The 72,089-nt window shown below is 33.3% G+C and overlaps 3 protein-coding genes and 1 pseudogene across 4 annotated transcripts in view; 3 read left to right on the forward strand and 1 right to left on the reverse strand.

The window, feature by feature from the left end:
* The window catches only part of LOC142618020 (laccase-14-like), a 10,459-nt gene extending 5,618 nt beyond the window's left edge, over window positions 1–4,841 (forward strand). Inside the window, exons 4-7 of the mRNA XM_075790994.1 lie at window positions 1,576–1,701; window positions 2,363–2,954; window positions 3,829–4,181; window positions 4,511–4,841. Coding sequence (XP_075647109.1) covers window positions 1,576–1,701; window positions 2,363–2,954; window positions 3,829–4,181; window positions 4,511–4,716 — 1,277 coding nt within the window. The 3' untranslated portion in view covers window positions 4,717–4,841. The remainder of the gene's footprint in view (window positions 1–1,575; window positions 1,702–2,362; window positions 2,955–3,828; window positions 4,182–4,510) is intronic.
* A 25,099-nt stretch (window positions 4,842–29,940) lies between these two features.
* LOC142615750 (putative F-box protein At5g50220) lies at window positions 29,941–31,141 on the reverse strand (annotated as a pseudogene).
* Window positions 31,142–35,853: 4,712 nt separating this feature from the next.
* Window positions 35,854–40,231, forward strand: LOC142614596 (nudix hydrolase 16, mitochondrial-like). The gene is made up of 4 exons (XM_075787150.1): window positions 35,854–35,954; window positions 36,262–36,376; window positions 38,078–38,161; window positions 39,986–40,231. Exons 1-4 carry the CDS (start codon window positions 35,854–35,856, stop codon window positions 40,229–40,231), a joined length of 546 nt encoding a protein of 181 aa, XP_075643265.1.
* A 12,550-nt stretch (window positions 40,232–52,781) lies between these two features.
* Window positions 52,782–58,815, forward strand: LOC142617329 (uncharacterized). Of its 2 annotated transcripts, none has more exons than XR_012840962.1 (4): window positions 52,782–53,195; window positions 53,316–56,703; window positions 56,831–56,918; window positions 56,993–57,116. XR_012840962.1 is itself a non-coding variant. In XM_075790123.1 (4 exons), exons 2-4 carry the CDS (start codon window positions 53,781–53,783, stop codon window positions 58,605–58,607), a joined length of 3,324 nt encoding a protein of 1,107 aa, XP_075646238.1. In that variant the 5' UTR covers window positions 52,782–53,195; window positions 53,316–53,780; the 3' UTR covers window positions 58,608–58,815. The 2 variants fall into 2 exon arrangements, 1 of the variants encoding a protein (XP_075646238.1); XM_075790123.1 differs by lacking the exon at window positions 56,831–56,918 and adding an exon at window positions 58,591–58,815 and having other exon boundaries at window positions 56,993–57,376.
* Window positions 58,816–72,089: the final 13,274 nt, after the last annotated feature.

The following is a 72,089-nucleotide window of genomic DNA, read 5'->3' on the forward strand; positions in this document are numbered from 1 at the left end:
AGTATTAATCAAAGGCTCTTTTCAATTGATAGAACAGGAATCGAGTATCAATCGAGCCAGGCAGAAGCTTCAGATCAATCTTCTTGATCAATTCGATCGATCGAGCAAAAGCTTCAACCGATCAAGAAGCCTTTTTCACTGCTTCGATCGATTGATTTGAAGTCTTGACCGATCGAACATCCTGAAACTTGAATTTTCACAAAGAAAATTCTAGATCTCGAAATTCCATTTTATTCATTTTATAAATGAATACTCTCCAACCTTATATCATTATTATAACCTATCCTTGTATATACCTATATATACAACATTTTGTTGGTTGGTGGTGGTGGTGGGGATTGTATCTTTTTTTGTGTGGTTCATGGTGGATTTGTGGTGGTTCTTGGAGAGAGAAAGAGGGAGAGAGAGAGAGAGAGAGAGAGAGAGAGTAAATAAAGAATAAAGAAATATTAAATAAATAATATTTAAATAAAGTGGTGAAAAAATAAAAATTGAGATGTTAGATGTATTGCAAAGTGGTATGGTATAATAGTAAATTAACATTTTAGACGATAAAATAGAAATTTTTATGCAAACGTGAATGCCCAGGGGATCAAAAAAAAGATGAGATAGTTTTTTTTTTTTTCCTCTTTCTGGTCTCAACAGGTTGTCCTAATTAATGCGAGATGGTGAACTATTACTGTGGCTGTTGGGGTTGATAACCAGAGAATGATGTGTGGGAGAAGACAAAACTTAGAACTAAACCCCTGTGTGCCACAATTCTGAGAAACAGTACCAACAAGCTAATTTTGCTCCAAAACATGTGGAAAGAAGTTGCTCCACATATATAACATATTGATATTTTGTTTCCTAATTCTCACTGATCGGTGGTCAGAATACTATAGTAGGCTCCAAGCTGTGAATTGAGTATGGATTTTAGAAAAAGCAATGTTACATGTATAATAATTTTTACAATGAATTTTATAATTTTCAAGTTGTTATTAATTTGAACTCTCACCTTATTGGTTATGAAAAAAACATTTCCAAAAAATTATCACCAAGATTATTGATTTTTAGAAACCAACAATAACAATGAATCTTCTTGGAATTCATACTTAAAATTCAAATGAGATAAATATTTTGTTTCCAATATAGGTAAATTTCTAGAAAAAGACAGTTCAGTTATGAATATTATTCATATTTTAAAACACCATAAAAAAAATCTTCACCTTCTCATAGTCCAGAAAAAAGTAAAAGAAAATTTTAATTGTGATAATATGATAAAAAAAATTATACTACAAAAAAGACTTAAAGTTATGAGAAGCCCAATCTTCTTTGTAATAATAAAAAAAAAAAGTGAACTAATAAATAAATTTCAATTTTTGGAAAAAAAAAAATCCTAAATGTTATTTTGATTTTTGGCATACGTGGTGTAATAATTAAGCCTATATAAGAATCTGTTATTTATTTACTAAAATACAATTACTTTTATCGTTCAAAAACATTTTGGTCTCAATATATAACTGCTATACTTACTAGGTAAATCAATAATAAAATGTTAAGCATATTTATGATTCAATTTTATTGAGCATGCAGGTTCGTTGTACAGTGGAAATTTAAAATCTTCGTTGGATGAGGCTCTACACTCTGGTATTGACTTGCCACATTCTGTTGCTTACACTATAAATGGCGAACCAGGAGATTTGTGCCCATGCTCTAAAGGTATGATCGTAGATTTTGAATTTTGGACTTCAGGCATACCGCGCGCATACCTTGTTGGATCATTTTTTTTTTTTTTGGGGTTTACACGTTGTATTCATGATAGTTTTATTTCATTTTTTTTTTAAATTTTAAGAAGAAATTGTATTAATACTTGACTACTAATGTGTGAGAGAAAAACGTGGGGGTGGGAAGAAAACAATTTAGCAATAAAAAAAACATTGGTACGTTTGTGAAAAATTAAGCAGTTTTAATATTTTTTTTTTCAAAAGGAAGAAAAATTAAGCAGTTTTATTATTATTATTTTTTCCAAAAAGAAGAAATTGTATTAGTATTTGACAACTAATGAGAGAGAGAGAAATGTGGAGGTGGGAGAAACTTTTTTTTTTTTAATTTTAATTTAGCTAAAAATTAGGAGTTTTTAAATTACTAATTTTACATGTTTAACCATATGATTTAAGCCTTAGAAATGGATGAATTTGAGGGTATTTTGGGCATCTAAATTAAGAATTCCAAACAAGAGAAGCACCTTAAATAGTATTATAGATGTAATAAGGATTTGAGTTAACAGGTATATTAATATTTTGGAATAAAAAATTATAAGCATAATTATTTATTTATATTAAAAAAAAACTAACATTGAGTTATAATCTTAATGTTGTAGAAACAACATACCGTTGGATGGTTGAATACGGCAAGACCTATCTTGTTCGACTTGTCAACGCAGCTGTGTCTGCAGATCTATTCTTCGCAGTTGCTCAACACAACCTCACAGTTGTTGGAACAGATGCACATTATACCAAACCCATAAACACTAGTTACATCTTGATAAGCCCAGGACAAACAATGGATATCCTACTCACAACAAATCAGAGTCTTGGCCATTATTATATTGCTGCTCGACAATTTTGGAGCCAAGATGTCAGGGTTGCAAAATTTGACCTGGTCAATGCCACCATGATCCTCCAATATAAAGGCAATTATACTATCCCATCGTCCCCCACCTTTCCAAGTAATCTTCCCTTTTACAAAGACTTACGATCTACCATAACATTCAGAAATCTTTTTAAGAGCTTAGCAAACAAAGATTATCCAGTAAATGTCCCCCAAAACATAACTACCAGAATGTTTATAACACTTTCCATGGGCAGCATTATTTTTCATAACCTTACATCAACACTTGAAGCACTTGCCACAAGCGCCAATAACATAAGTTGGTCCAACCCAACTACAGATGTATTGCTTGCTTACTACAGGTTTTTCTATCTTTCTCTCATTTAATTATTTAAAATATACAACCGCCGCATACCCTTGGTGCGATGGTCACTTCACAAGTATAAGTGCTTGTGGGGGGTCGGGGTTCAAGTCTCCAGAATGGAGCTTCACACACACATACACTTAAATTAGGTTAGAGTAAAATCTTATCTTGTATCAAAAAAATAAAAAATATATATATCATTGCTTTTCTTTGAGAATAAGGTAGTCAGTTTTAATGTCTTTCCATGCTCCTTTATGATTTCATGTCTTGCCATAGTAGAAACAAATTGTGGGTTTTACTCAAAGACCATGTAGAAAATAATAGATAGTAATACATGGTTATCTTACATTTGTTGAATTGAATATCAGTGAAGTATGAAAGAAGGCTTGGACTTTCTCTTTCAACAATAACAAGATCATATCCATTTCAAATTCGGTCCATTTTGTCTTGTATGCCTAAGATTGATTGGATATTGGTTGAGTCTGCCTTGTGGGGTGTGCATTGAGTTTTACATAAGGTATATGCTAAGGTAAACTAAAAGAAGCCTCAATTTTGAACTAATTATTTTAGGGTATAGCATAGACGTGGTTAGTACTTTTACTAGTATAGCGCAGATGTGGTTAGCATTTTTCCTTAAATAGCATAGATGTACCAACGGAACCATGAAATCAAGAGGATCCTTTTCGGTGATGTTATGATTTAGCTTATAGATTCTTTTTATAAAAAAGAAATTAAAAATACACTATTTTGGAAATGGACTTACAAAAGATTGCATTCATTAATAACTAGTTACCAACATTCTAACATGAGTATTGTACCATCATGGATGCTTATATGTTTGGAAAATGGATTAAATTAAGACTTTCGTGCAGGAACATTAGTGGGGTTTACACTACAGATTTCCCAGACCAGCCCCCATCTTATTTTAACTTCACAGGAGACGATTTTCCATATACCTTCACAGAACTTGGGACCAAAGTGAAGGTGTTGAATTATAATGAAGCAGTTGAGATGGTTTTTCAAAGTACCAATTTGGCGCAAGGCGCAGGGCTTCATCCAATGCATTTGCATGGGCATAGCTTCTATGTGGTTGGATCAGGTCCTGGGATCTATGACAATGCAACTGACCCAAAAAGTTTTAATCTGGTTGATCCGGTTGAAGTGAATACCATCGCAGTTCCTAAGGAAGGATGGCTTGCCATTAGATTTGTAGCAAATAATCCAGGTATGCAATGTCTCTATAACGTAAATATTAATTAGTTTTAGTTATTCTAAAAGGAAATGCATGTGGGCTTAAAATACATACTTTGGTTCAAGATCTTGCAACCAACAACCTGATTGGCAAATAATAATAATTTTAACGGAGAAGTTGGGATCAATCGATTCATACCTTTTGTGAAGCATACTCCATACGTAGCAATTGCATGCATGTAAGAACAGTAAGGTCAACCCGTTTTGAAACTGATTGGACACGTTAAAAGTGTAACTATAATCATGTGGCTCTAGTTGGTTGGCATATATATTTTGGATGCTAACATCAATCATATTTGGCAGGTGTGTGGTTTTGGCATTGTCATTTGGATAGACATATGACGTGGGGTATGTCTTCTGTTTTTATTGTAAAGAATGGGGACACGACTGAGACAAGTATTCGCAAACCCCCTCCTCAATTGCCTCTATGCGAAGCTTCATTTAGATTGCAGCTCGAAAACATTGATGGATTGGATCAAGGAAAAGAAAATGAACCAATTTTTAGCTAAATGCATTCATCTAAAAGTTAGGATATGTGCCCTTTAAATTCTATTATATGATATTATGTATGACATTATGTTAATGCGGTAACATGTTGTGATTAATAAAGTTGTTTTATTATTATCTAAAATAATGGTAACATGAATATTTGAAAATTATCATATAGTTCATGAAATGTATAGTATGTGATTTATATGATTTAGTTACAGAAGATATAAATCATAAGTTCTTTGTAAACTTAGAATTTAGTTCGTAGTCGATGATGAAATTGGGCATTTCATCTGCAAAGACTGTAATATATCAACTAAGATGATTTATCTTAGTCATGGAAGTGGAAACTTCTAGTTAATATGTTGATATGTTTTAAGTGTTAAGACATATTGAACTGAACTGCTGTGAGATTTATTATTTTGCTAATGACAGTCAAATGAATAATAAATCTAACGACTTCTATTTACGTGAACTCTCAATTTTGAGAGAATAATGAACCTGATAATGAAGTGTAGGTTGCTTTGATATATCAAGAGTGAGATCTAAAGTCACGCTCAAAACTTTAGTATGTTGGTCAGCCACATTTAATGTTGAAGGAACATATATTCTCAATATGGAATTCATAATCTCTTAATGGAGATATAAAATATTCCCTGGAGATATAAAATATTCCATTGAGATAAGTTTAATGGATTTTGTTATTCGGAGTGTTAGTCTTAACCACTTTAGTAAGAAGTTACTAAAGTATATATTTATGAAATTTGATTTCATAAATATATTATGAATAATTTTTAGCTAAATGCATTCATGTAAATGCATTTCATCTACTTATGTACTATTTGTTTGTTATTTAGATTCCTATAAACTTAGATTGATTAACCTAATTTAATACCAAGTTGTTAATTAGTTCAATTAAATAAATCTAGATTAAACACATATCAATCATATCACATAAAGTGGAAAAGTAAAGATATCACTTAAAGCGGAAAAGTAAATAAGACAAGTGATGATGACTCTGGAAAACCAATGAAACCGTCCAGTTTCAAAAAAAAAAAAAAAAAAACTGAGGAGGATTTAATCTATACAATTCACAAGGCAACAAATTCACTAAATAGTATGGAAGTGTTTACAATAGATTTTTCCCTAAATGTAATGGTATCTCTTGTAGTACTTAGTCACATGACTACACGGATTCTAAATGCACAGACTCTTCTACAAAGAGCCAATTAAATGTGCATTCTCTCCAGTTGACATCTGTCTAGCCTAAGTTTCATGTTTGGAAGAGCTGTATTAGTTGGATAATCAAAGCTTTGCCATAGTATCAAACTTCTTGTTGTTTCATTATGGATCAAGATTAGATTTCCTGAATCCAAGGGCAGATCAAGAGTGTTAGGACATATGTGAAACTTGTTAGAACATATGCTATTGTAAATTGGATAATCATTTGATAAAACGCACTTTACTTATAATTTGGTAGATCAGGATTTGCTTAATACTTCAAGGAACAAGAGTTCAAGTCTAATATTGAACCCATGCAAATATGTCCAAGAAACAAGTGAAAAAGTGTTGTTCATTAAATCTCGACAGATAAATCTATCAAGGTTTAATAGTTAATTCTCGACAGCTCTCGACAGAAGCTATATCTATCGAGAATCACAAAATACAATTTCAAGAGGGCACCTACTGTGGTGGAGAGGATTGTGAGATTTGACACTTTGGGATCCACCTTTATCCTTAAGATATTTATTGGGAAAGCCTGTTTGATAACTTAAGGATCCCATTGAAGAATTGGTTAAAGAATTCTACTCAAACACTTGGTTCACCAGAGCTGAACTGAAGTGCCGGGTTTGAGGAAAAGATTTTGTCATCACTCCGGATTACCTAGCGAAAATTCTTCACATCAATCGTTCGGAGAATGTAGACACTTCCTCGTATGATGACAGATTAGCCCTAGTGTCAGAGATTCTTAACATCTTAGGAGCTGATCATGAAGTCTCTTCCACAACAACTTCCATTGGGACTCCGAAATTTGGACCGGAGATGAAGATTATCACATTAATCATGTTCTTCAACATGTACCCTCTGTCCAATGCAAGGTTCATCAATCTCAGAAGGGCACAATTCCTATGTGATCTAATCAAAGGAGCTCAAATTGACATTTGTGCTCACATATTTCAGACCGTGGGAAAAACAGCGGGGAGATTAGCTGCACGAATGTGTCTTCTTTTTTGTAGCCTTGCCATGAAGATCATGGTTCTTAAGGGTGTTCGTCCACTAAAGAAGGAACTATCTTGTTTCGTCAACGACCAATTTCATTGATCTCTTTTCAAATGAGCAAGAGTCTTTAGCTATTCGTGCCAAAAAGGGGGAGAGCACTTAATGTGAATAGTTTTGATTATAGCATATAGTAAGGGGGAGAGCATCACATGGAAAGGAGGTGTGCATATTGAAAGGGGGAGATCATTGAGCTCAAAAGGAGGAAAGTAACCTACAATCACACACACTTTTGGATAGTCTAACCATTGTTTGGCTAGTCTAGTTTTATTTTATGGTTTTATAGCTTTTGGATATTTACAATGCTTTTATTTAAAGCTTTCAAATACTTTAGTTTAAAACATGGTTTTCTTTAGTACTAATTTTGTATCTTGGTTTTTGTAGCCGTGTCCTAATGCTTATTGTTTTCTATTGCTTATTGCTTTAGTTTCTTTAATGCATCATGTGTTTTGTTGGACATGCAATTGACTTTAGCATTGCTCTTAATTGCATTGCATGTCCGGATGATCATTTACTTGATAAATGTTTATTGTAGTCATTTCTTAATAACTGTTTATGTTTTATCAAGTTATGCTTTTTGTCATATATCTCTTTGGGTATCTTGATTGCATTTTACTTGTTCCTTATACGTGCCTTGTGTTCTACTTGTCTTGAGCTTAATGAAGTTTTGCTGTAATGTGCAAGTGTTTCAAGATACAGGTGTATATGGTGCAAGTTCTTCATAGCTTCCAGAGTTAGGTGTGAGTGAGTTTTGCTTATGTTCCCAAACTCACGTCTAGAGTATGTTTAGGGATATTGTCTGTTTAGGGATTTTGTCACGGAATAGCCAAAGTGGGAGATTGTAAAGTTGTGATTTCCAACTATATTGTATTGGATTTAATTCTATGCCAAATTTAATTGTAATTTCTTCAATCATTTTCCCTGTATGTATGTGAGTTTAATTATAAGAGATGAGTGTGAGAGATCGGTGAAGAATCAAGCTTCAAAAGTTGAACAAGTGTATTTTGAGATTGGCTTGCGAGTAGCTCGCGAGAAGCAACCCGTGAAAAGGCCACGTGTAGAGCACATAACTAGAAGATGAAGAGTCGTGACAGACTGTCAATTTCGCGACTATCTCACAGGAAGGGCCAGCCTGCGAATTAAGGACCCGCGACAGTTTCTGTTTGGTAAAAAGTTGTGTTTTGCTTTACCAAGTCTTTACCCTCACTACATATACTCTCATTATCCACAAAGTTTAAGGAGTGCTTTTCAGAAAGAAAACCCTAGAAAATACACTTGAGAGTTAGAGATTGGTATTCCCACAATAATCTACACATTACCTTGTGGTTTTCCTCAACTCCTACCTCTCCATCTTTAGAGCCCGGAGGGGTTTGCTAGCCCAAACACTTACCACACCCATTCTGAGTGTAAAGTGAGATTTTGGTACTGCTAGGAAGTATTGGAAGGAGCCATTCATTAGCAGATGCAATCGGGCTGAATTGTGGGATCCGGAAAGCTAGAGAAGTCAAGACTCCGAGAAGTCCGTTGGTAGTAAGAGCATGGAGGGCTCAAGTACATGGGGTAGACTAGATAAATTTAAGGTGGTCACAATTTTTTTAAGTGTAAAAAATCATAAAATATTTAAATTTTATATATAATAATTATTTTATTTTCAAGGTCAGGTGGTCATGTGATCACCCCATTTCCAATGTGGAGCCGCCCCTGGAATATCATCATGTGCTACGTCTAGAGGAGCTACTGAGGCATGATGCAAAATTGCAAATGACCAAAGCTTAAGTTTTATGTACGGGCATAAACGGCAGATAGAAGAGGAAATGCCCAACCTGAGGGAGAGGAACCTTAAGCTAATCAAATAAGGGAACTAAAGGATACCACATACTTTTTGTTATGATTCTAGTGTCTCACATGGCTTAAATGGAAGGTTAATCATTTGTATGTAAGTTTTTGGACACCTTCCCCTTGTAAGCCAATTTTCAAAGATGAGTTCTATTCATAGGATTGTATCACTTTTTCTTCCTCAGCAGAATCAAGAATGCAGTAGGAATGCAATAGGATGATCAGTTAGAACCAAACACCTTAATGTCATGTTAAAGTAATGTGCATCGTATCAAAGGCATATCACGACGAATCAACTACCTCCTGAGGATGCTTTAAAGTTTAAACATATTTTACCTGTAATAAGATATAGCAAAAGTTAATAAAAAAATGCGGCCTTTAAACTAATAGTGATTAATTTGACTACTTAAAAAAAATGGGTCAGACCATGTCAAGAGTTAATGCTCCCTTCCTTGTAGTATGTGGTTTCCCTTCTTTTCATGAAGGATGGTGGGTTCTCTAGTATTCTTATTTACTTTGAGACTTGGTGTGTTTTGTACAGTATTCAGTTTAGTTACTTAGAATCCTGGTGTGTTTTGGATTTTGTTTAGTTTAGACCTGTTTCTCATTGTTCTTTGTCATTTTTCACTGTTCAATGGAGGAATTATCTACTCGGTGGAGGAAATTAACTTTATCTGAATCTGAGGAAAATCGGGTTGCCTTGAGATCTCATGGAAATAAGAGGGAGTTTGTTCTTGTTGGAAAATTCTTTACTCGGAGAACTCTCAATGTTGAGGCGGTTGCAAAAACTTTCAGACCATTATGGCGTACAAAGGGTGGTTTCAATGTCATAGTTGGTGGTGAAAATATTTTGTTGTTAGCTTTTGATCTCAAAGAGTCATTCAAGGCAAACCTTGGGCTTTTGACAGACATCTTGTTGTCTTTGAAAGATTTGATGGTTATACTTCTATTCAATCGTTGGGTTTCAAAAAGACTGCTTTTTGGGTGCAAATTCATAATATACCTTTTCTCTTCAAACTATTGAGACTGCTTTCAGCATTGGTGAGACTATTGCTTCTGTTATTAAACCGAAAGATTTGGGTGAAATGCTAGGAGCAAATTTCATGAGAGTAAGGGTGATTGTTGATGTTTCAAAGCCTTTGTGTAGGGGGAGAAAGATTTCTTGGGATGCTAACTGTGAAGGTTGGGCTGCTTTCATGTATGAGCGGTTGCCTAATATTTGTTATTGGTGTGGGTCTGTATCTCACAATGACAAAGATTGCTCACTTTGGCTGCGTAGTAAGGATACTTTGAAATCAGAAGATTAGCAATTTGGTCCATGGATTCAGGTTCCTCTCTTTAATTCGGCAAAGAAAGCATTTGCTGAAGTTAAAGGATATGACACTATCAACCGTTGTATGGAGGGATTGGTGCCAATTGAAGGGTCTCGTGTTGTTCAAGGTACATCTAAACCTCACTTCAGTTTGAATCATATCACCACACCGTCTGCTTCTCAGATTAATATTGACCATGATATGATGACTCCACCTGTGGGGGGGGGGGGGGGGGGGGAGAATATGGTGGCTGTGGAGAATGTTTCTTCGGTGGCGAGGACCTCAATGCTGCTGTTGGAGGGTGGGACGAACGCTGATGAGGAGAATCCGACTTTTCAGGAGCAGTTACGTGAATTAGATAAGGAGATTAACTTCTCTCCAGAGTCTTCGAACCTGAATTCCGATTTTCCTGGGCTTCCTTCAGTTGTAGTTCCTATGTTTTCTCATGCAACTTCATTTGTTAACGTGTCAAAGTCATATGTGCATGTGTCAAAGCAAAATTCGGTTTTCATTGGGAATGAAGTTGGACGTGAGATGGACTCTTTGGAGGCAATTGGGGCTGATGAATTTAAAGTGGGCTGGACTTCTATTAATAAAGAAGAAGTTATCATTTTGCATAAGGTTCAATTTAGAGCATTTATTTTAATTTGTAATTACTATATTTTCTAATCATAAAAAATTTAGGGATGTAATGAAAAGTTATTTTACCTGCGAATACATAATACTCATCACACTCCTAGGTTTTTTTATGATTGAAAGATGCAGTAATCCCAAATTATAATTGATGCAAAATGTAGCCGCTTAGTCCTAAAATGTAGCCAATTAGTACACACCTATAACAAAAGTTTGAAATGCCAAAAAAAAAAAAAAATTAAATAGTATTTTTTTATGGGAAAGCCTCTAACGTTGTCAAGTTTTTTTTGTCCTAAAATGTAGCCTCTTACTACACATCTATAACAGAAGTTTCAAATGACTAAAACATAGAAAATAAAAAAAATTAAAAAGTTTTTTTTTATTTTTTTTTATTTTTATGGGAAGGGCTTTCATGTGAGCAATTATGTCATTTAATTTTAAAAAATGAAAAGAAGTTGTAGTGAAAGGCACAAAAAATAGGTGACTACCACTTGATAGATGACTACCACTTTATTATATAGGCCTTGAATCATACAATAACATAGTCTCTCACCCGAACTCAATGTGCCTTCTACGCAATTCAACAAAAATTGTTGATATGTGACTCTAAAAAGTAGAGACAAAAAAAGAGGATTAAATATAAGAAAAACAGCAAACATTAAATAAATAGGATAGGAGGCAATAGTTCATATGAAAATAAATGCAGTCCTATATTAGTTCCAAAAAAAAAAAAAAAACAATTCTGCAGAGAATAAATATCAAAACTTGATAACCTTTAAAATAACACCGTCCTAAGACTCCTAACAGAGAATAAATATAGAGCAAAAGTAACGTACCAATATTCTGGACTCTGATTTTGTTTGATTTGAATTGCAAGTTCCTGTTGATTTTGATTCTTGTCCTAATGAAAAACTTCCATCTCAATATCCTTTTTTTTTTTAAAAATGATTACAAAGTAAGGGAAATAATGGGATATAGTGCAACTTTGCAATGAAATTCCCTTGGACAACTTTGAAATTTGACATCACAATGAATTAAAGTTAAAAACTACTGTTCTTGGAAAACTCGGTTGGAAATCTTCTCCTAACATTGTTGGAGCAAAACCATAGAAAAACATATGAAAGAAAAACTTAAAGGCAAACCTTTGGGTATTGCAGTTTTGCCAAGATCGTGTACTGACTAAGAAAGAGTAGTAGAAAGAACCTTTGCCCATGATAAGTTTATAACTCATGGGTTTGTTTAGTTTGAATATTTTATGTATCACATTAACTCTTTTTTTTAAAACTGTAATTTTGATCTTCCCTATCCCATTCTCTCAAATCCCAAGGACGACTTCTCCAAAAAAGAGAGAAGAAGATCATCTTCTCTCTCGCGCTCTCAATCCTTAGGTGTGTGAATTGCTTGCTCTTGCTTGCTCACGTTTGTGTCTTCTTTTTTTTCTTCAGAGAAACCCATTTGAATAAGTATCTTTGTTTTTATTTTAAATGGTTGTTGATGGCATATCTCTCTATTTGCATTGCATATATCTCTCTATTTGAAGGATTAATTTCTTTGATTGCATATCTCTCTATCTTGAATTCCATAACATAATCATTTATGCGTTTCACTGTAAAATTGTCACATTTATTAGTGTTTTTCACCAGTTCTATTCATGGCATTAAATTTTTTTTTATTTACTTATTTATTTAAATAGTTGATGATTAGATTGTAAAGAGTCCATGATAGAGTTAAATTCTAACTTTGGTTTGTTGATTAATTTTTTTTTTAAATACTTGGTTTAACCCTAATTCTTTTATCTCTCTCAGGTTCACGTACGCACAAATTTTTTGGATTGCATTGAGGAGTCATTGGAATAGAATATTAGATAATTTCGGGTGAGAGACTTTACAAGAATTATTATATGTATTAAACCTCACATAAAGTGGTTTTTATCTAAGAAATTGTTGTAAAAAAATTTCTTTTGTAATAGAAACTATATTTATCATTTGTATAATTCTATGTCAAATTCAATTTAAATTTTTTTTCCATAAGTATTAATTTACTACTTCATAAAAAATGTTACGTACTTTTTTCTCAGTTTTAAAGGTTGTTGATGTTGTTGATATATTTGAAATTTAAACTATTTTTAACTTTTGTTATGGATGTGTAGTAAGTGGCTAACTTTTAGGACTAAAACTAAAATTTTGGATTAAACAAAAATTGATAAATGTTATTAATCCTGACCTCTAGGAAGTAGGAACTGTGAAGATTTTTTGAAAATAACTTCAACTGTTTAAGTAGTAACTTCTCAAGTAACATTAAAGACCTAAAATAAAGGAACCACATCTCCTAAACTTATGCCCACAGTAGGAAACCACTGACACTAAAAATAGTATAATACGGTTCAAATACAACTCAAACATTAAAACTATCTACTCCCACTAATCCACCGATAACCCACGTGAAGATATACTCTTATCCTCAGTCCCATTTGCTTTTGTTGATTTTACAAATTCTTTCGTTTGTTTCACACAACAATACACGTTTCATTACATCTCTGGCAAGCACTAATGCACAAGTATCATTTCATAAATCATCATATCAATTAATACAAATTTAAAGTTATAATAAAATATCATTTGAAATTTTAAATAGTGTGATGCACTATAGTCTGTCCTTTAACAAAAAACTTATTAATTTACTTATGTACCTTATAAATATGCAATATAAGTATTAATAATCATAGTTTGTCAATTTTAAACTTATTGGATACTCAGCTATTGTAAAAATTAGTAGAAGCATCCAAATCCCAATCCAAAAATGCAAGTCATGTACCAAGTGGTTGGGTAGCTTTTAAATGAGGAATAGAAAGTGAGATTTTTTTAAATAGTACATGGATAGAACATGAGATTTTTTTAAACATAGTTATTAAATTTTAGGATCTTTTTAGGAACATTTTCTTTAACAAAAATCTTATTAATTTACTATTCCATAGAAAATGTTACGTACCTTAATTACATAGTTTTTATATAAATTTTTTTTAAAATTTTCTGGTAATTAAATGATAGTTCTTCAAGTCCCAAGTTGAAGTAAACCATTTCACATACATGGAGTTATGCAATATCATCACAAGGTCAGTTCAAATATTTCATTTTACAAGTTTATGCTTCATATTTATTGTGCTTATTATTATTATGTACGTTTTAAAGTCTCTATTAATAACACAAACTAACACATTTTGTATCATAGGTTCATTGCAAAGGCTGCTGGAAAGCAATTAGAATGTGGAACAAATAGCATTGCTCCACCAACTTCTTCGCCGTAGCCGGCATAATATTAATAAGTTCACCTATTCCATGTTTCAGATGTAGTGCATTATTTTACAGTTTTACCTCAATAGGTAATCAAAATGTGTTTTGAAATATGCATCCACCGTACCCCAACTCAATAGGCAATGACAAAGTTGATGATTGTTCAGTCCAAGAGTCCTAATTTGGGAATTTTCATTTGAAACTTTTACATATCTTTTATAGGGAAATTTTTGATCGGCATGGTGCATGTGGGTTTTGTTTAATGAGAGTAGAGAATTTGATGGATAAATTTTGCCAATTGAAAATAGATAATCTTACAGTAACTTATCAGAAACTAATTATAAAAGGTCTATATTTTATAGTTTTATTTTTATTTTTGGCCAAAGTGGTGTGTTAAAACTTTAAAACGTGGCTTAATCTTAAGGTAGTGGGGTTGTGTTTTAGTAATTAGAGGAAGAGTTTTTTTTATCAAAAAAGTAGGTTAACTGTGTAACTTACTGCAGGGTCAGTGGGAGATAGTTTTTTTTACTCTTTTTTAGGAAGTGGGAAGTTCCTAAAATAACTGCATATAATAAGACCATCTTAATTCTACTAACCATTCCTATCAAAAAAAAAAAAATAGTAATTGTTCTTCTGCATCTACATCTCTTTCAATAAATGTGTAGAGTGTTTCGTATTAAGAAATCAAAATGGCTGGTGAAGAAGAGAGTCCTGCAATCGGTATTGATCTCGGGACGACGTACTCATGCATGGCAGTGTGGCAACGTGATCATGTGGAGATAATAACCAACGAGCAGGGCAACAAAATGATGCATTCCTATGTTGCCTTCACTGACAATGAGCGCCTGATACGTGATGCTGCCAAGAACCAAGTTGCAAGGAATTCTACGAACTCCATCTTCAGTACTCTACTTCTCCGTACTTTTTATTTTGTTTGAAATAGAAGTAACAGTACATGTAGATGAATTAAAGAAGCAAATCGAAAATATGACTCTAATATAAAAGACTATGTGTCACCGACCCTAACTAACATATTGAGAATCCATGTCGTTATTAGTTTTTCCATGGCATCCAACCCATCAACCTGACAAAATTGACTTAAATAAAAAAAAAAAATTTATGGATTGATCGGCTAAGTTGGGTTGAATTTTTTTTTTTTTTTTTTTTTTTTTTTTTTTTTTTTTTTTGTGATGAGTATTATGCGTTAGCAAGTAAAATAATCTTTCATCATACCCCTAGGTTTTTTTTTGTGATCGGAAAATGTAGTAATCCCAAATTATAATAAATGCCCTAAATTAACCCTTATCCAAAAAATAGAAGGGCCTCTGGCACGCGTGCTCAGAGGCTAATACTACTATTTAAGGAGCTTCCCCTGTTTGGATTCCACATTTTAGATGCCTAAAATACCCTCATCATATCCACTTGCAAGTTTTCAACTTACGAGGATAAATATGTAAATTAAACTCCTACATTTTAAACCCCACAAACTCACGTACGCTTTGCAGTTTCTATCTCACTCTCTATCTCTCATTCTTCTTCAGATTGAAGATATTTAGTTTAGCTCGACATCTTCCTTTCTTTTTCTTCATATTAAAGACATTTATTGTCGAATGCTCCAACAAATTTTCAGGTTCTATCTTTTGCAAGTTCCTTTTTGTTTTCTTTTCTTTGGTTTATGATGGACTTTCTTTGAGCTCGACTTTTTTTCATTATATATATATATATATATATATATATATATATATATATATATATATATCACGTTAACTCTTTTTTTTTTTAAATGTAATTTTGAAATGAATGGTTCCTTCATATACTCTACCACTATATTTCTTAAAGAATTTTCATTTCATGTTGTAGGTATTGTGATCCAAAGATAGGGTTGCCTTATGCTATAAAAGAAGCATTCAACCAACAAATTTTCAGGTTTTATCTTTTACAAGTTCCTCTTTGTTTTTTTGTTTTTTTTTTTGTTTATGATTGACTTTCTTTGAGTTCTACTTTTTTTTTTTTTTTTTTTTTGTATATATATATGTATCACGTTAACTCTTTTTTTTTTTTTTTTAAAGGTAATTTTGAAAATTGAAATAAAAATAGTTAATACAATACTCCCTGATTAATGATCAAAATATAAATGATCAATTACTATTTCCTTCTATTTCCTCACCTTTTTTTTTCCTTCTTTGTATGTTTTGGTTCTTTTTAAGAATTTTTTTTTTACCATCATTGTATATGTTTTTGGCGTTAAAGTTTTTTAGTTTATTTTTTTTTACCATCATTGTATATGTTTTTGGTGTTAAATTTTTTTTTATTTAGTTATTTATTTAAATAGTTGATGATGTGGTGATTAGATTTTAAAAAGTCCATGATAGAGTTAAATTCTAAAAAATCTTTATCTTCTATTTCCTCACTTCTTCTTTTTTTCCTTCTTCGTATTTTTTTTTCTTTTTAAGAATTTTTTTTTTACCATCATTGTATATGTTTTTGGCGTTAAATTTTTTTTTATATAGTTATTTATTTAAATAGTTGATGATGTGGTGATTAGATTTTAAAGAGTTCATGATAGAGTTAAATTCTAAAAAATCTTTATCTTATATTTCCTCACTTTTTTTTTCCTTCTTCGTATTTTTTTTTCTTTTTAAGAATTTTTTTTTTACCATCATTGTATATCTATCCACGTTCCTATTGAAAAAAAAAATTCTATAAAAAAAAAAAACACCCCCAATACACCAAAACACTCTCATCAACCAAAAAAAAAACCTCCCCACGTTCAAATGACACTATCAATTATCTACCCACTTAACTTCTCACAAGTCACAAATACAAACTCTTCCCCGGACCACAGTAGTAAAAAAAACCTCTTCCCTGCGAAACCTTTAGAAATTCAAGTAAAAAAAAAAAAAAAACCCTAATAAAATAGAAACACACACTATCTAATATCTACCCACGTTCTTACTGAAAAACAAAAGTTCTATAAAAAAGAACACCCTTAGTACACCAAAACACTCCCCACGTTCATAAAAATAAAAACAAAAAATAAAAAATAAAAAATAAAAAAACACTCCCTTGGTTGAAATAACACTCTTTACCCACTGCCAAAAAAAAAAAAAAAAAAAGTTATCATTTTGGATAAGGGTTAATTTAGAGCATTTATTATAATTTGGAATTACTAAATTTTCCAATCACAAAAAACTTAGGGGTGTAATGAAAAGTTATTTTACTTGCGAATACATAATACTCATCACACCCTAGGTTTTTTTATGATTGAAAGATGCAGTAATCCCAAATTATAATTGATGCAAAATGTAGCCGCTTAGTCCTAAAATGTAGCCAATTAGTACACACCCATAACAAAAGTTTGAAATGCCAAAAAAAAAACAAAATAGTATTTTTTTTATGGGAAAGCCTCTAACGTTGTCAAGTTTTTTTTGTCCTAAAATGTAGCCTCTTACTACACATCTATAACAGAAGTTTCAAATGACTAAAACATAGAAAATTAAAAATTAAAAATTAAAAAGCTTTTTTTTTTAATTTTATGAAAAGGGCTTTCATGTGAGCAATTATGTCATTTAATTTTAAAAAATGAAAAGAAGTTGTAGTGAAAGGCACAAAAAATAGATGACTACCACTTGATAAATGACTACCACTTTATTATATAGGCCTTGAATCATACAATAACATAGTCTCTCACCCGAACTCAATGTGCCTTCTACACAATTCAACAAAAATTGTTGATATGTGACCCTAAAAAGTAGAGACAAAAAAAGAGGATTAAATATAAGAAAAACAGCAAACATTAAATAAATAGGATAGGAGGCAACAGTTCATATGAAAATAAACGCAGTCCTATATTAGTCCCAAAAAAAAAAACAATTTTGTAGAGAATAAATATCAAAACTTGATAACCTTTAAAATAACACCGTCCTAAGACTCCTAACAGAGAATAAATATAGAGCAAAAGTAACGTACCAATATTCTGGACTCTCATTTTGTTTGATTTGAATTGCGAGTTCCTGTTGATTTTGATTCTTGTCCTAATGAAAAACTTCCATCTCAATATCCTTTTTTTTTATAAAATGATTACAAAGTAAGGGAAATAATGGGATCTAGTGCAACTTTGCAACGAAATTCCCTTGGACAACTTTGAAATTTGACATCACAATGAATTAAAGTTAAAAACTACTGTTCTTGGAAAACTCGGTTGGAAATCTTCTCCTAACATCGTTGGAGCAAAACCATAGAAAAACATATGAAAGAAAAACTTAAAGGCAAACCTTTGGGTATTGCAGTTTTGCCAAGATCGTGTACTGACCGAGAAAGAGTGGTAGAAAGAACCTTTGCCCATTATAAGTTTATAACTCATGGGTTTGTTTAATTTGAATATTATTTATGGAGTGAGGAAGGTGGGAGATGTGAATTACGTGTGGGTTCCTTTTTCCCAAGCTTGCAGTGGGAGTTTTTTTTTTTTTTTTTTTTTTGATAATGGTGTGTAATGGAAGTTGAGATAGCACTTGGGTTTTTTGAAGCAGTAATTAACGTTGTAGAGTGGTCCTATTTTGAAGGCATGAGAGTCAGAAATGTATTTTTACAATGTTATCCTCAAGTTTTGTCTGTACTTAAACTTAAAGTGGTCCTATTTTTTATTTTAAAAATCTAATTTATAAGTGAATAAATCAATTTAAAAATTAACAGGAGAGTAGTCCTATTTTTTAGGCAACGTTCTAGTGGGAGTAAAAGTTGCATTTTTACTGAATTGTCCTTTAGTTTTGTATCTACTTAAACATATGTAGGGGCATTTTTGAACAAAAAAAATGTGGAATCCAAGAGAAGCCCCTTAAATAGTAGTATAGAGAGAAACTTTGTTCTTTTAAGCACCATTCGTGATGAAATAGCTGTCTATCACCCAAATAAATAAATAAATGCTAAAGTTTGTCTAATTAAGTGATACTACAAATTTTAGTATATAAATTTAATATATATATATATAAAATTGAGTGAATGTTTAAAATGTGCTTTGCTGATTGATAACACATTTGTTTGTAAATTCTATATAGTAAAATAATTGGCTGAAATTAGTAAAGTTTGTCTAATTAATTAATAGGAGAGTGGTCCTATTTTTTAGGCAATATTTTAGTGGGAGTTGGAGTTGCATTTTTACCGGATTGTCTTTTAGTTTTGTCTCCACTTAAACATAAGACTATAGGGGCATCTTTGAACAAAAAAAATGAGTTTTTACCGGATTGTCCTTTAGTTTTGTCTCTATTTAAACATAAGACTGTAGGGGTATTTTTGAACTAAAAAAATAGGAATCCAAACAGAGGAAGCCCCTTAAATAGTAGTATAGATAGATATACTTGAAAAAAAAAAAAAAAAAAAATTGTCGGTGCAACTGCTGGACCACTCAAAGTCGTGTGTATAGATTGTATATGTTTGCTCAATAAAAAGAAAAAGAGTCGTATATGGCATGAAATTGCCCACGTTTGAAAATCACTCAGCTGCTTCTTTAAACTCTCACAGGGTTTGATTCGCTTGCCTGGGCTGGGCAGGCCAAACTTTCCCACAGGCAAACTGAGTTGAAGGTTGGGTAGAAGTCGTAAGTGCGAGCACTGTTAGGACAATATAAGACCTTTAGGTTGAAACTAAAATGGGTCAAAAACGTTATTGTTCCTAATTCCCATGCATAAGCTTGGGACAGCCTTGGGTGTTCGGTCAAAGATTTCTGCACCAAAACTCGAAAATCAGATAATGCGTATAATGTGTCCAGTTTCAGTGGTTCAGAGAGTTTGGAAACTCTTCAAACTTTCTATATATCTTTTTTTTTTTTAGTGTGAATTGTGAAAATTTAACTGTTGAATTTCATATTCTTTATATTCTTAATATGCATATCAAATTTCGTTCAAATCGGATCTTATTTACTATTCAAAAAATTAACTTATTTTTATACACAACTTTAGATAACAAAAACTTAAAATTTTAACATTTATTTGATGACATAGCAATTGATTTTTGATCTTCTTGGAATTTTGTAAATATGAAGAATGTAATAAGAACATGCAATCTAACGGTTGGATTTTCATAATTCTATTAAAATATACGACGAGTTTGTAGAGTTTCTCTCTAAACTAGTTTAGAGAGAAACTTTGTTCTTTTAAGCACCATTCGTGATGAAATAGTTGTCTATCACCCAAATAAATAAATAAATGCTAAAGTTTGTCTAATTAAGTGATACTACAAATTTTAGTATATAAATTTAATATATATATATATATATATATATATATATATATATAAAATTGAGTGAATGTTTAAAATGTGCTTTGCTGATTGATAACACATTTGTTTGTAAATTCTATATAGTAAAATAATTGGCTGAAATTAATTGATTTTTCTAAAGTAATTTGAATTAGGATTTCCTTATGGTAAGTTGTATGAGTACAGCTTACTGCTTTTTATTTTTTGTCTTAGTTTTATTTTAAGTAATTTAATTTCAAGAAATTTTAAAATAAGCTAATTTTTAATTTTTTTTGTCTCATATTATACAAATAAATTACTGAAAATTATATGCTACCAAATGAACATTAAGTCAAATGTCAATAGTGGTGATCAAAAAAATGTCAATAGTCAATTACATGATTCTAAGCATTTGTATTTTTAACTATTTCAAATTAATTACTACAAAGAAATTAATTGAATATGTGCAACATTACTTTTTCCACAATATTTATGATGATAAATTCTTATTAGTACAATATTACTTTTATATGAGACATTATCAAAGTGTATAGTTGTGATTTACAACTATGTTTTATGTTGGCTTTATTCCATGAAAAAAATTGTTGTATTTGCTTTATTTTGTTCCTTGTATCTTGTGAGATTTTATTGTATTGGGTTTAGTATTAAGTTGGTAAAGACTCAAGCTTAATTGAAGATCAGTGCATTTCGCGACTGGCTAGCGATTTGCCATCACGTGAAAAGGGCATGTGAGAAGCACATGACTGGAAGCTGAAGAATCATGCTAGGCTATCAATTTCATGAGTGTTTCGCGGGTAAGGCCTTCCCGCAAGATACCCATGAAACTCTCTGCCTGGAGGATTTTTAAGTGTGACTTTGTTACCCTTCACCCATACTATATATACCCTCATTACCCACAAATGTGTAAGGAGGCCATTAAGAGAGAAAAGCCCTAAATAGGTTTTCAGCAACACACACACTCATCTTTTAAAGAGAGGGCTACTAATCTTTAGTGAGAAATCATCCTAGTCTCTTCTCCTTTCCTCTCCCATTGTCATACCTTGAAAGGAGATTTATATCCAAACATAACCCACACCCATACTGAGTGTAGAGAGTGTTTTGGAGCTTGGAAAGTTTTGGGAATTTGCCAAAAGAAGCCGGTGACACTTGGCGGATGTAATCGGGCATATTGCAGGATTCGGAAAGCTAGAGAAGACATGACTCCGTGAAGTTTGTTGGTAGCAAGAGCTTGGAGGGTTCAAGTACATTAGGTAGACTAGACTTGGTGGGTCTTTTGTTATTCGTGTACTCCAACTTTATTCTCTAGTGGATCGATTACCACTTTGGGGGCGGCGGAGAGGTTTGTTGCGAAGTTTTTCGCTTTCCTCTTCAATAACACATCGGTGTGTTATCTTGTGTTTGCATCTCTCTTCCCTTACTCTTGTGTTTTACTTTTATTATTTTTTGTTCATGGTTATGTACTAGAGTAGTATCGGTTCATTGCGCACATTTACTCTTGCTTTCACACTTAGTTTAAGTAAGAGTAAAATCAACCGAGCAGTAATCTTTTAATTTGGGGTCTAAACAGCTCTTATGTTTTTAACATAAATCTGAGCTTTCAATTGGTATCAGAGTGGGTACATCTGTTTTGGTTTCATTACCTAAGTGTGATCCTTGACCCCTTTGTGTGTATTGCCATGGATAGTGTTTTGTATGCTTCTATGGATGTTGTTGACTGTAACATGCCATGTGTTTGTGAAAATGCCTCTATGAGTGTTTATCATCATGATTGTGATGTCATATTACATGAATCTTTGGTTGTTGTTGATATTCCAAATGTCAAACTCTTGAAGAAAAAGGCTAAGAAGTTTCATGAGAATTTGAGCAAGTTCACTAGTGAAAATGATGATTTGATTGCTAAGCTCAATGAATCCAATAAATTGGTTGAAAAGTATAAGAAGCTTGCTGAAAATTCTCTTCAAAAGCTGAAAGAGTTTGAATGTTTGAATATGGACTTGGATGCTAAACTTGTTTTGTCTAACAAACTTGTTGATGAGCTAAAATGTGAAAATGAATCTCTTAAGATGCATGCTAAGAGTTTGATTACTGAACCGAGTGTTAAAAATGATGAAAACATTTGTTGCAATCATGTTGTGGTACCCGATTTTGTGTCTATTGTGTGTTCTACCTCAAAAGACAAATCAGTGTACATTCCTCCAAACAAAAGAAACCAAAAAGTAGAGAAAAAGACTCTTAAGCCTAAGCCTCTATTTAGGTCTCAACCTAAGGTTTTGGATGGATCTAAGTTTGTTCCAACTTGCCACCATTGTAGTATGATTGGTCATATAAGACCACAATGTCCCAAGTTGAAGAGAGAACAAAACCAATGTTAGATCCCCTCCCAAAAAGCCTAGTGGACCTAAACACATTGTTTGTCACCATTGTGGTGCCTTTGGTCATCTAAAACTACATTGCTCTAAGTTTTAAGCTCTTAAAAAAAAAAAAAAAGAAGAAGAAGAGAAACTTGAGCTTCTTCGAAGTTGTGCTATGAAAGTGAAATCGGTTTTGGGGGAAAATGGTAAATTGTTGAAGAAATTTTTATATGTTCTTACCTCCTTATCTATGTCCATTTCCGTTTCTCATTCTTCCAACCCTCATCTCACTTCTTATGAGAAACTCATTCTAAACAATCATTCCGTTTAGATGAGGAAGGGTTCCTATGGTTGAGGTTTTGCTCTTTTGGTCATTGATCTAATTCTTTCGATCTTTGTAGGACCCTTCATGCGTTAGATACTTCATTGTCATGCATTTGTGCATCATGCATCTCTTTATATGCATTGTTTGTATTGTTTTTGCATTTGATCTTACTTTCATGCTTTTGTTTTTGTGTGTATAAAAATCCAAAAACACATAAAAAGTAAAAAATTCAAAAAATTTGATCGTATATGTTTGAGCACATATCACATGTGAGTATGGCCTAATACATTCGTACTAATGGCGTAATGCATTTATGAGCTTAGCTTGTTTTGTGTGCACATCTATCTTTGTGGGACAAATCTTAAAATTTATGTGTGATTGTTGTAAATCGATCTTTAAGTTTGTCATGAATGAGTCAATAGTCTTGTTGGTCTTGATACATGCATAGACTTGTGCCTATATCTTTTCCCACGTTTTTATGTTTTTATTTAAAGAGCTCATCAAATGTCAAATCTCAAAAAGAGATATTGAGCTTCAAAAATTGTTCGCACATACTAGTATTTGGCTAGGAAAAAGTGAAACGACTTGTATTGAAATGTATGGTGCCTTAAAAAGCCAATGGCTTACTCACAAAGTTGAAATATCAAAAGTTCAGGCATCAATTTCAAAATGAGATGTACTTTGTTAAAAAATGATCATATGTTATGTCTTGTAATAGAGCCAAATGAAAAGCTTCAAAGTTTTGTAATCGTTCTTGTGAGAGATCATATATGTTCATTTCTATAATTGAGATAGTCCACTCGATTTAGTACTAGTTGTGTATAACTTGATTGAATTGATCATTGAAGCTTCACTCTAGACTAAGGACTATTCTACACTTGATCCACGCACACAACACACAAGCTTAATGTTCAATGAATGCCTATTTCATTTGTGTGTTTGTACATGTTCAAATGTGATGTGTGTGTGCTCAACCTCATGTGGATCAAACCAAAAAGTTTTTTTGTTCTTTTTGTTTGCTTTTGGAAGTGATTTATATCACTCATGTTTTTCAAAGTTTTTCAAGTTGTTTTTGTGTGAAAAACATGTTTTCTAGGTGTTTTCATGATGTAAGCTCAGTCACGAGTTAAAGGATCCAATTCTCTAGTTTTTCAGCTTTGGATAGAGAGTTTCGCGACTATTTCACGACTATTTCGCGAGTAAAGCTTACCTGCGAAATACTAATGAGATACTAGCGAAATTTCACTGGTATGTAACTAGCGAAACTTTCCACAGAAATTTCCAGATAAGCTTTTAAAGGGCATTTCATGGGTCATTTGTTTTAAACGTCTCCCATCCTCTCCTAAACCCCTGTTTTAATGTTTCTACATCAAAACCCAACTAAATTCAAGTGTTTTTCATTCCATTAACATCTCTAAGGTAATCTTTAACTCTTTTCATTGATTTTGATCCTTAAATTATGTTTTTAGGGGTTTTATGTTCATAGTTGAGATTTTTTCAAATGGGAGTTGGATAACTTAATTTTTGTCAATTTTTTTGATTGGGTTTTGTTTTAAATGATATTTTGCTTTGGACGTTGGCCCCTTATGGCAAAAATAACATGTATTTAAGAAAGATTTTCATATGTTCTTGCATTGTTTAATATACATGTGTAGTGTGTACACTCTAAGTGTTTGATAAAATGCCCAAATGGCATTTTCTCGTTGCTTTGGACTCCGATGAGTACCAAATTTTGGGGATCATTATAATTATTTATGTTTATCATGTTTTAATCATTGGTGGTGTGTTTTATATACTTTTTCCCGTAAGTGCTCATTCATGCATTGGTCATGCATCTCATATGCACACTAGATGCACCTTTGCTGCACACACTCTAACATTTGACATGTTTTGCATTCACTCATGCTAGTTAAGTCTTTTTAAACTTTTTAGCACATATAACATGTTTTTGTGTCTATGTCATGCCTTGGTCTATACTTTGTTCCATCATCCTTAGCATGTCATGTTTACTTTATGCTTTGTAGCATTGTTTTCCTAAGATTTTTTTTTCTAAGCATTTTCTCATACATCTTGCACCCCTCATGCTTCTTATCCATGTTCATATCTTATTTTCTTTCCCTCTTTCCTCTTGATTCATTTTTCTATTCATGACAAAAGGGGGAGTGTATACCGAAGAGTATATCGGTGTGTATCATCATTTCTACATGACTGATGAGCACAATCTTAGGAGGAGATATTCTACCTCGTGCACATTCGTAGGGGGAGAAAACCATAGGGGAGATGCATATACCAAGGGGAGAAGACAAATTTTATGAGACAACCTTGTTTTTGTTTGTTTTACTTTATGCTTGTTTTCTCGTTGTTTTATGGTGCTTTGAGTTACTTTTAGTATCTATGCTTTGTTGCTCTCATTGCATCGTGTTTATGTGTTAGAACACACTTGTGCCCTTGTTGGATCTTGTATCCTTAATGTAAATACCTTTGGTGTTTTGCATTTGTTGTGTGTTCTTGTACTCTTGTTGGATCTTGTATCCTTAATGCAAATACTTTGATGTTTTGCATTGGTTGTGTGTTGGACATGCATATATCCTTATATCTTTGTACTTTAATGATTGTATATTTGGATGATCATTTGCTTTGCTATATGATCATTGTAGTCATTTCTATATGATTGTTTTGGTGTATGATCAAGTTGCTCATATATTTCACATCATGTTTACTTGATCGCATTTTACTTGTTACATCATACTTGTCCTTTTATCACTTGATTTATCTTGAGGGTCTAATGCGTTTTGTGCAAGTGTTTCAGGTTACAGGTATATATGTTCCAAGTGCTTCACAGGTTCTAAAATTAGGTGTGAGTGAGTTTTTACATTGTTCCCAAACTCACGTTTAAGTTTAGAGTTTGTTATAGGGTGTTTTGTCACAGAATAGCTAATGGGGGAGATTGTAAAGTTGTGATTTACAACTAAGTTTTATATTGGCTTTATTCCATGACAAAAATTGTTGTATTTGCTTTATTTTATTCCTTGTATTTTTTGAGATTTTATTATATTGGGTTTAGTATTAAGTTAGTGAAGACTCAAGCTTAATTGAAGATCAGTGCATTTTGCGACTAGCTTGCGACTAGCCATCTTGCGAAAAGGGCATGTGAGAAGCACATGACTAGAAGCTGAAGAGTCCTGCCAGACTATCAATTTTGCGAGTATTTTGCGAGTAAGGCCTTCTCGCGAGATACTTGTGAAACTCTCTGCCTGGAGGATTTTTAAGTGTGACTTTTTTACCCTTCACCTATACTATATATATCCTCATTACCCACAAATGTGTAAGGAGGTCATTCAGAGAGAAAAACCCTAGATTGGTTTTCAACAACACACGCACCCATCTTTTAGAGAGAGAGCTATTAATCCTTAGTGAGAAATCATCCCAGCCTCTTCTCCTTTCCTCTTCCATTGTCATACCTTGAGAAGAGATTTGTACCCAAACACAACCCACACTCATACTGAGTGTAGAGAGTGTTTCGCAGCTTGTGAAGTTTTGGGGATTTTCCAAAAGAAGCCGGTGAGGCTTGGCGGATACAATCAGGCGTAGTGCGGGATCCGGAGAGCTAGAGAAGACATGACTCCGTGAAGTCTGTTGGTAGCAGGAGCTTGGAGGACTCAAGTACATTGGGTAGACTAGGCTTGAAGAGTCTTTTGTTATTCGTGTACTCTAACTTTATTCTCTAGTGGATCGATTACCGCTTGGAGGGCGGCGGAGAGGTTTTTCGCCGAGTTCTTCGGTTTCCTCTTCGATAACACATCAGCATGTTATCTTGTGTTTGTATCTCTCTTCCCTTACTCTTGTGCTTTACTTTTATTGTTTGTTGTTCATATTTATGTACTAAAGTAGTATTGGTTCATTGTGCACATTTACTCTTGTTTCTGCACTTTGATTAAGTAAGAGTAAAAGTAATCTAGCCGTAGTCTTTTTATTTGAGGTCTAAACAAGTTCTTGTGTTTTTTAACACAAATCCGAGCTTTCAATTGGCATGGGTAGGGTATAAAATTCACTACACCAAAGACTAGCTTTTGTGCCTCTGGAATTCATTGTATTGTTTGATTTAAAAAAGAAAACAAAGGTCAAAGATGAAATCTGGGAGCAAAAGTTAAGAGAATAGTACACTTAAAGAGGGTTCAACATGTTCAAGTACGACAAAAGAACTTGTTCTTGAGATTCAAACTAGTGTAGAACCATCTCATAGCTAGAATAACTATAATAATTTTCTTTCTTTGATAATTATACAAGTCAAGTATTAAATATTTTGAATTATTTATTTGATTTTATTTCAAACATGAGTGAAGCTCAAGTTCAAGCTTTTTCACAAGTTATAGAAGGAAATGGTGTCCCAACTCCAACATTTTGGCAAAACTATTGCATCTTTACCCATGAGACACCTCAAAAACCCTATGGACAGTTAGTATGGTGGAAGAAACTTGGGATCTCCCTGTTTACCGTGTGTCCTTCAAGTCCATTTAGTCCACCAACGAAGTGTCCCTAAAGGGATAATAACTATAATAATTAAAACTATATTATTATTATTATTTTTTGAGAAACAAAACTATATTATTTGAGTTAATTGCATATAATGATTTTTATTTATGAATTTCTCAAAACTAAAATCACCAATCTCGTATCATTAAATTTTTTAAGAATCTTGTATGGTTAAAATTTATATGTAATTTTTGTTATATAAAATAAAATGAAATTTATTATAATTTTTACAACATAATTGACTATTTATATTATCTAAAAATTACAAATAATATTTCGATGCCTTATAGTAATTTATAAATTTACACAATCCAATATCAAGTTTATATAAAAATATAGATATTTAAATTGAGTTCAACTTGATTCATTTATAGCCCTACATCTAGTAGGTCTAAAACCCAAAACTTATTTACCCTCCACTGTTTTAAAGGGAGGCAGTACAATTCCAGCTAAAGTTAGTTGTCTTAAAAATCCTCTGCTATTTCAATAGATCTTATAAAAGGGTTAAAGCTTTGAACAAATGTGATTACTAGTGGATGCATTATTGACGTATGTCACATTACTACTATAAATAGAACAATAAATAAAATAAAATAAAAAGTTCTTATACAACTCAAAATATAAAACAAAGAAGACTGACTAAAAAGAGTCTTAAAAAACCAACTAATTACAAAAACCGTAAACTTCTCCTACTTAAAAAATACAACAAACAAAGTCGTAGCTCAATTTTGAGGATTGACTATGGATCCTCAACGGATTAGTTAGTGTCAACTATATGTATTCTTTTTGAAAGCTTGGATTTGTGTTAAAACATAAGAGCTTGTTTAGACCAAAAAAAAAAAAAAATTACGGCTCGATTGTTTTTACTCTAACTTATCTAAGTACGGAAACAAGAGTAAATGAAGCGCAATCAACCGATACTACTCTAGTGCATAAACATGAACAACAAACAATAAAAATAAAACTCAAGAGTAAGGGAAGAGAGATGCAAACACAATATAATACGACGATGTTTTATCGAAGATGAAATGAAGAACTCGGCGAAAAACCTCTCATCTGCTGCCCTCCAAGCAGTAAATTGATCCACTAGACAATAAGTTGGGATACACGAATAGTAAGAAACCCTCCAAGCCTAATTTACCCAATGTACTTAGGCCCTCCAAGCTCCTACTCCAACAAGGCTTCTCGGAACCGTGTTTTGTCTAGCTTTCCGAATCCCACAATACCCCCGATTGCATCCGCCAAGCCTCACCGGCTTCTTTCGGCAAATCCCCTCTTCCCAAGCTCCAAAATACTTTCTACACTCTGAAAATGTGTGGGTTGTGTTTAGGTACAAATCTCTTCTCAAGGTATGGCAATGAAAGAGGGAAGGAGAAGAGGGTACAATGATTTTTCACTAAGGATGGGTAGCTCTCTCTCTAAAAGATGGGTGTGTGTGTGTATGTTGTAGAAAACCTATCTAGGAATTTTCTTTCTGAATGGCCTCACATACTTTTGTGGGTAATGAGAGTATATATGGTATGAGTGAAAAGTGAGAAAGTTACACTTAAAAATCCTACAAGCAGAGAGTTTCGCGGGTATCTTGCGAGAAGGCCTTACTTGCGAGACACTTGCGAAATCGACAGTTTGGCACGACTCTTCAGCTTCCAGTCATGTGCTTCTCACATGCACTGATCTTCAATTTAGTTTGAGTTTTCACCAACTTAATACTAAACCCAATACAATAGAATCCCACAAAATACAAAGAACAAAATTAAAGCAATTACAACACTTTTTTCATAGAATAAAGCCAACATAAAATATAGTTTTAAATCACGACTTTACACTTTTTCTCCATTATATTCTCTCTATAATCCTATTCCTTCCAACTCCCTTAATTGACTTGTCATTTTTTAATACTTCTACTAATGTGATTTAAATCTTGATCTGTTATAAGAGACATACTATTGCTAAGATCTTTTAAACTTTAAAGCATTTCAGCTTCTATAACTTTGGAAAGAAGTTCTGAATTAGTGTATGCATTTTTTGTCAAGAAACATACAAAAAACTATTACTATTATATTGAGAAAACAGAATGATCATACGTATTGAGCTTCCTCTTACTTTCCTAAAGTCCTATAAAAAAACATGAAATTATTACTTACCAAAATATGCCACCATATCCCCAAAGATAAAACAAAACGATCAAAGAGAAATAGCATTAAAGAGGACAAAGAGCAATAACACAAATTTATTCAACCAAGCAATACTCTGGGCAAAGGGAAACATTTCCCATGAAACACAAACGTTAAAATTAGTTCTCTCAAGAAACAAATTTAGCAGAAGAAAAAAAAAGAAAAAGGAGTCAGTATCATAGCCTTTTGTGAGAGGGAAGGGTGCGATAAAGCAGTATAACATACAATGTCTATAAACAGAAGAAAAGCAATAAAGCTACTTAGAATTGATTTGATCTGAAATTTCTCATGCCCAATGACTTCAATGGGACAAGGCAACGAGAGTACGTCAAAACTGGAGTATAACGCCCAGGTACAACCATTCCATCCCTTGTTTTATAGACCAATTTAAACTGATTGCTTTTGATATGCCAGCTTATGATGCTCCGAGTTGTTCCTAAAAAGATAACATCAGACTTTGGATAAATTGCATAGGGTTGAAACCAAAAAACTTCATCTTGTAATCGAAACTGATCCACCACCAGACATTCCCACAAGTAATCGTAGCTGATGCTCTATTTCAAAATCCACCCATCAGCTTGGTTGTGGTCTTCAAGCAACCAAATTGAGAAATCTGAGTATTCACACTGAGCAAAACAAAGATGTCCCATCGATACCCCAATACTTGATGATAAACTTGCTCTTTTGATCTTTGGTAGATCAATGGCATGTGCGCTAAATAGATTGAGGTCGACGCAAAAAAGGTTTTTTGAAGCCAACATGCCATCCAAATAAACAAACTCCTTAATTAAATTGGACCCATCAATATAAACGGGATCAAAATGCAGAGTGTGTCGAACCCACTTTTCAGTTTCTGAAGAAAATATGTCCAACCAATTTGGTGCATCAAGATGAAAATTAGGAAAGCTAATGACTTTGAAATGAATGGATTTGCAAGGGTCAAAACTCAAAAGCCAGTGCAGCATCGCAATAGGAATCACAGGAGTAGGGAATTGTCAGAGACTCTTAAGTGGTAGGATTGCAGACATTGTACTGGCATGTGGAGGGCTTTCTAAATAAAAGGTCATTGCAGCTATCAAGGAGATTCTTAGCATGTTTATCAATCTCGACTTCACCAATATCATCGCCACCGGATTCTAAGGAGATATATTCTAAAACTAGTCTATCACCAGATTTTGACAATTCAGCAAAATAACGTTCTATCCCATTGTAAGATGATTTACTCCGAACACGAGACATGTCATCAGAAAGAATCAAAGTATGTATATAAAGTCCACAAAGAGAAGTATTTGAAGAGACAATTGGAACGCAAGTCTCCGAAATAAGAGAGTACCAATCTTTGGATACACATTTGTATTGAATTAGATCTTTCTCAGGCAGTCTACATAGTATCTGAACTAACACATCTGAGCATAACTTAGGAACAAAGCACACATCTTTCTAAATTGAAATCGAACCCATAATTATTTAAGACAAATACTCCACAACTCTTACTAAGAGAAATATATTATAAGACACAATACTTATATATATATATATATATATATATATATATATATATATATATATATATATATATATGTGTGTGTGTGTGCGCGCGCGCGCGCACGCGCGCTCCAAAATAAGGCTACTGGGCCTAAGGGGAGTTTGGACTCACAATTTATTTGTATAGTGGGCTTTTGGATTTCTTATCACGGGTGGCGCTATGCTCGGCTGCCACGTTTCCTGAGTCTCCCCTCTTTTCTCACTAACACTCCCCTTTCTTCTTTGGGGATGATTAATATTACTTTCTCTAGTCTTTCTACTCTGGAATTGCCAACCCCTCCAACTGAGTTCCCCTTGCCTATTTATAGTGAAGGTTAGTGGAGTGATCATCATCACTCCCCTGGTGGGTGGAATGAGAGGTCCAATACCTTCTCCCCTAGGTGGATGTTTAATGGTGAGTGGAGAAGGTAGCAGTGGCATTGGAACTGACTCTACCGTTGGATTTGATGATTAGCAGGGGCGTTCCCTAGGCAATGGAAGGGAGGTCCAATTCTGTTTCGCCTAAGTGGATGTTTGGTGATGGGAGGGAGAAAATGATAGTGGCGTTGGGACCAGCCTCGCCTGTAAGTTCTGTGCTCGGCAAGGGCACGCCATAGGCTGCTTCGAGTACTCTGAGCTCAAACCCCTCAGATGGCATGTGCATTACCATGTGGGATCAGTGCGGGGCTCTTATACGAGTTAGTCTTCATAGGCCTTAGGGCGATTGAGCTTGACGGGGGGTGAGGCCCGTACAATATATATATATATATATATATATATATATATATATATATATATATATATAATGCAATGAAAACTAAGGATATCTTGAAAATTTAGAAGCCTAAAACAACACTTGTTGTTCTTCAGCAATAAGCAGATGGGGACTTAGGGTCCGTTTAGTTTGAGGGGTGGAAAAGTGGGAGAATAAAAAATGACGAGAGAATGGAAAAATAGGAGAATAGAAAATATTTTATTTTCTCACATTTTTATTTGGTTGGGGGTGGAAAAGTGAAGGGATGAAAAAAAATGAATTGGAATAAATTTACTCATATATCCTTGTTAAAAAATGATGCCCAATTAAAAAAAAAAAAGTGACAAATAACCACACAAAAAAGAGCAATTACCCAAATTTATTATAAAAATAAAAATCATGTCCCAAAAAAAATCACATCTAGTGAAAAAAATAAAACTATCACTCCCAAGCCCTAGAAAATCAAAAAAAAAAAAAAAAAAACCAAATTGAAGAAGTTCATATGGGGCATTTTAGTCATTCATGAAAAAATTCATCCTCACTCAATTTTCTCTCCATTTTGGGGAGAAAATATTTTGGTAGGCCTGGAGAGAAAACACTTGGGCCTCACCATTTATTTTTCTTCCTCCTTACCCAACCAAACACACTCCAAAAAAATTTTCCTTCCTATTTTCTCTCCGAAGTTTTCCATCCACCCTATTTTACTTCCAAACAAACGCACCCTTAAAGTTGGGATCTTTGTGTGGAATTAGTGTTTTTCCAAGGATTGTGAAACCTAAATCAATACAGGGGTAAAGGAATGATGGGTCTTATTTCTCAGTTAGACCGGCATGGACGATTCTTGCGGTGGAGCTAGCCCTTCAAGAGCCCACATTCTATTTGATCGGTGGGTGCCGGAGAATTTGAATTTGAAAATGTGGGAAAATTTGAGTGGTAGATTTTTTTTTTTTTTTTTTTTTTGTGTGCAAGTGGATTTGTATTTTGACTAAACTATGTTAAATTGGCATTAAAAATATTGTGCAAAGATAACTCGTTTACTTCTTCTTCTTTTTGATGAAACTTGTTTGCTTTTTGGTTAAGGGTAGATTTTTGAAATTAACCTTTCTTTTAGAGTTACAATTTCTAATTTATCTATACTACTAATAAGAAGATTCCCCTAGTTTGTCTTCAATTTTTGGCATACCAAAATATTCTCATACAAATTCTGAAATAACACACCCTTTAGTTTAATTTTTTTTCCTACAAAGAATGAAAAAGGTTAGAAGAGTAATACTATCTCACATACCAAAGAGAGAGAGAGAGAGAGAGGAAAAAAAAACCATTATTCTCATTTGTATTCAAATATTTGATACTTATCTATATTTGTTATCTATTTGAATTTAAATACTTCAATTATGTTTATTAAAAAAAAATACAAGATTACTTCTTTTTTTTTTTAAAACCCTATTATCTTTCACTTCATTTTAATACAAAGTGAGCTAATGATAATTATCATTATCTCACTTTGGATGAATTAATCATATTAATAAGTAAGAATTAATAATAGATTTGAAATTAAATAAAATAATTAAATATTATTTAAGTGATATTTAGATGGAAAAAAGTCCCAATAAAATTCTCACCTTAAGCCTCAAACAATCTTGGGCCGGCCTTGGTTCCTAGCAATGGCAACCATACTCACCTCCTCTGTTTCTCTCTCTAATTATTCACTCCTAAACCCTTTGATCTAAACCTCCATGGCTGACCATGAAAGTTGCCACGCACTACCACCATCACGGTGGTCCCCACGTTTAAACCACTAACGTTTTGGGAAGCATTTTACCAAAGTGGTCGTGTCTTTTGCATTCGGCTCAAAACCAAGTTTCAACATTTTGGCTCAAAACTGTGTATAGCACTCCCATAATATTCTCTCATGGTTTGAGCTTGGGGACCAATGGGATGGTGGCAGTGAATAGTAGCTCTTGTGGTCAGCCATGAAGGTTTGGATCACAGAGAGAGAGAGAGAGAGATGGATGAAGCTTGATGGCTTGATGAGGTTTAATTGGATGTGTCACACTTTATTTATTAGTGTGTGCAATTTTGACATGGCATGTTCAAATTGTTGATGTGGTATGTTTGGATTGAAGGGAGTAAAACAAGAATTTTACACCACATCCATATTGAATTTAAACTCATATATATATATATGTGTGTGTGTACATATGTGTATATGTATATGCATATGAAAAGAACAATGTTTTACTTAGTATGGTTAATAAGCAACAATACCTTAGTATACTGAGATAGTAAGCATTTATGTTTTGCCATTCAAATTTGATTAATATTAGTTGACTATATAGCTCAATCTTCAATTTAAGTTGGTACCTTCCTAAATGTTTCAAGAAATGGCAGTTCTTTTGGATGATTGTATAAATGCAATAAACAAGATCATGCCCACTCACACTATGAGTCTGACTTTTCTAACAAATATTTCATTTCGAATAAAATCATTACCCAAACTATGTTAGAAATAATACTCTCCCTTAAGGTTTGGGGGTGCATTACACAATGACAAAAAGTATTTAACAATATGCTAAAGATAGTCCTAAAGAAGCCTGAAGACTTTCCAAAATTAAAATTTTTATGATTGATTACAAAAGGAGACAAAATTCAGCACATAATGATACTAAGAAGAGTTGGATAATAAGGTGATCATTAAAAACCATTGAAGGCACGAAAAGATGATAAAATTAAATAAATGTCAATTCAAACAATTTTTAGGAACAAAGCACACAGCTTTCTGAATTGAATTCAAACCCATAATTATTTAAGACAAATACTCCACAACTCTAACTAAGAGAGAGAGAGAAAAAAAAAAAAAATATATATATATATATATATATATATATATATATATATATATATATATATATATATATAGATAAAGGGTATAACTAGTACAATGTTGTAACAACTTTACAAGTTTACATATAAATATGATGAAGAAAACTAACGATACCCGGAAAGCTGATGGGGACTTAAAGATGCGATCTTTGCGTACCCTCTGGACTCTTTAATTTGTGTGGAATCTTCGCAATGACTTGGTTGATAGCATTTTATGAAATAATACTATTGAATTGGAAGTAGTAGGTTACCCTCATGGTTATTCAACTTCATAAACAAGGTGCATTTGATAAAGGTAAGATTCTCACCACTGTTAAGCGTGATAACACCTTTGAGCAGCTTTGTAGTGAATTTCGGCGACATTATAGTGTAGATGAGATTCTTATTAGATTATTTGATTGAGGAATGAATACAATGTGTTATGTCCTAGGCAAAGCACTTGCAAAAAAATTTCTGAATTTTTTAAAATTTTTTATAATTAACAAATAATTTTCTGAATTAAAACACTCTCTACACTTCTCTTTGATATTTATAGGCAAATACAATGCATGATATTCATACAATAATGGTTGGACTACTTCCAACACTATAGGCAACTTCCTACTTCCTAGGTAGATAACCTCTGATATCACTTGCCAATGGTCTACCACTGTAATTAGCGCTTATTGATGAAGGCTAGGGTCAGAAGGAATATAATTGAGGAAAAGAGAATCGATCTGTGAAGATTCTTCAAAAGCTTCTTTTGAGAGGGAGGTTGAGGTTGGTCTTGATAATTAGCCTAATTTCTTTAGTTGATAATCCTTGATATCTGCTCAAACAAGTGCCTAGTGTGTCCTTGATATCTGCAGTAGTTTCTGTGAAGTAGCTTTAATGAACATGGAATAGATAGACATTGGAATGCACCAAACACGGTTGATGTGAGATGCTTGTGTGTGCCATCTTCTCTGGGGTTGAGCTTGGTTGCACTTGCATGCATCTGTTTGTAGGCCATTCATGATCAAACTTATGCCTTATGTGGACCATATGGAGAAACAGGTTTAATCACATATTCATAGATGTGGAATCATCTGCCCTGAGGTTTTTTTTGGCAATCTTTGTATCAGTGGGTCGCAGGTTTTGGCAGTGTTTATTTTACTTCCTTTTGTAGATTTTGTTGAGTATTTAAACATTAAAGTGTAACTTATTTTAGGAATTCAATGCATACTGGTTGTAAGTATAGATTTCCTCTTTCTAATAAAATAGTTTTCTTCCTAAAAAATAAAACTTGTAAAAATATAAAAAAGAAGAAGAAAGTTTTATCATTATATATATATATTTTTTTCAGTTAGGACATATATTATTGGTTGTAACATTAGGGGTATCGGCAAAAGATTCCAATTATGTTTGGTTCATTGAAGCTAACCGCGCAGATTTTTTACAGGTGTATTCCATTTAGGTATAGGGATTCAGATGTGAGTGGCAAATCAAATTCTGAGAAGACTGTTAAGGTGCTTATGATTAACTCAACTAGTGGGCCAGGTCTCCTGTTTCCAAAGGTAATAAGTATTTTTTTTTTCCTGAAAATTTACTTTGATGAGAATTGTTATCCATTTTTGGTTCACTTCTCTGCTAGCTTGCTCATTAAAATGTTATGGACTCTCTCTCTCTCTCTCTCACACACACACACACACTGGAGAATAATATTTAGGCCAAGTGCAGTACAAGTTGGATTTTTCAGTAGGAAATGAACATGCTTTTGAATCAATTTACAGTCTCCAAATTCTTTGCAGAAGTTTTCATGCCAACTCCTTGCTTTCCATTTTCCTTATGTTTTGTTTTTTAGCTGCTTGGCTAGTCCAGTTCTTGATTATATGTCCCATGTCAAAACTTTATTCTGTATGACTTATGGCAGTTCTATTTGCTGGTAAAATTACATGGATAATGTTATGTGTTTCTTGGGGAAGTGTGAGTGGAGTCCCTGCATATTTAGCTTTCATGCATTATTAGCTCACACTTGCAGTCCCTATAAGCTGAAGCTTTAATATTATAGAAGGTTGTTCCATTTGCAGGAAGGCATCAATTTCATTTGTTCCATCCATAGCTTATTGGTGTCACCTAAATTTTACTATTCACTCCCAAAACCATGTGTCAAGTTGAATTTTGTGATTCTTTGAAATTATTTTAGGACCCAAAGTTAATAGGGATGGTTGATAGTGTGATATTTACTTGGAGGTTGATAAGATTGTTTGTTTGGCGGACATCAATTTTTAAGAGTACAATTACCCCTTAGTTATCACTAACCTCTTGGGAGCAATCCTATGACCTTAGACCTTTAGGGCATAGAGGTGGACTAGAACTGAAAAAGGTATATCCTATTGGGTACTTGTACATTTCAGTTTAGCAAGTATTCTGGTTTGTTCTCACAGGGTGAATTGCCTATGAAAAATTTCAAGGAATTTTCCAGTCAGTTTTGTATGAGGCAAAGGACCTTACCAGGATTAGGTTACGGTCCATTGCATTCATGAAGATGGTATACTGGAAGTGATCAATGTCAGTTAGACAGGAGAAGGATGTGGAGATTTATCATCAGCCATGCATGGATTCTATTATGCTTGGCAAATATGCAAGTTCTATTTAATAATAAATAAATTATATTAGAAGGCATTCAGACGATTACACCCCAGTACATGAGTAGAGGAATGGAAATTGTGGGAGTTTTGTAGATGGTTCACAGTTGCCAGGCCAACTTAACTATTGGAGAAATGCATGGAGGCCTGTGGCAGTTGATATGTCAACACTCTAGCTTCTGTCATAGCGTGCTGTAGAACTATATTTTGGAAGGTATTGAGCAGGAAGCTTTTATTCTAAATAAACTAACTGATCTTGAACCAAATCTCAATATTTAGCAATGCAATTTAAATTAAACCAATATCAAGATGTGCACATCTGATTGGTCATTGATGGTCCCTAACTGATAACATGTGTGTTTTTGACAAGTACTAAGAACTTGGGAATTCCTTCATTGAATTCGAAAGTTTGGATTCCTTTTTGGGAAGCAACATGAGATATTTATTTGCAGTTTTTATTATAAGTCTTTTTCAAATGTAGTGCAAATTAGCTAGTCTATGATTACTTGGGAAATTCTATTTGGTGTGGTTTTTATAAATTTTTGTTATCTGCTTTCCATACCATCATTTAGAAAGTGGGAGGTGATAATTACACAATTGTTTTCATGAATTGTTCTTTTCCTTTTATAGGGTGGTTGGGAGAATGATGAAACTGTTCAGGAGGCAGCAGTAAGGGAAGCTATTGAAGAGGCTGGAGTTCGAGGGGAACTAATGGTGATTTTGATTTTATTAAATTTGATGTTGTCCTTGTTTTTTTCTTCTTTTTTATTTATTTATTTATTGAACTTGTGTGATATTGACATATTGTTATAAACCCTTTCGATTATTTTAGTCACTTAATCTTTTGAAGATCTTGAAGTTGATCCGATTTTTTTATTTCAATTGTTGCATTATCAGTTTGCTCGATTCTCCCATGTTTATCTTGGACTGCTTTTGGAGAAGCAATAAAATTCTGTTTTTTGTTTGTATATATCTGCCTTGTTAGTCGTGATTGTCGCTTTCGATGCCTACATTTCAATACGGATAAAACTTTGATTGCTATTGCAATTATTATTTGTTTGTTTACTGAATTTTTTAAAATACAATATTTGGCATCCTAGTCCTAGATTTAGCAAAGATGCTGGACAGTTTCCACTCATGTTGATGACATTTGTTAGAGCATCCATAATAGTGAATGTTATCCTATTTTATTTTACCACCTCAAAAAATTACTTTATTAATTATATCATACCATTTTACAATACTCCTAACATCTCAATTCTTATTTTACAATACAACACATTAAAATAATATATTTACATAATAAAATAATATATTTCAAAACATAAATAAGAGCCAGCATGGAGAGGGAGACAGAGATTGAGACGTGAGAGAGAATGGAAGGAGAGAGGATTGAATAAAAAAATATTACTTCTTTTTACAATGGTGCTACAGTACCATCACAATTCTACTTTTTTTTTAGGATACAAGACATATACAATACTTGATATTGGCTTGTCTTTTGCTTTGAATTGTAAATTCTTTAACATATACCATTTACCTTGGGCCACTACGGATGCGCTAAGCGGAAAGGTTTAAAAAAAATACCGAAAGAGATTGCTGCACTTCTTTTGATTATGGCATATTCTAATATCCAAACAACTTGGTAGGGGTAAACGGGGAGAAAGGAAAATGGAGGGTGGATGGAATTTTCCACAGCTGTGTATGATGGGGAAAGGAAGGATGAAAAAGAGGAAATGGGTTGGCTTTTGGAAAAAGAGTGGAATTGGGGAAGGGGTGAGGAATGTATATATGGTTTTATACATTGGTCCCTCGATTCCTTCAATATTTAAGGGTTATTGATGAGATCAACAAGCCAATAAGCTTTAGCTCAAATGTCTTTTATTTTCATGTTAGAAATTAGAATAGGATGGAAGGTGAAGCTGTGGGTTCAAAACATTTTGAAAGCTTGTTTAACTTACCAATCAAAAAAGTATATTGGTTAAATCACTGGATCATTTGGTGTGTCGGAGCTGTAGAGGACAAGCATGGCCTGGTGGTGATTATCCCTGTAGAAACTGTTAGCTATTGTTATCCATAAGAAATATGTAGTTGGAAATATATTTAGTCTAACATAATTCCACTGTAATCTTGTACATATTTTGGCAAATATCTTTCTTTTTAGGGTATTTTCTCCCACATTCACGAGATCCCTTAAAGTGGTTGATTTTCTTGATCGAATTAACATTGGTTGCAAAATGAACTCTGGACGCTGTAAGCTGTAAGTTAGTAGTCTATCTGATTCATTTAAGACTTAAGATACATAACATTTGGCTGTAAAGGAGAGCAGCATTCCTTTCATATATTTTCTTGTAATGTATGTATGTGGTATGTGTTTTGATTTCATTTTCTTCCCTTGCCTGTTGTCTCTGTTGACAGCATATGCAATCTGAATACGTCATTTATGAAATGAGGTTGGGTTAAAATTTTCCGGGTTCTAACGTCCTTATATAGACTAATAATCCGAAACCAAATTTTGTTTCTATTTCTTGGTTTCAGGATTTCTTGGGTTATTATCCCTTCAAAAGTAAAACCCACCAATATGAGTTCTGCCCAGAAGGTTCACGTAAAGCTGCAATGTTTGCTTTGTTAGTCAAGGAGAAGCTTGAGTCATGGGCAGAGCAGAGCACCCGAAACAGAACTTGGTTGACTGTACCAGAGGCACTGGATAGGTGCCGGCATCCATGGATGAGGGATGCCCTGGAGAATGGCTTCTCTAAATGGCATGCAGGGAAGGACATCTGAGCACCATTGACTTGCTGGGTGCACATGAAGTAAACGCAAAAGTTAAGGATTACATTTTTACTGTCTTCTCAAGTTTATTTTTCTATTCTTATGAGTGCCTCTCTGACATTTTAATTCAGAGAGTATCCATGTGACTTTAGCTCAAGTTTAAGTCCCCTCCAAGATGTTCATTAATGTATAACTTGAAAAGTTTAGCCATTAATGTGCCTCATTCTCAATCCCAACAGGTCTTACACATAACACAAGCCAATATATATAATAAAGAAATATTGTTAGGTACTAACATTAAAAATTTTGACAAAGTTTTATTGATTCTTATCTAAACCTACCCATTGAAATCAATATTTTAGTTAAAAAAAATCAAGCAGTGTCACACTTTTTACAGCTGGTGTTTATTTTACCTTTTTATTTTTATTTTTTCACTCTAAGTAAATGTTGGGGAAATAAACACCTTGAAGTGACTCTTTGAGTAATTAATATAACATATTACAAACGCACTTAACCTAAAAGGCATAAACTCAAATGTATGTGCTCAAATATGTTATATTAACTACTCATCAATATTTTATATATAAAAGCAGAAATCTCATGCTGGATAGTATGAGGTTGAGCCATGTGGCACATTCCTTGAAGTTTTCTTTATTTAGTTTTCTAGTCTAATAAAGTTTGCATTTATATTAAAGTATTAGTTATCTATTGTTGTGCATTAATTAGCCAATAGAGTAAATGCATGTATTAATTATCTATTGTTATGCATTAATTTTTTTCATTAAATAAATTTATATGATTACTTTTATAAACTCTATTCAGAAAACAATTTTCAATTAGAATAATAATAATAAATTTAAAATATGGCGTTCTTACTCATATTCAGTTGTTTTGACAACAATTGTCACAAAATCCATAAAAAAATAAATATTTGTGAATTCACTAAAATTAATCTTAATCTTTTAAATTTTCTAACTCCTTTGTTTGTTTGTGTGTGTGTGTGTGTGTGTGTGTGTGTGAGCCCGCACTTGTATATATATGTGTGGAAATAACATTGTAGCATGTATTCCATGTAATTAGAAAGATTGCTAATATAATAAATAAGTTTATTTTGTTATATTAATTTTTTTAAGCATAATGAAATTTTAATATCATTTTTCTAAGATTTATATGAGAAACAATTGTTTTTTTATTTATTTGAGAAACAATTGATTTGAAATATGACATTTTTACTTAAATTTCGTTATTTTTGCAACAATTGAAACCATGTCCAACAAAAAAGGGAATTTTTTTTTTTTTTTGGTAACACACAATCAAGAAAGTTAAAAAAAAAAATGAAGGATATATGCATTTTTTAGTAGGCATGAAACATGTCTATCTATATTAGCTACTATATCATACAATTTTCAATTTGTAAACACATATATAGTATGATCAAATAACGATACTACTCTTTTTATATTTCTATTTTGTCTATATATAAAATAACTAAATATTACAATTTTTTACAATGAAATTTATTGAAATATCTTTTTTTTTTTTTTTCCATATATTGATAGTAGTGGGGTAGGGATCTGAATCATAAATATTTTTATTAAAAATTGAAGTTTCAATTAGTTATGTTACAAGATTTTTGGTACAACTAATCGAAATATTGGAGAAAACTAATAATGAGTTGCACCGCACTTCGTGTGGGAACTCAACTAGTTCATTTTAAATGAAGTTACCTTCATTAATGAGGGTATTTTTGAACTACATAAAAGTTCAATTGAAATAGAAGAATCCTCTTATATATACTATTATATAGTATAGATATTGAAATTTTAATTTTTAATCCTTGGTATAAATAATTTTTTTACCTATTTCTCACAAACCCTAGCCTATCTCATCGACACTTGACACACACACACACACGAAAATAGCCACTTTCCCAATAAAATAACATTTTGCTCACTCACTCTCTTGCTACTCTTTCTCACTCTATTTTGGTTTCTCAGTGTCTTCTCCAATCGCACTATCTTCTCCGATGGCACAAGTCAGATTCGGTGAGTTTTCTCCGCTCTCTGTTTTGATCTCTCTACTCTCTCTCACTCTGTTTTCTCCCGCATTGATTATAATTTGTTTAAATTCCTTTTTAGAAATTATTGATTAAAACTTATTTTTTATTTTTTTTCTTTTTATGGAAGATCATGGCAATTTCTTCTCTGCGGCTACTGAGTATGAGATATTGAGAGGGATAGATAATGCAAATTTTATAGTGTTTTATATATAGATGCTATTAATATTTTATTTTGTAACAATGTATTAAATGTTTGCAGCTGAAGGTAGTTTTGGCCAAATCTTTTTATGCAAGAATATGTTAGATCAACATGAATATGTATACACCCTTGGTGTGATGGTCATTCCACAAGTATAAGTGTTTGTAGGGTGTGGGGGGTAAGGGCCGAGGTTCAAGTCTATAGAAGGGAACTTCACTAACATATACACTTAGATTAGGCTAGAGTAGAATTTTATCTTGTATAAAAAACATGAATATGCATTGAAGAATATTTTTGTTATAATTATTTATTATTTTTGTTTGTATTGTAATAAATTGTAAAATAATTGCTATTAGGCAATTGCAATGATATATTTGTAGCAATAAGCTATCAATTCAAAAAAATATATTGTAATATATTGGAAAAAATAATTAGTGTCAATTTATTACTATGATTGATTGCAACAAAGTTTTCATATGCTTAAGTTCTCTATTGGAATAAAAAATTGTAAGGCCTAATTGCAATCTATTGCAATTACTTTTGTTAATTATTTTGTAATCTCTTGATAATAGTCTATTGTTTGATAGTTATTATTGCAATAGATTACAAATAACTAACAAAAATAATTCAAGACAATTTATTACAATTATATCTTTGTTGTAATTATTTTTTGCTTTGTTGCAACAGGCTATCACTTGGTTGTTTTAAGGTTTTAGGGGGTACTTTGGTCATTTTAAATATTTTAGGGTATTTTTAAAAATTATTCTAGAGGTTTCAGAGCTATTTATATTCCTATACATTCCCGCTCAAGCCAAACCATTTTTCACTCTCTTCCATTTCTCTGAGTTTCTCTTTGCTCTCTCTCTCTTTTGCTCATTCTCTCACTCTCTCTCTCTACTTTCTCTTACTCTATTTTGCTCTCTCAATGACATAATATGTTCTTCTCCGATCGCACTGATCATAATTTTTTCTTCTACGATGACACTGATCAGATCCGGTGAGTTTTCTCTGCTCTCTCTTTTACTCACTCACTCACTCTCTCTCACTCTATTTTGCTCTCTCAGTGACTAATTTGTTATTCTCCGAATCGCACTGATAATAATTTGTTGTTCTCTAAGAGTAAATTCCTTTTTAGGAATTATTGATCAAAACTTATTGTTTGTATTAAAAAAGTTATAGGAACTTTTCCAAAAATATTAAAAAATCCTGCCAATTTTATATGCAAGGATATGGAAGATTGTGCCTATTTCTTCTCAGTAGCTACTGCGTTTGAGATATCAAGAGGATTAGGTAATAACAATTTTATAATGTTGTAGGACAAGGCAGTTCTAGCCAAGTTTTCTTGTGCAGGAATGTGTTAGATTGGAAAGCATGGGTGGGCCTCTAGGGGTGGCGCACACGTGTTCAACACGCACGGACACGCTGTGCAGCCGTTGATGTGGCTGCATGTGCATCCGACACGCATGGACGCGTGTCTAACATGCACAGATACGCCATGCGGCTATTGATGCGGCTACACGTGTGTTCATGACGAAACAGGACCCAAATCGGTCCAATTTGGGCTGAAAGAATTTTTTTTTTTTTAAGTAAAAAATTTCGGAAAAACATATCGCTTTGACTCTAGTTTAAAGCAAAAAAAAAACCCTAAAATCTATCTCAAACTCTCTCGTTCTCTCCATCTCCCCTATAAAAACCCTAAAATATGCTTAGCAATATATAGAAAATATAAATGAAAATATATTTAATAATTTATTATAAACGTATCTCGCCGCACCCGCACTCTACTTTTTCAAAAATTGCTGAGTCTCCGCATCGCACTCGCACCTGCACTCGAACCTGAATCCGCACCTGTGCTTCCTAGAATCAACATGAACATGCATTAAAGAAATTTTTTGTTGAAAAGAATGATGATGAAAAAAAAAATCCTTGAGTAACTTTATTAGAACATAAAGTTTGTAGCACATCATAAACTCTATTGTTTGGTGCTAGTATATAAGTTTTGTTAGTTTTGATTTTTGATACTTTTTAATGATGAATTTTTATTCTACAATGTGATTGTCAGAGAGGCCAGGATTATGGCTAGCTTAAATCACCCACACGTCATTTGTTACTATCTTTTTTTTTTTTTTTTTTGAGAGTCATTCGTTACTATCAAGTATGGATTTTTTCAGCTTAATTCTAATAGCATGTTAAATATTCTTAGTCTAAAAAAAAATTATTAAAAAATTTAGCCATGCGATGAACATAAGTTCTGCATAAAATATTGCAAATGGAAAAAAAAAATTACAAGCAAATAAGAAGATATACCATATTACTAAGCTCAAATTATGACTTTTTTTTAGTTGAAAGGAAAGAAAAGAATATAGTTTCTTCATTTTGACAAGATTAAAAAGGTAGTTTATATGAATTTACTATCAAGTCCTTATTACATAGTATGTAAAAGTAATTTTTTTGATTATGTATAAGAATAATATTATTTTCTACTTTAACACATGGATTGGCTCTTGATTATGCATAAGAAATATTTACTACTTGAACACGTGATTTGCTTGTACAGGTTTGGCTAGGTATTAATGGGGATAATTTTGAGAAATTTGTAGAGGGACTTAAAATGGTTGAATGATGATTCAAGTGGGAAAAAAATCCTTACAAGTCTTGCATCTATTTTCTGATGGGGTTCTGCTCAAAAACACTGGAAGATGTATTCAGAGAGGGAATTATAAGGAAATTGCTTGGATATATTTTCGACAGATTGCCCAAGGATTGGACTACATTCATAATGTTAGGACATATGTGGTTCACTTGTTAAGAACATATGTCATTCTTTTATGTAATTGGCTAATTCTTTGACAAAACGCACTTTACTTGTAATTGGGTAGATCTAGGATGTGTTTAATACTTCAAGAACATGTTGTTCAAGTTTAGTATTAAAGCCATGAAGATTGGACCAAGAAACAAGTGAAGAAAAGGTGTTTACTAAAGCTAGACACCTATGGACAGCTGCTTGACAGATAGATATCTATCGAGGTTTAATGAGGCTCGACAGATGCTATCTATCGAGGTATCTATCGAGGTTACGAAAATCAGAAATTTCATATCTGATTTTTGGGCCAGACTTTTGTATTTGTGTAGGGTTTCTTTTCTCACAACCCTAGGCATATATAAGACTTATTTTAGAAGCCGCCACATAAGAGAATACAAGGAGAACATATGCAAAAGGTGACTGAAGCCTTATTCTCTTAGAAAGAAGCTACTGCGTCTTTGCGCCTTAGGGTTTTGTAACCAAGTGCTCCTTGATCTTCATTGTTGATAAAGTGAAGAACTTTGCAACCAACATCTTCTTCTCTAGTTGGTGATTGAAGTCGCGTATTGGAATCCGCGCAATTGGTTAGTCACGTACTGAGATTCGTGTATCAAAGGGTGACGTTTATATATTGAAGAGTTCAGAGGTTCTGAAGGGGTAGAAGGTTTCTGCTGTGAGTTCATTTACGGGGATTGTAGAGTCTAGGGACAAAGGTTTTGTACTAAATCTGAAACTTCTCTTTACTATAGTGAATTGCTTTTTGGGAAGGTTTTCCCCCAGGTTTTTTACTGTGAAACTGGTTGGTTTCATTGGTTTTCTTGGGTCATCATATCTTGTCTTATTTATTTTTTCGCTGCACTTAGTTTTGACATGATATTGATGTTTGTTTATTTTAACAAGTTTTATGCATAATAAATCTAATTAACAACTTGAGTTTAAAACTTGTTAATTCTATCAATCGGGGTCTAAATTTTTCAACAAGTGGTATCAGAGCAGGTACACTCTGATTGGATTACTTTCCTGAGTGTGATCCTTGACTCCCGTTGTCATGGATCGGGGACAATCTCTTTTGATTCCTCTTTTATTTGATGGCACTAATTATGCGTACTGGAAAGTTCGTATGAAAGTTTTCTTGCAGGCTCTTGGTGAACAGATATGGCAAGCTGTTGAAGTTGGCTGAATTAAGCCAAAGAAATCGCCGATGGATTGGGATGATGCAACAATCATAGCGGCAAATTTCAACAGTAGGGCCTTGAATGCTTTGTTTTGTAGGGTAACTAATGAGGAATTCAAGAAAATATCATCCATGGAAGTTGCCAAGGAAGCATGGACCATTCTTGAGACCACCTGTGAAGGTACCAAGGCAGTGAAGACTGTGAAACTTCAAAGACTCACTAGTAGTTTTGAAGAAATAAGGATGGAGGAGGATGAGACCTTTGATGGGTTCTATGCTAAATTCAAGGATATTGTGAATTCTGCTTTCAACCTTGGAAAGTCTATAGCAGAATCCAAAATTGCTAAAAAAATCCTTAGGTCCTTACCTGAAAGATTCCATGCCAAGATCACTATCATTGAAGAAGCAAAGGACATTGATCAAATTCTTTTGACTGAGCTTATAGGGAACCTTCAAACTTATGAGATGAGATTAGGCTTAATGGGAAAAGGTGGAAAGAGCAAAATTTTAGCTTTGAAGGGTATAGAGGAAGAAATTGAGGACTATGAAGATGAAGATGATGATGAAGATGAGGATCTAACCTTCATAACTGATGAGATTATCAAGCTTCTTTAGTTTAGGAAAAAGGATAAGGGCAAACCTCTTGGGAAATCAAAATCCTCTAGGAATGGTAAGAATGAGAAGTCCATCATCCAATGCCATGAGTGCAAGGGTTTTGGTCATATGAGGATAGAGTGTCCAAACTATCTTATGAGGGAAAAGGCCAAGAAGTCAGAAGATAAAGGGTTGGTTGCTACTTGGAGTGACACTGAGAATGACTCTTCTAATGAGTATGTTGATGAATGTAGTCATGTTATGGCCTTTGCTGCCTCAATCGATAAGATGGTTGTGGAGAGTGCTAGTGACAGTGATGATTCATATGATGATGAAGTGTCCAAAAAGATGACCCTTTAAGAAGCCTATGATAAGCTATATACTGAATTCATAAGATCTGAAAAAGACTTCTCATCTTTGTAGAAAAGAGCTTAATGAGGTAAAAACTGAAAAAACTGATATGTTAGTCAAACTTGATGAGACTACAAGGTTAGTTGAGACTCTCATTGTGGAGAAAACCTCATTAGAAGAGAAGGTCAAGAATCTTGAGGTTGAGCTTAGTCAAGCTAGAACTCAAATAGAAAGGATGTCTAGTGCAAAACTTGATGAGGTCTTGAGTGCTCAAAAGCCTAGTTTTGATAAGATTGGCTTAGGATATGCTGTTTCCTCCAGCCTCTCCTCTTCCACGGCTTCTAGATCAAGGACTGTCATTGTGCCTCAATCCGAGAAAGGTAATAAAGGCATGAAATTCAAAACTGCTTTGGCTAATTCTAAATCCTTTGTTAGACCTCATGTTTGTCACCATTATGGTGTTTCTGGACATATTCGTCCTAATTGCTTTAAGTTGTATCCTCAAAAACAAGTGTTCAAATGGTCACAGGTTTCCTCTCAAGGACCTACACTTTTGTTTGGAGAGTTATTAACAGTCTTGAGCTTTTTAACTCAATTTCAGGAGAATCTTAATTCTTCTATGTCCTTTAGTAGACATACTAGGACACGCACATTTTCATCTTCACGGCCAAAGACTCGTACTGTGTAGGTGAGAAAGGAGCCTAAGACTTACTTGTCTTTTCTGTTTGTCATCTGCTTTAATTCTTTCTATCTAAAGTAAGACTCTCTTTGCTTGATTTCTTATTTGTCTTTGGAATCGTGCTTTCATGTATTTGCACCGTTCTATCATGCCTTCATGCATTTGCATCTTTCTTTCATGCTTTCATGTTGTTTATCTGTTTTTGTTTGATTGTTTAGTTTTTATTTTGTTTTATTTTAAAAATAAAAAAAAATTGAGAAAAATTAGAAAAATACAAAAACAGTATGTGTTTGTGTACATCAGTTCTTGTGAACCTTAAAATGGCCATTGAAATAGAGTTTTCTAAAATTTGTATCTCTTGTAGCTTAGACGAGCATTCTTATGCACAATTAAGCAAGTAAGCTTTGTAACTCTTTGTTTGTGATGAGTAAGGTTAAGTGATCTCTTGTACTTAATACTTGTATCACTCTTTTTGATGGGTAGGACTAGAAAATCCTAAGAGAAAGGCATAAATAACCATCTCACCACTGTTGCCTGCCAATTATGATATGACATCTGTATGCTTCGGCATAGCAAAAGTGCAATGTCAATGACATATGTATGCTACGGCATAGCAAAAGCACAATGTCAAAAGCTTAACATAATTGGGTATTTCTTTTCTCTTCTTTGTATACCCATGCATGGTTTGCTTAATAAAAAGAAAATATGTAAAGAAAATAAAAGCAAAAAGATCAAAAATGCTTTAAATATGATTGCAAGCGTGTTTTCAAGGAGATGTGGGAGTTATAAGATGTACCTCAAAGGTGATAGTCTCTATCAAATAGTTATGATTGTGTGTGAGTTAAAGTGATTTTCTTATATCTCAAATCGTCTTAACTTAGAAACACTTATGCATTCTTGTGATGTTTTCACACATAGCAAGCAATATTCTTTACTACTTTTGATACATGTGCAGGTACAATGTGATTTGGCCATCACAAGGTTTACATGCGTTGATGTATGCTCATTAAACTGTCTAGACTTGTTTTTGAAATATAAATCGGTTAGACTTGTTTTTGAAATATCAAATCGGTTAGACTTGTTTAGTATGTGAGTGTTTTTTTTTTAGATCCCTGTGCTTAAAATTGTTATTGAGAGATGATTTTGAGAGGTTAAAATGTTGGTTGGTTCATTGGCTGAGTTGCATATTTGATTGCATTCATATCTGTGTTTTTCTCCTTCTTGAAAAACTGATTTTAAGTCATCTCGACACCTTCTCAACACCTCTCGATACTTGGCTTATCTGTCGAGATCTTCAGTTGATTTTTATCGCAATCTCGACACCTCTCGATAGCTAGGTGGATCGATCGAGATATCTCCTATCCTCTCGATAGCTTCTCGATAGTTGTTCAATCCATCGAGGTCTGCTCAATAGCTCCTCGATACCTCTTGATCGATCGAGATCCTCTGCATGCATTTTTTTTCACATGTTTTGCATGTTTCTTTTATCTTGTCATCCATAGCATTGTGTTTCATTACATTCATGCATTCTTTTGGATTATTTGTACCCCCTTGATCATCCTTGATCATCTTTATATTTCTCGAGTGAAGCTTTCTAGCTTCTTGTACCCATTGTCAATCGTGACAAAAAGGGGGAGAAATTGGAGAATTTGTGGTTTCTTTCTTTAAGATTCTACAAGTTAGGGGGAGAAATACATGCCTTTGTAAGGGGGAGATGTGTTTTATCTTGTTAGGGGGAGTTTTTACCTCCTTGTTGTTGTAGGAGCTATTTTTAGCTTCTTGTTATTGTACCTTAGGTCTTGTGACCATGTTTACATACATTGTGCTTTTCTTTGATATATATGTGATGATGTATGTTTTCTTCACCTATCTCTACATGTGTTGTTTCTTTTCTTTCTTTATACACATGTTTCTTTATTTTGTATGCAATCTATTATCTCTGTTTCACACTAAGATGCCTTGATGAGTTTTGTTTAAAGTGTTTCAGAAATACAAGTTGTCAAAGTCTTCCATGCCATGAACTCTCTTCTTGCAAAGTTTTTCAAGAGTTTGTGTTAAGGTAGATTTTATTATATTCAACAAGTGAGTATGAGTTGAGTGTTTTATGACTTCTCTCATATATTCATTTGTTTGTTGTGGTTTTGTCATGGATTGCCAAAGAGGGAGATTGTTAGAACATATGTGGTTCACTTGTTAAGAACATATGTCATTCTTTTATGTAATTGGTTAATCCTTTGACAAAACGCACTTTACTTGTATTTGGGTAGATCTAGAATATGTTTAATACTCAAAGAACATGTTGTTCAAGTTTAGTATTAAAGCCATGAAGATTGGACCAAGAAACAAGTGAAGAAAAGGTGTTTACTAAAGCTGGACACCTGCAGACAGCTGCTCGACAGATAGCTATCTATTGAGGTTTAATGAGGCTCGACAAATGCTATCTATCGAGGTATCTATCGAGGTTATGGAAATCAGAAATTTCATATCTGATTTTTGGGCCAGACTTTTGTATTTGTGTAGGGTTTCTTTTCTCACAACTCTAGGCATATATTATGCTTATTTTAGAAGCCGTCACATAAGAGAATACAAGGAGAACATATGCAAAAGGTGACCGAAGCCTTATTCTCTTAGAAAGAAGCTACTGCGTCTTTGCTCCTTAGGGTTTTGTAACCAAGTGCTTCTTGATCTTCATTGTTGATGAAGTGAAGAACTTTGCAGCCAATATCTTCTTCTCTAGTTGGTGATTGAAGTCGCGTACTGGAATCCGCGCAATTGGTTAGTCACGTACTGAGATTCGTGTATCAAAGGGTGGCGTTCATATATTGAAGAGTTCAGAGGTTCTGAAGCGGTAGAAGGTTTCTGCTGTGAGTTCATCTACGGGGATTGTAGAGTTTAGGGACAAAGGTTTTGTACTAGATTTGAAACTTCTCTTTACTATAGTGAATTGCTTTTCGGGAAGGTTTCCCCCCAGGTTTTTTACTGTGAAACTGGTTGGTTTCATTGGTTTTCCTAGGTCATCATATCTTATCTTATTTATTTTTTCGCTGCACTTAGTTTTGACATGATATTGATGTTTGTTTGTTTTAACAAGTTTTATGCATAATAAATCTAATTAACAACTTGGGTTTAAAACTTGTTAATTCTATCAATCGGGGTCTAAATTTCCCAACACATAGTAAAGGTTTAATCTGCCGAGACATATGATCTTTGAATCTGTTTTTAGATTTTGAGAAGCAAATCAAAATTTGATATTTTGGATTAGGTGTGAATTATTATTTTAATTTATTTTCTAAGAATAAATCTTAGGAAAATATATATATCACCATACACCATTTTTTTTTTTTTCACGATTGCAACTTCTATTAAACTTGTATTGTATTATGTAGCAAAACTTATAAATGTCAAAGATGATGGATACGTGGGACTACATTTCTATGAAAAAGTTTTCATATGCATAGAATATTTTAAATAAAAAAATTTGGGTATTAATTAATCAATGATAAACACATTTATTTCAACATCTTCATAAGCTTCAAAGAATTTGTATCTCTCTATAATTTCAAAAGTCTAATTGCAATCAATTGCAATTACTTGTCAATTATTTTGCAATTTTACGACAATTGGCTATCGTTTCATAACTATTATTGCAAAAGTCAGTACAACATAGAAACACGAGTGATTGTTGTGATCACAAGAGTAGGGAATGACCATACTCTTTGGTGGTAGGATTGCACACACAGTACCGACATATAGAGCGCTTCCTAAATAAAAGAAGGCCAATGAAGTTCCTAGCACGCTTATCAGTTCCGAGTCCACCAAAAATTTGACTATCATCTCCGGATTCTAAACATAGTCCAAAACTTGTCTATCAATAAACTCTGTCAATTCAGCAAAATAGCGATCTTTCACATTCTAATTCGTCACTGAATTCTAAAGACAATAAAAAATTTGTCTATCACCTGACCCTGATAATTCAGCAATATAGAGATCTTTCACATTCTAAGGTGAGGTTATCCAAACACAAGACATGTCATCAGAAAACACCAAATTAAAGTATGTAAGTAAAGTCCACAAGAGTCTTTGTTGATACTATTGGAACACAATTCTCCAAAATAATAAAGTATCAATATTGAAGTATGAATGAGATAGAGGAACAAGATAAATCAAAGTCTATTAGCTTGATAAAGTGCAAAATTCCTAATTAAAAACTGCAACGTGCATAATGAAAAAGTAAAAACAATATTAGAAACCAGCTGGACTCCAAATCTAATGTAAGAAAAATATGTAAAAAAAAATTATTATGTCCACAATATTTTTAAAACAAATCACATGTGATAAATTAATATTGGTTTTAATTTAAATTCACAATTTAAATTACTTTTTTACTTATTTATAACAATCAATAATAACTTACTACTTAAAATTTGTTGTAAAAATATTGTAAATATAACATTTCAAAAAAAAAAATAGCTTTTTTACGTTTCAATTTTTTCTTTATGTAGCGTAGTGCAGAATCTAGTTCACCAACAGGTATATATAGCAGAAATCCCCGTCGGCTGAGTTAGGCACTGTGGCACTCACTCTCTCTCTCTCTGACCACAACTGTCTTCGTGAAAATCATGAGATTCCAGACTTTGACATTTATTGGAACTTACTACTACTTAAAATCACAACACAAACAAAAAAAATAAAAATCCCACAACACAAACAAAAAAAATAAAAATCCCAACATGGCAGGCCAAGCAAGCAACAATGGAGAAGATTGTGATCCAAGACTTTCCTATGACAAGTCTATCTCAATCTGTACCGTCCATAAAGTTACACCACACTTACACAGCCCCTCCCACCCATCAAATACAAAAACATGATCTTAATCACGCAACAACAAAGCCTTAGGCTAAGGTGTTGGGCAGTATTAGTAACCAGAAACAGAGCAAAGGCAAGTTGTAGAAAGCACTTTACTGTATAGTGCTGGCGTTGACTTCAATATTAATGACACTGCTTCCAATTGTGACTCTCACGGTCTTGAACCACTTTCTTAGTTTCCCATCAATCAATCTTTGTGCCTTTTTTCTATCTATCTTTTTGTGTTTCTGGTTCTCGTTCTCTGTTTCAAGGTAGGTGTCTGTCTCTGTCTCTGTCTCTGTCTTTTATTTCTCTCTCTCTCTCTCTCTCTCTCTCTCTCTCTCTTATATCGATTTCCAAATTGGCTTATTTACTTTTTTCTTTCTTCTAAGGCCTTAAAGCTCAATTGGGTATTAGTTCAATCCAGCAAATGTCACCGCAAAGGCCTCTCTTTCTTTCCGCATTGCAGGTATTTCTGGTCTCTTTAGGTGTGTGTTCTAGGTGACATACGTTTAGACATATCAGGTGCTTGAGGTACTACTACTCATAGTCTTATAGTGCTTTGATTGTCTTTGTTCGTTTGTTTCAAACTCCAAGTTATTCTCTTTATTTTGAATTTTTGTTTTGCATTGAGAGATGTTTAGAGGCTAACAACTGGTGTCATTGCCTTTTTTTAATTGTCAACTTGCTTTTTGATCAATGGCTTCAGTTAGTTGATGATCATGATACTAATGCTTAAGATAGATTTCTGCCTACATGCACTTATTTGAATCTTTCTTCATCAAAGTTCATTTTTTTCTTTCATTAGAATCCAGTTTGGCCACCCCCACTCGCTTTCCTGTTTTGCCTTATTCAAAATGACAAGGCCATGGAGTTCTGTCATGCAAAAGCTGTTTCACTTGGCATTGTTAATTCTTTTCAGTGTCATCCTTGTCAGTTCTGTAAATGAAGAGGGTGTTTCTCTTTTGGAGTTTAAGAGATCCCTTTCTGACCCTAACAACAAACTTAAGAGCTGGAATTCATCAGACTTGACTCCTTGCAATTGGATTGGCATAGGTTGTACTGATTTTAAGGTAACTTCTGTCAAGCTCATTGGCTTTGACCTGTCTGGTACTTTAGATCCAACCATTTGTAATCTTACTCATTTAACTGAGTTGAATGTCTCCAAAAATTCAATTTCTGGCCCCATTCCTAAAGATCTTGCTATCTGTCATAATCTAGAGATTCTAGATCTTTGCACCAATAGGTTTCACGGGGAATTTCCGACCCCAATCAGCAAAATGATTGCACTTAGAAAGCTTTACCTGTGTGAGAATTACATATATGGTGAAGTGCCTGAAGTGATTGGAAACTTAACTTCTCTTGAGGAGCTTGTCATTTACAGTAATAATCTCACTGGCTCAATTCCTGTTTCAATTAGTAAGTTGAAACAGGTTAGGATTATCAGAGCAGGTCGAAACCTTTTCTCGGGTCCAATACCATCTGAAATTAGTGAGTGTGAGAGCTTAGAGGTATTAGGACTTGCACAAAATAGGCTAGAAGGTTCTCTTCCTAGGGAGCTCCAAAAACTTAAAAATCTTACCAGTTTGATCCTTTGGCAAAACCGTTTATCTGGTGAGATTCCTCCCGAAATTGGGAATATCAGTGGCCTAGAATTGCTTGCCTTGCATCAAAATGCTTTGACTGGAAGTTTACCCAAAGAGCTAGGCAAGTTAACCCAGCTGAAAAGATTGTACATTTATACCAACCAGTTGAATGGAACAATTCCAGAGGAACTAGGGAACTGTACAAGTGCTGTTGAGATAGATCTTTCTGAAAATCAGTTAAGTGGGATCATTCCCAGAGACTTGCACCAGGTTTCTGGTCTTCGCTTGCTTCACCTTTTTGAAAACATCCTGCAGGGAAGTATTCCTAGGGAACTTGGCCGTTTGAAGCTGCTTCAAGGGCTAGACTTGTCTATAAACCGTTTGACGGGTACAATTCCCTTAGACTTTCAAAATCTTACATACTTGGAGGATTTTCAGCTTTTTGACAATCTTCTAGAGGGTGCCATTCCTCCCTACCTTGGACTTAACAGTAACCTTTCTATTCTTGACATGTCTGCAAATAATCTTAACGGCAGCATACCTCCAGATCTCTGCAAGCATCAGAAACTGCTATTTCTGAGCCTTGGGTCAAATTGGTTATCAGGAAATATACCTTATGGCCTAAAAACATGCAAGTCTCTAATACAGCTAATGCTAGGAGACAACCAGCTTACTGGAAGCCTTCCTGTTGAATTGTATGAACTTCATAATCTTTCTGCTCTTGAACTCTTTAAGAACAAATTCTCAGGGCTAATTCCCTCAGAGATAGGCAGGCTTGGGAATTTGGAGAGGTTGCTCTTGTCAGATAACTTTTTTGCTGGGTATATCCCTCGAGAGATTGGAAATCTTGCTCAGCTGGTTACATTTAATGTTTCCTCTAATCGGCTCTCGGGAAGTATTCCGCATGAGTTGGGAAATTGTACCAAACTACAGAGGCTTGACCTCAGTAGGAATCAGTTTACTGGCTATCTCCCTGACGAACTTGGCAGGCTAGTAAATCTGGAACTTTTGAAGCTTTCTGATAACAAATTTATAGGAGCTATACCAAGTAGCTTAGGGGATCTGGCTCGACTAACAGGGTTGCAGATGGGGGGAAATAATTTTTCTGGAAGCATTCCTGCTGAGCTGGGCGATCTTACTGTTCTACAGATTTCCCTAAACATAAGCCATAACAAACTTTCAGGTCCAATTCCTGACAATTTGGGGAACTTGCAGATGTTGGAATCACTCTACTTGAATGACAATCAGCTTACAGGTGAAATTCCTGCATCAATTGGTGGGCTGCTCAGCCTTCTGGTATGTAATCTTTCTAACAACAACTTGGTAGGAATTGTGCCTAATACCCCTGTATTTCAAAGAATGGATTCCTCAAATTTTGCTGGAAACAATGGGTTGTGTACCATAGGTTCATACAATTGTCATCCACCGTCAACTCCATCTCTTACTTCAAAACCAGGCTGGATAAAAGATGGTTCATCAAAAGGGAAATTAGTGTGCATATTCTCTGTTGTTGGGTTCCTTTCTATGCTTTCTATAGTGAGCATTTGTTGGGTCATAAAACGCCGCAGGTCTGCTTTTGTTTCACTTGAAGAGCAAACAAAGTCTGATGTGTTAGATAACTATTACTTTCCCAAAGAGGGTTTCACATACCAGGACCTCTTGGAAGCTACAGAAAACTTTTCAGAAAGTGCAGTTCTAGGAAGGGGAGCCTGTGGCACTGTCTATAAGGCTGTCATGGCTGATGAGGTGATTGCTGTCAAAAGGCTGAACTCCCGTGGTGAAGGAACGAGAGTTGACAGCAGCTTCCATGCTGAGATATCGACCCTTGGAAAGATCAGGCATCGTAATATTGTCAAGCTCTGTGGCTTTTGCTATCACCAGGACTCTAATCTTCTCTTATACGAGTACATGGCAAATGGAAGCCTAGGAGAACATCTACATGGAGATGAACAAACATGTTTACTTGACTGGAATGCTCGATATAGAATTGCTCTTGGAGCGGCAGAGGGTTTGTGCTATCTTCATTATGATTGTAAGCCCCGCATCATTCACCGTGATGTGAAGTCAAACAATATTTTATTGGATGAGGCATTTGAAGCACGTGTTGGAGACTTCGGCTTGGCAAAGTTGATGGACTTTCCTTACTCAAAATCCATGTCTGCAGTGGCAGGCTCATATGGCTACATTGCCCCAGGTAATAATATGATTAAAAAGATACTTATTACTGCATTTTTCTGATGCTTTATGTTCTCATCCTTCTCTTCCATAATTTCTGATACAGAAAATTTTCATCTTTTTTTATCATTTGTCAATGATATTAGGAAACTTTTTGGAAGAAATATTATAAGGAACATGTAATGTGGTGCTTTTGAGGGAAGGAAAAAGCTCAACATCATATGTTAAAAAATGGTGTGAGAACTGATATTAATTGGGTTTTTTTAAATCCCACTTTATACCTCTGACCATTTTTTTTTCGGTTACAGAATATGCTTACACTATGAAAGTGAATGAGAAATGTGACATCTACAGTTTTGGGGTTGTTTTGCTGGAATTGATTACTGGAAGGTTACCTGTTCAACCACTAGAGCAGGGAGGTGATCTAGTCTCTTGGGTGAGAAGAGCAATCTATGACAAGGTTCCAATAATGGAACTATTTGACAAACGTATTGATCTGAGTGGGCCAAAGATGACTGAGGAGATGTCTTTAGTTCTCAAGATTGGATTGTTCTGCACTAGTACTGCCCCACTAAATAGGCCAACAATGAGAGAGGTTGTTGTGATGTTGCTTGATGCTAGGGAAGCTGCAAGTGATTCTCCATCATCTCGAACATCAGCAACTGCATTAGATGAAGATGCTTCTTCCAGAGGTTAGAAGTTAAATTTTAAAGACATACTTACTTTTTTTTTTTTTTTTGTGAAACTTAGTAATATGATTTTCTATTGATGCCAGTTGCCTAAATAAATTTATAATCTGATTCTTTAAGGCTTAATTTTCCCCTTTGATCTTGATTGCTGGGAGTGAAGTATGCATTTTTAACTGGAATATATCCAGACAGTCTACCCAAAATGCTTTTGAAAATACTAATGAGCATCATCATTTTAATCTTTTCAACCTCTTCACATTTATTCTGTGGTTGCATTGCACTATTGTTTGCAAGTTCTACTAGACATGATTTTAACGGTTAGCAGCTACTCATTAATTAGAAATAGCTTATGGTAGGCCTCCTCCCTTTTCTTTGTCCTATGACTCAACTTAACTCAGTTAAGCCAAAAGCCTAATTAATTAGGTCAGCTTTTATGGTACCTCTTTAACTAATCAAGGTAGATATTCTATCCAGCCCATCTAAATCAGACCTTCTTACCCCTCCCTATTTGGTGTATTCTTCTTCAAGGCATCCCATAAATTTTAGGCCTTACTTCAACTCCTCCTACCCAATCAAAAGAGAATATGATAATGAAAGTTGTTGCATATGATGCATGGTAAATGCCAATAGTTGATATATTTTTTGTTTGGTAATACCACTATGCATTTCAATTCCCATATAAGAATCATGAAAAATTATTTTGTTAATTAATTGATGAGTCTTTTTCAAAGGCTTTGTACTAAACGAGTTTTACATTCATTGTGTTGAGTTTAGTTGGTCAATTATAGCCATTGGTTTCATCATCTTAAAAAGCAATTCCATACATCCTAGACTAAAAGTAAAAACCTCCCTCATTTCTCATTTTCGATGCTCCATCACACCTTTCTTGCCAGCACCACCCCCACTACTTTAAGTATGGATCATCAAATGTGCTTTATCCACTAGTTCAGATAGAAGGAAGAAAACTGCTAAGATGTTCAACTGATTCAATGTCTCTATCATGGGCTCTTTTATCCTCCATCATAGGTACAAAGTAGGAAAACAACAGGCCTGGTTCAGATTTGTATCACAAGCTTCATGTCTATGTCAGCCAAGACTGGCATGACTTTTTACATGTCATTGACTTGTTTAATATGATTCTATTGAGATATTGTTCAGATTGGATGATTAATTATTTAGAGAACTAAAATTGGTCTGCATGATTCTGAAATTTGCAGATTACTTGGATCCATAGGAGGCTCTCCTCTATCCTCCTAGGAGAGAGCTTGGACATGCACGTATGATGTATCCATTACATGCCGTTCTCAAACAACGTCTGCCTGTTACCACTTTGGATTACGCAAAGCAATAATGATTTTCTCTTTTGTCTTTGTTCTGCTGCTAACATTGTCTGTCCCACAACTGAATTCAGTAATATTAGTTTAGAAGCATATTGTAATCAATCAATCAATCAATCAATCAATATATATATATAAAAGCAGAGACTTCGTGCGGGAGTGCATGAGGTTCTGCCAACAGGCACATCCTTTGCAATAGTCTTTCTATTAACTTTCCTCCCACCTTCTCTCAACTCTTCATCTCCCTCATCAAATCTAATTGGCTAACATTATTGTCACTAGCTTGGAATTAATAACCAATTACTCACGTTCAATGCTTCTTAATGTTTTGGACTCTCCAGGTCAATTCATTTCACTATTACTAAATTTACTATTATCTTCCCCACTTTATTCGCTTCTTAACGTTCAGTTGTCCCTTGGAATTTTAACAGCTAACCTTCAGTTTTCTAAAACAATCAAGAAGGATACATGAACAAAATGATCTATACATCACTAGCATCAACTTTCGTCTATTGGTACCCTTCCTCTTTATGGTAGTCCCTCTCATATATCATATCTACGAATCGACTCTTAGGAGTGATTAGGAAACCAATGGGTTTTCATGAGGTTCTTCCAAGTGGTTCTTTATTTGCAATAGTCTTTCTATTGACTTTCCTCCCTCCTCTCAACTCTTCATCTCCCCCATCAAATCTAATTGGCTAAAATTATTGTCACTAGCTGGGAATTAATAACCAATTACTCACGTTCAATGCTTCTCAATGTTTTGGACCTTCCAGGTTAATTCATTTCACTATTACTAAATTTACTATTATCTTCCCCACTTTATTCTCTTCTTAACCTTCAGCTATCCCTTGGAATTTTCACAGCTAACCTTCAATTTTCTAAAACAGTCAAGAAGGATACATGAACAAAATGATCTATACATCACTATCATCAAATTTTGTCTATTGGTACAATTCCCCTCTATGGTAGTCCCTCTCATATATCATATCTACAAATCGACTCTTACGAGTGATTAGGAAACCAGTGGATTTTCATTTTTTTTTTTCTTAATTTAGCCAGTGTTTAAGGTAAAATTCATTTTTCTTTAATTAATCTATTGTATAGGTAGCAATCATTTATGAAAGTGATTATAAATATTGATATTCGGTCTTCGATTTATAAACTTGAAGATGAAGTTGAATAAATAATCAATGGAAACCTTTATTCTGTTAATAGTCTTCCATTACAATACATTTTTCATTGTTCACTATGCATTATTATGAAGATTGATAGTATTTGAATATCAAATTGAGTTAGCTAACTTAGAGCATAATGTTTGATCCACTTGAATTTTAAAATACAAAGAAAAAAAAATACCAACAATTTTGACTTTCTTTAGATTTTTTTAATGGTGGTTATTTTTTTTTTCCTTTTTATAATTGTTTTTTGATTTGTGGTGCTTTTGTAGTTGCCATTGGAGAATAATGTAAAAGTAGATCCAATAGTTGTGCAAATTGATAGGCTCAATTTAATTTGGTCCTACAGGATAACTCTAATATGGATGCATATAAGTGTCTGGTCAGGTATTGTTAGTTGCTAACTTGCTCAATGTTATGTTGTTCTATATTAGAGTGAGATTCACTAGATTTTTAGTATGTTAATGCTTAAATTGTTTGTTAAAAATGTTTTCAAGAAATGAATGCACTTTGCTTTGCTTAGTTGAAATGATATAAATGTTGTTCCATTTGCAATATATTAGGAAGTCTATATTACTTCCAGATATTTAGCAAAACAAACATTGAAGATTTCCCTTTATTTGTTTTCAAGGAAAATTAATATTTCGGAAGCTCTATGCTGGATATTCCTTAAATCTATGTGTCAAAAAAAGTGTTGTTGCTTTAGATTGAGAAGGAAGATAAAAGCTATTCTCCTTTGACTTTCGTTTTAGTGAAATAATTTTTTTCCCTTCATTGTTTTGTTTTGTATTTATATTGTATTTTTCTCTTGAGAAAATATTGGAATTTAAATACATCTCATTTTCCTTATGTCAAAGGCTTCAACAAAATCTTAGCTAAAACCAAAAAGGCTAAGTTGAAATTTATCAAGGAGTTTGTAGGTGGTAGTTAAGCAATATGAAATAGCCTATGGAGAAGAAGAGAACCTTTGCTTCAAATAGTTCCATCCATAGACACTCTGTGGTGATACTGGTAAGTGGATAAAAAAGTTCAACATGTACTAAATGCTTTTATTTTTTAATTAAGTTTTAAACCTTTCTTTTCAAAACCCACACTTTGATACTTCTCTATTCTCTCTCTCTATATCTCTCATTTTCTCATGTTCTCTTGCATTATTCACCTACATAGACTCTAAACTCAGAAAGCCATGAACCTTTTCCAGCTCAGCCCCATGTTTGCTTAGCCTTTCACTCGCCCAAAGGTTAGATATTATGTTAATGAAAAATTGTGTTGATGCAACAAGTAATTGATTATTGAATGTCTATGATATATTGAGAAATTCTTATTGAAAATTTAACTACAATAGTTTTATGAATTGATAAAATGGTGTTACTTAATGTTATTACTTTTAACGTATGTTCAACATTCTACTTAACCTTTTTATATAATAGCTTGCAACAATATCCGCGCATCGTGCGGGCTCTCTACTAGTTGCTATTAAAATGACAATTTATCGTTGTACCCAACCTAAAATGAGTTATACGCATCTCTCTAATATCTTCTTCCAAACATATCTCCCTTTCTTCTCCCTTTCTGGGAAAGCACTCCAGCATTTGACAGCACAGGAAACTCTAATTGCATATGGTTGAAACCAATAACAAAGAGGGAGATGACCTCAGTTTTAAACCTAATTTGGTAAAATAAAGTAACAACAGTCTCACATTTATATATTCTTTCATTTGTGACTCCTTCATTTGTTATATAAAACAAATGAAATTCTACAGCTTCTGGTGAAGATTTTTATATGTTAGCAGACCAGAAAATGAATTCACTGTGGTACCTCTATTTGGTATCTATGCAATTTCAAGTTCTCTTATCATTGTCCCAGAAGACTGTTGGAGAAGTATAGGGTTCTAAAATAAAATCCTGTTTGAGAAATCAAATAGTAAATACTTTTTTTGTATAGAGAAATGATATGTCCACAACATTTTTACAACAAATCCTAAGTGGCAGATTGTTACTGGTTGTTATTATTAGGGTAAAAAAGTAATTTTTGTGTTAGGCTCAAATTTGAACCAATAACAAATAACCGCCTATGATTTGTTGTGAAAATATTGTGGACGGAGCATTTCTCGTATATATATTTGAATTGAATTTAGTATACTAAAGTATTCTCTATTGTTCATCCCAAATTTCTTGTGCAAGTTCCTTTTGCCACATCACTTCACTTGAGAAGGCCTTTTGACTAAAGTTAACTAGTGGCCTTTCTGTCCTTTTACTGTAAATTAAGCTGATAGCTAGGTTGTCTACTGCTACTTCTTTTGAAGACTAAACGATAAAAAGCAGCGAAATTTCTATGTACCAAACACAAGTTTTGATGACTTGATTGGTCTTCTCTACAGAAAATTTTCGAAGAATGCTTACTTTAATCTTATTCAAGATTCTTTAAGTTTCATTTCTTGCTTTTTCTCTGTTGCCTGTCTATTAATGTTTACAAAGATTCTAAATCCCTCAGTCTAAGATTTTGGTGGAGGGAAAATGATAAATATGAGAACATTAATTTGCCAGAATAATAAGTAATCTGTGATGTCTAGATTAATCCATCAAAACTTTTTCCCCTCAGGTGATGGTAAATTAAACTTTCCATGCTCCCATCTCATCTAGTCATTCTTCAGCATTAAACAACAAGAAGATTGGAAAATAGTGTTTCCCAGAAAAGCATTTTCACTTACTTGCACCATGGTGGCAAATAGATTTTCTTTCCAAAAATCTTTGCTAAAAGTAGTGTTTCACATGAGTTACTAAAAGAAAAGTTCAAATTCTATTGAGTAGAAGAAAGATAACAAGTCTAGCATTGCTTACTTGCAAGCTCTTCATAACTATTGATGCCTTTTCAAGACTCAAATTCCCGTCATTTTTACAGTGAAAGAAAGGGTGGGACTTCAACAGTTAAAGGGAACAAATTATAAATACAAGAAAAAAATGGAATTCAGATTAAGTAAACATAAATTCAGGTTTTGGAGCAAAGTAACAATATTTCTTGTGTCATGTGTGTTTTATTTTGGAGTTTTGTGAACTTTTGGAATCTTACAGTGATTGCAATACATTCTTGTCAGCTTTCCACTCGTATAGTTTGTTGAGATAATGGATGCACCAAGTTTTGTTCCCTTCTGTCGGCTTGTATGGTTGAGTAAAATCTGATATTTTTTTTGTTCTTCTTCACATTGGAGTAAACCTTTCCCTCTTGTTTTACCTAGTGTGAGTGGGGCCATTATATCAACTACATCATTGGCAGGTTATTATGAGACTCATTATTTATTTATTTATTTTTACCTTTAGGCTAATTTCCCAAATATGTTGGTTATGTGACTGATTTTGTAACTTTTTTTTTTTTATGTGACCACTTTTGAAACTTTAGTCTCAAATACTTGAGTTCCAAAGAAGAAAATCATGAGTTTTTAATTTTTTACAAGTTTCAGAGATTCAAAGACTTGAGTTTCAAAAATGGTTACATAATTAATATGTTTCAATTATGGTCACATAATTCATACGTTTGCAAAATTAGCTTAATAGGCCAAAAAACTCCTCGTTATTAACTAGTGTAACATTTTTTTTTTTAACCATTATGTAGCATAACATTAACAAAAAATAATACCACGTGAGAGATTACTTAAACTCTCTTTTGTCTTGTTTTGATAGTGTAACTACCTAAACTTAACTCTTTTTTTTTTTTTTTTATACAAGATAAAAATTCTATTCTAATTTAATCTCAATGTATATGTGTGTGAAAGCTCTTTCTTGAAAACTTGAACCCTGGCCTTTGTCCCCTACACCCCACAAACACTTATACTTGTAGAGTGACCATTGCACCAAAGGTGTGTGATGATACCTAAACTTAAACTCTTATATAGCTAAGAATTTTGTAGCTCAATTAATACTTTCAAGTGTTTCTAATGGAGAAATTCAAGGTTAAAATCCCCCACCCCAATTAGTGATGTAAAAAAAGGAAAAGAAAAACCCCACTAATATGAAATGTTTTATTTTCAATATACATTGCATTGAATTATTTCTAACAATCGTGCACATTGCTAGCTGGTCTAAAAGGCTTCTAGGTTGTTTGGCATATGTACCATCATTAAGATTCAATAAAAAGAATAGATTGGTAAATATCATAGTTTTTGACTAAGATAAATTTACATCAACCTTTCTTAAAATTTGAGGAAAAGCTACTACGCCCTATTTATTGTGACTTGTGAATTGTGATCCATGTAACGGATACACACTTATATGTTATAAACTTTGACAAAACTTTTTCTTTTCTTTTCTTTTTCTTTCTTCTGACGATCCAAAGTAACTTCTGTTAGTGGTTATTAATCAAACTGGTTAGGTGACAAGAAAGAACAAGGGGAAAAAATAGTAGTGTCATTGATGAAAATAAGAGGTAAATGTTGGGTAAAACCGACCAATATTATCAACCAAGTGTGAATTTACAAACACAAAGGTTATAGAAGTTTAGCCACAATAATATTGGGCAAAACTAGCAAGATATATAATATGAAATTTAAGAGACAAATGATTAAAAAACCTAGAAGGTATACCAAATGCACACAAGATTTACGTGCTTCGACACTAAGCCTACATCCATGGGTAGATTTCCAAATAATGCACTATAAATAACGAAGTATGATGGTTTCTTACTCAAATTTTACCACACAACTTGAGCTTACAAAACAAAATTGGAGCAATATAAGGTTACCTTTTTAGGAGCTTTACAAACACAACTCCATTACAATGAAATCTTCCAAACTACTTGTTGAAAGAAACCCTAAACACCTTTGAGACACTTGCTTCAATAGATTTCAATGACCATAGAGGAAGAAGGAAGAAAGCTCACACTTGAACCCTAATCTCTCTCTCTCTCTCTCTCTCTCTCTCTCTCTCTCTCTCTCTCTCTCTCTCTCTCTCTCTCTCTCTCTCTCTCTCTCTCTCTCTCTCTCTCTCTCTCTCTCTCTCTCTCGTATATATGTGTGAACCAAAACTCAACTGGTACCTCCTCATATTTACAATGAAGATGTTCAAAATTCAAATCCCCCACCCTTAACTAATGAATTATGACCATAAAAAAATAAAAATAAAATAAAAAATAAAAATAAAATTTTGAGAGCACAGGTCAGAAATAAATAAAAGTGTCTTTGTTGGGCTTGGACCAAATAAGACCCAACAATAAATTATAATTTTTTTTTTTAGATAGGTAGGTAGTGGTAAGAGGGATGGTGGGTTCAAATTGAAACCCCAGAAATGGGCCGTAAAAATTCTATTATCTTCCTACTCAATATTAATTATTATCTTTAATGAAAGTTGCATACACACTAATTTAGTGTTTATTATTATTTTTAATTTGTATTTTTAAATATAAGTGACTTTTTCAACTTTCAAGTTCATGCTCATTTTGCTTTTTAGGATTTCATTAGATTCGCCAAATTTGTGGGGGCTTTTATGTAGGTAAGCTGAATCATGGAGGGAAGTATAACTGTGTAAGTATTGATGATATATGCTGACAGAATTGGTGTTAAAAGGCTTTTGAGAATTATCAAGGAAGCTAGCTAGATAAGATTAGCACTTTACCAGACTTGGTCCTCGTCCACAATTTGCCTTTCTTGTCTATCAAAGATTGCTATTAGGATTATTACGCAGAGTTAGCTCAAGATTTCAAAAATCAATCTTAATTTCGACTAATGTTATTGAGTCCATACCTGTCATTATTGCAATTATGATGAATGTCTAATACATGATGAGAGACTTGTTGATTTTATTGAACATGGGCTCCGGTCTTATATATGCACTAGAGCAAAGCTTACGTCTAGTGCGATATGTGACTTTTCTTAAACGTGTCATGTAAGTGTCACGTCCAAGACATTAAAACACCTAAAATAAGCAGAGTTGTATACACTATTCATCTAATGAATTAGACCAAGAAGACCCTTGAAAATTTGAAATTAATGAAGATGTGCGTAAACAAAAGGAAAAGGTCAATGGATCAATTTGAGACCCAGACATTGGTTTTTCTATGTTTAAGATTATTTTGATCTGGGAGTGTTTATATCCAAAAGATCTCATATATAGGGATTAGTTACAAAAATAAAACACTATGCATATTCTATAAAGTTGCATCATTGCTTTGCTCCTCTATTGGTCAGACCATCCGCGACACTATTAGTGTGTTGGCAATATTATGTTGAGTGACATGATCATAATTAAGGGTTGAAAACTTGATACGGTACCTGGGTGTTGATTGAAGAGTTGTGTATAATGACGTGCTATGCATGGTCTACATAAGTTGAATTTGACTTCATCAAATATAATATACTGTGCCAATTGACATTTTATAGATTGCGAGAATGTATAAGTTTACACAATTTCTGACTCATATATCAAATCATTAAATATCCTTGTTTGAGAAGTAAATGGTGTTGAACTTTTCATCTCTTGTTTAAGCCACCTTTGACCTCACTAATTGTTTATGCTACAGATTCTTGGGGAGTCCGTACGATTCCAGGATTCTCTAACTATTGAATGGTATCCCTATTCCCTAGTGCAAACAATTTCATTTCCTCTCAAAAGTTTATTGTTGATATCTTTCATTTCATTTATTTCAGAAATGTTGTGGAATTCATTAAACATCCATTAGCATTCAGGTCTTTAAAACAATTTTTTTAGGTAAGTTGATAATTATTATAGTTTAATATCATTAAAAAATATCTCACACCCGAAACTCCAATAAATTAACATAAGAGCATTCACATTAGTTAGTACAAAATTTTCATCTATTTTGTAAGAAAAAAACCTATTTTTTCTATTATACACACCCATTTTTACAAAATGCTCACATCAGTTTATCTATTCTATACATTTATTCAATAAAGTATTCATTTCTTTAACACTGTCATCTCTCTCACAGACCTAACACAACCCACACAACCACCATCATCAACCCAGCCATATGAAATCCAGAAACTCCCACTGTGGAACAAGATCGACACCAGCATCCCAAAAAAAAAAAAAACAGTAAAAAAACCCCAAAGAACAAGCCGATCAACACTGATACCACCAACCCAAACCCACAATCACTGATCAATCTAATCGAAACCCACACAACCCACCGACCCACACCCATAATCACTGATACCACTGACCCACACCCACACCCACAAGCACTGTTGCAACAGCCTTAAGCTCAACCAAAAAAAAAAAAAAACACTAGCAACCAATAGGCCATAATCACCGATACCACCGACCCACACCCACAATCACTATTATGGCAGCCTCAAGCTCAACCAAAAAACCAATAAAAAAAATTAAAAAAAAAACCATCAACCAACAAATCAACCACAACAGATCGGCAATGGAGCTTGGGTTGGCGACATGGGTCGGCAAGAGAGTTGATCTAATGAAATGAGAGAGTTGATCTAAAATGAGAGAGTTGAAATGAGAAAAAAGAGAGTTAGATGAGAGTCAAAGGTACAGAGAGGAAAGAGAAACAAATACTTAAATATTAAATGGAAGAGCTACAATAATCATGCATATAAGCACGGTTACTATAGCATTGGTGCATATTTGCACACTTTTACACTGACTGATGTGAGCATTTTTTTTTTTTAGTTAAAATGTGCAAAATGATGCACTTTTTGTATTATGCATGATTTTGCAACCGCTGATGTGGTTGCTCTAACAATATTTAACAAGTTTGGAATGCACCATAGAGTTTTGTAAAATTTAAAAGAAAAAATCATTTTTTCATTCAAACTTTCTCTCTCTCCTCTCTCTTTCTTTATAGTTAATTCTCAAAAATATAAAATAATAAATGATGAATATTTTAATTAAATATATAAGAAAATATTGAGTGAGATGTATTTTGAATTTGAAAAATGGATAGTAATATTTAGGTAAACTACGTATTTGGTCCAAATCCTATACACCATATTTTAATTTGGTCATTAACGTTTCAATTATGTTAATTTGGTCCCTAACTTTTCAATACTCTGTCAATTTAGTCCGTACCATTATTTTTTAGATAAAAATTGATGACGCGCTTAATGGCCAAAATAAAAAATTAACTTTCGTTGATATGACAATACACTAAAATTTTATTTTGGTCATCTGACATGTCATCAGTTTTCATTCAAAATATAACAACAAGGACTAAATTAACACAACACTGAAAGATCAGAGGCTAAAACTAAATTAACACAATTGAAATGTTAGAAACCAAATTGAAATATGCTGTAAATGATAGAGACTAAATATGTAGTCTACCCTTAATATTTTAAGGGGAAATATTGTAATTTACTTTGAAATTTTGACTAAAATTTGTAAAGCTAAAGCACCCAATCTTGGGAGTTGGGTGGTGATCCATCGTTGTTGGTTGTTGGTTAGCCGTTAGGTAGTGACTTCACCAAGAGGTGGGCATAAAACTAGCGTTATTGGAGTTGAGCATTTTATTAAAGGATTAGGAGAGGGAGATGGTATTTGAAGTTTGTTACGTATGTAACCACATTCATATGTTTGGCATTTGGTATATAGGTCACTCACATAGGGATGAGTCCCACTTTTCTTGCGTCCATCCAATGTGAGAGAGTGTACATAATACATATGATACGTTTTCGTGATTCCAGATATAATCGTAACATAAAACAAAATTTTCATCAAGAGGGATTGGACTTTGGTTTACCAATGGGAAGTGAGTAGTTGTAGAATGGGCAAGAATGGTGTGGTGGGGCACAGGAGAAGTTGGAAGTTTACTGTATGTGGTGGGGGATATGGAGGTGATTGCTGGGGGTTGAAGATGGTGACAAGCTTTAATGTGTGAATTTAGAGTCAAGTGTGACAACGATTGCTTTTCATTTTCCCCGGGTAATCTCTCGCTTATTGACACACACCCCCCCCCCCCCCCCCCCCCCCTATTTTTTTTTTCTTAGGCTACTTTAATTTTTGGGTGTGAGTAGTGGGAGAGGCTATAAGGCCTTTTTGACATTCCAACCTAGTATCCCACTCCCTACTCGTTTTTGATATGTCAACAGTATCTAGATAAAGCATAGAGAGTTGAATACTGCCCGCCAGGCGCCTACCATGGTCCCCCATGTCCTTTAGGGACCACTTTTGTCGGCTTAAAATGAATATTTTTTAGAAAATATTATTTTAGTAGCAGAAAATTCGGTCATGTTATTTTTAATTTGAATGAGTTGAATGTAAATACTATATTACTGCCACTTGAAAATATCATAGATTAAATGGGCTGTTACCAAAAATTTTTGACTAAATTGACAATAATCCCAAAATAGAGGTGATCAAAATGGTATTTTTGCCATTTTCTGTTTCTTCATATTAATAATTTTGACTTATGAGAAGGGAGGTACGATAGGAATTTTGTTTTAAACCTTTATAAATTTAATGATACAAAATTTTATTATAATTTTCTCCCTGCAATTACCCTAATTTAGCAATGCTATAATTAGCATACAATAAAAAAGATATTTTTTATTTTATTTTATTTATTTTTATAATTTGATAGTTACAATAAAAAAAAATGGGAAAATTTGAAACCTAAACGTTTTTGTTGAAACATTATAAAGTGTTGCAAAGCTCTTGACACAATAAAAGTGATATTGGCAATGAGAACATGTAAAAGTAACATTACAACCACCGTGCACTCTTGGCATGATGATTATTCCACAAATATAAGTGCTTGTGAGGTGTTGGGGGAGGGGGGAAGAGAGAGGCAAGGGCCAAAGTTCAAGTCTCTAGAAAGGAGTTTCACACATATATACATTTAGATTATGCTATAGTAGAATTTGTATCTTGTATTAAAATATATATATTACACCTTTCATTTGACCATATATAAAGATTTTAAAACTTTATAGTAGAATTACCTTAGCCCTAAATAATCTAAATCCCTGGTTCCTCCTTATTATCCCCTTAAATAAAATTATTCATTTACTTTTCATTCATTTTCTTATAATCATTCTAACAAGAGAAGCAATATTTTATTTCTTTCAATTCCTTCTTTATTTATCTTATAATGCTTTATTGCTTTCCATTTATTTATGAACTCTTCCAAAATATCCCTAAAATAATGAGATCAAATTACAACGTACTCTAATCTATGCTGAATACTGGATGGGATCTCAACAAGGTTAATGGTATTTTCACAAAGACACAAACTCCCCTTGGTAAACCATTCATAAACTTTTGAATGAAAGTTTTGATCAAAGTTGATAAGGTGCTTCTAGTCAACAAATTTTTTTTTTGATTGGTTCTAATCAACAATTGATATTAGTCTAATGAGAACAAAGTTGATAAGTTATATTTATATATATATATGTGTGTGTGTATTTGCTAATATATTAATCAAGTTATATTGAGATACTTATCTTGTACAAAATGGTAGTACTTTCTTCAAAATCACATTGTTCGCCTAATAAATAATTTTTTAATATGTGTGTATATATTTGCTAATATATTAATCAAGTTATATTGTGATACTTATCATGTACAAAATGATAGTACTTTCTTCAAAATCACATTGTTCGTCTAATAAATAATTTTTTAACATGTGTGTATATATTTGCTAATATATTAATCAAGTTATATTGTGATACTTATCGTGTACAAAATGATAGTACTTTTTCTTCAAAGTCACTTTGTTCGCCTAATAAATAATTTTTTAATACCAAGATACGAGTAGACTACAGCCGTAAGTTCCTTAGTTAGGTTTTCCTTTTTCTTTTTTTAAATGGCTTAAAATCTCCTTCTTTTTTCCCTGTGTGAGGTAAGTGGGGTGTTTCCCACTCCTAACCTAGGTAGATATCTAATTAGAACAGGTTTTGATTTTTTTTTTTTTTTTCTTGTGTTTGTTTTGAGGAGTTGTTTGGACTTAATTTTGTTACTGGGCTATTTTTTTTTTATAACATTTAAAAATATCAATAATATTATGAAGGGGCAAAATTCAATTTTATTGAAACAAATTATTAAAAATAATATATTATATATATACTAAACTTTTTTTTTTGAAAATCTGGAGGGGGGGCCACTGCCCCCCACGTCCAAGAGTAGCCCCGTCCGCGCGAGTAGTTAAGACAATATATGCAAACATGTAATGATGGGGACTTTTATCAATGATAGAACCGTGTTAATAATCTTTATCGTAAATTAAAAGATAACAATAACACCTATAGATAAGAAAGAAAATATTGAATTCAAAGCTCGTGGTTGAAAAGTAGTCTTATGTTGGACCATTTCAGGTTATAAACTATAGGTACATGTAATTCTTTATTATATACTTAATTGTAGTGGTACACTTGGGGCATATAAATTATTACCTTTTTTAATTAGTTACTGGAAGGGAATAGAAGCTGGAAAGCCCCTTGCATATTAGTTAATTAATAGGAAGAAAGGAACATATTGATTTCTTATTTATGTGAGCCTTAGATTTAGTTAGATCCGTGCAATTATTGGGAGTTGCAATTATTGTGAGTCGTGCATTTGTTACATGTAAAGTTTGATAGTTGAAAAAGTAAAAGAATTAAAATATTGAAAGTTAACCATTTTTCTGATTTAGGGCTTAAATTAAATGCGAGCTTCTAACTTTTAATCTTAACCATTGGTTTACTATTATAAAGTGCAATAGTTCTATTGGACTCGAGTCGGATCCTATGACTTGTGAGTCTTGAATTCCAAAACACTTTGATTTTTAAAATAATTCAAAACACATATATAATGGGTGCCTATAGAACTTCGGTTGATAAACTATTTTAAAAAATGTTAATATTGTTTTTATGAAAAATGTTAAAATTAGTAAAAAAAATAAAATATTTTTTAAACCAAAACTCTAGGTCACCATTTGTTAACTTTGCCCATATATATAACACTAGTAGAATTCATTTGGTTGAGGATATTTAAATTCAAATTTTTAGCTTGAAAAAAAAACTTGAATAAAATAAGCAGCAACACAAAATCTTATATTAGTGTAATTCAAGAATTTTCTAATTTTGGAAAAATTACAACTTATCCACCTATGATTTGAAATTTGACACTTTATCCATCTAAAGTTTTACCAAAATTTAAGAGTACGTTTGGTAACTGTTTTTTCTTCTTATTTTTTATTTTCAAAAACAATTTTCTATTTTTGAAACTAAAAAACTTATTTGGCAACTCAAAATGAAC

The sequence above is a fragment of the Castanea sativa genome, chromosome 11, assembly GCF_040712315.1.
Source record: "Castanea sativa cultivar Marrone di Chiusa Pesio chromosome 11, ASM4071231v1".
Lineage (NCBI taxonomy): Eukaryota > Viridiplantae > Streptophyta > Magnoliopsida > Fagales > Fagaceae > Castanea > Castanea sativa.

Bases quoted from the DNA above. Each gene is read 5' to 3' on its own strand.
- LOC142614596 (XM_075787150.1), top strand. From the start codon at position 35,854: ATGTGGACCATATGGAGAAACAGGTTTAATCACATATTCATAGATGTG. The intron at 35,955-36,261 runs GTTTTGGCAGTG...GATTTTTTACAG, and splicing joins TTTGTATCAGTGGGTCGCAG to GTGTATTCCATTTAGGTATA. The intron at 36,377-38,077 runs GTAATAAGTATT...TTCCTTTTATAG, and splicing joins CAGGTCTCCTGTTTCCAAAG to GGTGGTTGGGAGAATGATGA.
- LOC142617329 (XM_075790123.1), top strand. From the start codon at position 53,781: ATGACAAGGCCATGGAGTTCTGTCATGCAAAAGCTGTTTCACTTGGCA. The intron at 56,704-56,992 runs GTAATAATATGA...TTTCGGTTACAG, and splicing joins ATATGGCTACATTGCCCCAG to AATATGCTTACACTATGAAA.